Consider the following 72,089-nt stretch of genomic DNA (forward strand, 5'->3'; position numbering starts at 1 on the left):
AGTTGGACTTAACGGGAAAAGATGGGAGTTGATGCTATATGCACGATTCTCCTCGGTACAGCTTTTACCAAAAATAAATACTTGCATGGCATGGGATTAAATGGACATGCTCTTTAATTTGCTTTTACAAATTGGCTGTACTTTGCAATTTGCTTCATAAATTATCAAGACCCCCTAAAATGAAAAAGTTTACACAAAACTGATTAAAAAGACCAAAACTAATAATTTCTGGGTGAAAAGGACACTTAGATTTTGATACTATTTAAATTGACAAAAATGTAAAAATAGCCAGGATGTAAACAGTTTCATCCTGCCAATTTTTAAATACTTTTTCTTATTTTTAATTTACACAGGATGCATCCAGTTTCATCCTCGCTATTTTATAAGTTTAAGCCAGGAATCCAGTTTCATCCTTACTATTTTTTTTATCCATTTCACCCATATAAATTTTTACTCGTCCATTTAAACCATGTTTTAAAAATATTTGGACAAATGATCGGTTTTCCGAAAAGTTTATTTCTTGTTACACCCTGAACCAATTTCAGTTATTGTATTACTTCTTTATAAATTTTGAATTAAGGAAATTTTTTGAATTAGTACTATATACTACAGAGTTGAAACCAATTTCGTTAATGCTGTCTTAGACTCTAAGTCGTAAATACTTACTAATGTTGACAGGGTTAGCTTAATAACCTAAATTTGACAACCGAGCAAAAAACACCTAAATTTGACATTGACTAGTAATTATATGTTCTGTAGGTCCTGCTAAAGTACTCATCACCGGTAACGTTCACCCACCTAGGTTTGACCACACAAATTAATAACTCATCATTTTTTATTCTTTTGAAGCATATATTATTTATATATCATGGTCCTATCTTTTTACCGTGTTTTACACTCTTCTACTGTAGCAATACTGCTCTGTTCAGTCCTTGGTAACATCCTCTATTTACTAGTCATGCTGTCCATATTTGCTAGTAATATTGGGTGTTATGATGGTTGAATATCTGATAAGTTTTGTACTAAAAAACGCATGGTATCGCTGTTGTAAAGGAAGATATTATGGCGCCAAATATATTTACATTGGCATTCATTGTTTGCCTGCACACGAGGTTGCGTCTCCTAAATCATTTTTGGATGATGAAGTCAACTTGAAGTCTAACCTAACTTGAAACAGCAATTGTTTTTCTTTGATCGGTCAAAGACAAAATTCGTTGGAAAAGAAAGTACTTAAAAAGTACTTAAAAGGAGAGAGAACCGAAAATGAATTCGGTAATCCAAAACAATAAATAGTGAGCTTAAAAAAGTCGAAATATAGAGTCTCATAAAACTATCACCATATACACCGTTCGACCTAACATTCTCACGTTAGGAACAACGGTTGTTAGGAATAAATTATGATGCCAACATACAATGTCTTCCTTCACAACAACCATTACCCTGCTAGAGAATGCATTCGAAAAAAAGAAAAAAAAAACTTTAGAAATATCAATTAACTTGAGAATATATTATTCTACCCAACGGAAGGAAGAGAATAAGCAACACACAAACAAATCTAATGGTGGTCTACCGAGAACTTACTTGTGAGGGTCGACCATGAAATTGTTATCTTTCACGAGATCGAGATGTTTCATCCATGAGCGTGACTTTTATGCTTACGCATGCATGTCTTAGGATTATAAAAGATATAGGCCTACTGATCATGTTTATGCATGCATGTCTTGGCAAAAGAAAATCTAAATCTTTTATGCATGCATGTCTTGGCAAAAGAAAATCTAAATCTTCCGCCGCTACTGATCATGTTATCTGGAGAAGTGTGGTATTTAAACAAGCTTTGCTATTCTTAAATCTTCTTGTCAAAAAAAAGTAGCGCCAAGATTTGGAGACATGCCTACGGCCTACTTGTCCAAACATGACTTCATGTTCGTATCAAAATAAATATATAGGATTATAAACAGATATAAGCCTGATTTTCAACCCGATAAACAGCCACAGACCTTTGTTATTCAAATTTGCAAATTTAGGCCTCCATCCATGTTTCCATCCAAATCCGCTAATTTTGTCAATTTCTCGGTCAATTCGGTCAATTTCTCCGCACATGAGATGAGTTAATGAAGCCGAAATTACCCATATATCCTTTATACACGTGTATGGTTAATGCTGTTTGATCTTATAACAGGGTGGTTCTCAGAAAAATTTAACGGGTTAGATTAGATGGGATATAAGATTTCCACGTGTTGTAAGGACATTACATCTCTACAAAAATATCAAAGGGTTAGATTAATCAATTTTAGGTTAAGTCTTTATATTCAGATATGAAATTGGGGAAGAAAATGCAGATGCTCCTAATCTAGTGTATCTTATCAACAACTTCTGAAGGATCCAGCGAAGACAAATTCTCCGAGTCGATTCGATCTTTATCATTAAAACCCAAATATGAATATCGATTAGCAATAGATTCAGCGATATTCAACATGCATGCAACCCTATAATCGGCATCAACTCGATTCAATCTCCTACTGTACTTTCAATTTAATCGATTCTTATGTATGAACCAACGTCATGTTGTAATTCACATGAATCTATGAGTGTTTATGCAGAGATTAAAACAAGAAAATGAAGATATGAAATGTTTAATGAAGAACAGAGTGAATCGATGCTGCTGACGATCTAATCAATGTTTGCGTTAATGGGTTTCTGTTGATGAATAGGAAGATGGGTTGCTCAAATCGAGTCTGAAACCATAAGATTTGTTGATTTCAGAAGGATGTTTGATTGATTGTTAGTGCAGAGAAAGATAGTGTTCGCTGCAAAAAGGGTGGTTTATGTCTCGAAGACAAGCTGAGAAAGGGGTTTTAATTATGGTTGTTATGAATTGATTACGTAATTGGAGTGAAATGGTTGCCGTGGAGGCTGAGATCGATGGGATCTGTTGCTTTGGAGGTTAGAGATTCAGAAGAGGTATGAACGGAGCTTGCAATTGGAGAAATTGGGGTTTCTGTAATTGAAGAACCGAAATTGAGACAGAGATGAAGAAATATAAGTTGGGTTTCGATTGAATTGAGAAAAATATGGTGTTGTAAGATAGCTGAGATGATGTTGACGTGAAATAGGTGATGGTGGAATCGATTTGAGTCTGTTGTTATTGTTTTGAGAAGTATTTGGGAGAGGGTTATGTTTCTCAGAAATGTGGAGAGCTGATGGTTTGAGTCTGAACTAGTGTATGCAGTATAATCTCTGTTGTTGTGAGCACTATCTCAGAGAGGCACTGTGTTAATTGAATGAGTGCATTTACAATGAATTGGTGGGTGATTGTTGGTGAATTGGAAGGAACGAGTTTCTGGTGGTGTGGTTTGATGGCTGAAGAGATGAACAGGTAGAATTGTTGACTCAGTGAAGCAAGAGTTGTTGTGTGCAGCGATGATTTCATCTGAAATTGCAAGCATATTGCAGCAGCATGAATTGATATTAAAAGAGTGGTTGTTGTTGGGGTTGTGCTGCAGAGAAGTCACAACTGGTGGTAAATGGGTTTGTGTGTTGCTGCAGAGAATGTCAGAGCTCAGGAAATAGAACAAGCAAGTATTGGCTTTTGTTGTTACAGGAAAGTTTGTGGAGAACAAATTGTGCTATGAGTCTGATATGGAATTGCAGGGAGCAGTTGTTAGCAGTGATGTTGGCTTGGAATAGAGCTAACGTTGCCCAAAAGGTTGAAGTTAAAGTTTTGAGATTGAAGGGTTTTGAGCTCGACTGGCAGAAGAACCAGGTGATACCAAGGGTTTTAAGTTCATTTTTCTTCGTGTTTCATCTGTTGGCAGTCACGTATAAAGGTTTTAAATTCAGTAAAGAAGAGACGAAAGAAATAGAGTTAGGGTTTTGACAGGAAATGCTTGCTGCTATTGATTAGTTGATTCAAGGAAGAAATGAGATGAAAGGATGAGAAGTTCAGGTCTGGTGGTGGTAGTTGATGTTTTTGCAGATGGATAACTGTAGGTGCAGTTATTTTGAAGTTTGCTTGGTGATGGTAAACTACAAATGGGGTTGGCTTGAGCTATGGTGGTGGAGCTGCAACAAATATTGGTAAATGCAGTGGTGAAATTGAGCTGAAATAAATGAATGTGTCAGGTGCAATGATTGCAGTTATGGAATGGAAAATTGCAGTCATGGAATGGAAAATTACGAGGTGATGGATTATTTGGGGTTTGCCGTGGTAGTTGGAAACGTGATCTGGTGATGATGTTACGATGAATGTTGGTGATAGTATGTTGTAGGATTATAGTTAGTTTCAGTGAAAGCATGCATCAGCTGCTACACTCAGGCAAGCTTAACTTGAATTTGTAAATCCATTATAAAGTCAGATAATGCTACTGTTGGCTTTGATGTGGGGTCCACTTTTTTACTGACACGTCTTGTACAGTGTATACCCAGTCAGAAGCGAGTCTGCAGAATCGGCGAGTTAAGCTGCAACTCGGCGAGTTCAGTGATTCAAAGGGTTTAATTGTATTTTTATCCTACACTAAGGGTGCCAAAAAGGTGGATAACCACCGTTAGCCGTTTTTTCAATAAAACGGTCACAACCGGCCTAGATTTGTAACTTTCAAAAATACAGGCCTATGGTTGTCACCCTGAAAAAAAACAGGTCTATATCTATTTTTCACCCTATTACATTTTACGTTTGCCTTTTTACCGGGGCCAGCGAACTCTGCTTCTCCTATATTAGTTCTAGACATAGCTAATGCAGAACGATGAGGAATAATGCAATACTTAGATTGCTGGAGATGGGAAAAGAAGAATAGGATACGAATAGACGATGTTAAAGAAGAAAAATAAGAAAAGATAAGTGTTAAACTAATAATAAGATTGATAATAACGTGATTGATAATCCTTATGCTTGTTTATATTGGCTTCTGCTAGATGCCTAAAATATTAGGATTCCAGATAAAGAAAATACTAGACAAGGAAATAATAATAGGGCATCTAAACATTGGATGTCCCGATACCTATTGGGAATTCCAAACACTTGTTCGGTTGTTTCTCTTGACCTTCTAAAGGTGTAGGAAGAAGGTGGCGCATTAGGGTTTCCTAGAATAGATGTGGAATTGTCAGCAACATCACAACGATTGGTACGACTGTCAACATCCTTGGGTTTCCAAGCAGCAAGAGTAGCTCTAGAATTTATCTTGTTCGCTTTCTTTGACTCATAGGAGGTGTATTTCTTGCTTTCATCTTCCAAATCTTCAACCATTCCACCAAGTACTTTCAAGCTTTCAGGCACCATCAATAGACCCCCATTCCGAAACTTTAAATTACGAATGACAACTTTCAAACCAGCAGGAGCTAGAACTGGAAGACCTTCGCTAGGTTTTTTCTCCAAACGCAACACACATTGAACATCATCCATCAAAAACAACACAAGAGTGCTCTTACACCCAGAAGGTGCCTCCTGAAACCTATCTCGTGCACGAGGACTTCCATTAACTATCTCATTAACCTGACGAACATATGGACCAGGAAGATTAACAAGATGCAAAGTGTTGAATTCTCAGGAAGCACACTGCAACCAACACCGTTGCCAGTGCCACTACAAGACAATTTCATATTAGACAAAAAAAACCTCTCGATGATGAATATCACTTTCTCAGCATCATTTAAGTTATGGTAACCAGAAACTGAGTTATTCAACTCAAAAAAACACATGAATATAACCAATGTTCTCTTAATCTCAATCCAGATTTCCAAGGAAAATTATCAATCGTGGTTTTAGTATAACTTTCCGTAGAAGAGCAAAAAGAGGGAATTGTCTCTGCAACTGAATCTTGACAAGATTGAAAAGATTTCTTCTTCGTCAAATAGTCTATACTAAGAGAGAGAATCGCAAGTGCAACTGAATCTTGACAACAATGATCTCGCACTCGGTTGGGTGATTGGGTCTGGGAGGAGACAAAGTTTGGTCAAGTGAAAATGAGATTTCTTCTTCGTCGGAATCTTGACAAGATTCATCTTGCACCCGGTGACGAAAGAATATTGGATAACCATGAGTGAAATCTTTATCTTTTAGCAGTATTATTACAATTACGGTTAGGGTTTGCGTTTGAAGAAATTAGATTACTTGAAAAATAGACTTCTTCTTCGTCAGAGAATGGGTCTATCCTAAGTGAGAGAATCGCAAGTGCAACTGAATCTTGACAAGAATGATCTTGCACTCAGTTGACTCATGTCATTTTTCAAGAAAGAACAATCTCTGTCGTGATATATTAATGGTCTCTTTCAAAATTATACCATACATAACAAAGGAAAACGCAATGCAGAGTGCTTTCAAAGTTGTTATGAGATATAAGAAGTCTGAAAATGAACATAGGATTTTACAAAGAAAATATATACTACTCGCACTTAGAGTTTGAAAACTATCTTAGTTAGATCATCATGTAAAGGAAACACAGGTTACGTGATTCTCAATCATCCATTTCCTTGGATATCAAGTATCTTCTGATAATGGTATTCTCTGTATTAGGAAATCTAGATTAAATATAGTTAGTTATAGTCTTGTTTATCAAGAAAAGAATGTTCTAGTAGTTTCATATTGATGTATATAAATACTTGTGAAATCACACGTCCTGTGTGTGGGTTTTCATATTATTCATTCAATTAATAAAACCATACGTTTATACATCAGAGTTCGATGACTCGCATCCAAATTTAAACATCAAAATTATGTTCCCGGAATAGACATTTGAAAGTTGATCCATATGCACTTACTAATCTTTGATGATCAAACCATCACTACAGAAAACGCCTTAGAGGTTCCTGAAAATTAAATGGCATACTCTTGTTGGCGTTTTTAGTTGAATTGATTTGAAGATTAAGAAGGATTTGATGATGGAATGGGAATGGGAAAATTAGACACAGGCCCAAAAAAGAAAATATTTTCATTGTCACGCCCACAATGAATTTTAGGTACCTGATATCCATAATTATTTCCGTGACACCGATAATTATATGAAATTATTAAAAATGTCTGCATGACAGATTATGCATCCACATGACGGGTTATGTATCAGGGGTATAATTGGAAACGCAACTTGGATATAACATATCTAAAAATCCGCGCTTTGGAATTTTACAAATTTTATATCGTTGAAAATCTTTTTAAGAGAGTTACGCAACGAGTACAAACAAGAATATCAAAAAAAAAAAAATTCACGAAAAAATCGGAAGAGATCATCATTTTAGGCAAAATTTCGAAAACTTGATACATAAGCATTATGCAGCCACCAAAAAAAATGCATAACACATTCTACAGACGCATAACGAATTATGCAACCATTTTCTCGATTGCATAACAAATTATGCATCTGCATAACAAAGTTATGCATCTATAACAAGTTATGTAGCCATTGTTTTGGTTGATTTTAGTGTGTACATAAAAAAATTGACGCATAATGCATTATGCAACCATATTTTCGGATGCATAACAGGTTATGCATCAATTTTATCGATGCATAAAAGATTGTGCAACAATTTTCTCGATGCATAATGCATTATGCAGCCATATTTTCGGATACATAACAGGTTATGCATCATTTTTCACGACTGCATAACATGTTATGCAGATATTATTGGAGATGCATGACAAGTTATACAGTCTTTGTTTTTGTTGGTTCCAACAATAACAAAAATTTGATGCATAACATGTTATGCAAACATTTTATGTACTGCATAACAAGTTATACAAAAACTTTTCAAACTGCATAACATGTTATGCATCCATTTTCGTAGCTGCATAACAACTTTTGGAAACCAATTGGAACAGTAACTTTTTGAAACAACAATTGAAGGTTTCAAAAAGAAAAAGTGGTACCGACGACATCACACCTATGCTCAGCCATATTAACCTTTTGTTTTGTTTACTCGGTAGCACACTCTAACAAAAAAAAATGTGGTGGGACAAGAATTGTTTTTATTTGCCGAATAAGGGGACCTGGTGCTCTGAAGTTAAGAAAACAGTGGGCGACGTGTCAAGGTCTAAACCACGTTTCATTTTATCAATCCAGAACAACTCTAATCTTATTTTGAGAAGCCGCAGCCAAAACACGTTTCATTTTTCTGTACCATTTTCTTATCCCTTACATTTGTATCAAATTCATTTTTTCTTCTTCTTTTTTTTAATCAGAATATCAAATTCATATTGATAGAATGGGATCTTTGGATTAATTGCTGGGTTTCATCTCTTATCTTTGACATTTGTTGTGGATTGATTGGTTTCCTGTACAATCCGAGATTGGAACTGAAATTGATTTCATGATGGAAGAATACACAGCAATTAGGAGGTGAGTGGAGATGGCAAAGATCAATGTTCAAGTTCAATTAGAGTGGTGAGTCGGAATTGAGGAATTGATTCACCGAATCAATTAGGTAAATAAATGATCGATTGTTGAGATTTATGAGCAGATACAGATGGTGGAAGAAGTGAATAGATGGGGTTCTGGTGGTGACGGAGGTGGTTGTGATGGCATCTGGTGGTGGTGGCATCTGGTGCTGGCGTGTTTTTTTTCTGGGTAAATAGAGTACTTTGATTTTGGGGTGGCGGCGGTGTTCGAAGTAGTGGCGGTGCCGGTGACCGAGGTAGTAGTGGCGGTGGAGAAGGAGTTGGTGGTGGAGGCAGAGAGAAAGAGAAAGAGTACGATTGAGGAGAAAGAGAGAAGAAGAACGAAGAAGAGTACGAACAACATATAAAATCTCATGATAAAACTTAATTTCAATAATTTTGGGTCTGAGAATAATTTTTTCTTAAAAATGAGTGCGATGGGAGAAATCTGAAAAATGGGTGTGACTTAGTTTTCACGATGGGAAACTCTTTGGGTTTCTTCTCATTAATTTTTCAGAGCCCATGAAAGAGTTGAGCTCGGTTGAGTCGCCCATCTCCACGTTTATGATCAATTACCGGCATAAATAATTAAAGAACATAAGTAATTTAGATTTCGCCGACCACTGCAGTACCCCAAGGTACAAGGATAATAGTTAGTATGACTATTAGCTAATGTGGAATGCCATGGCATATGTTCATGCCCTACCAGTAAGCTCACTTGATGACCTACGTGAGTACTACTAGGCTTACGGTAATTATGCCGACAAAGGTGAGTACTATAAGACTAGGGTTATCGTATTTATGCCATGAAGTCCAAGGGTCTGAATTCTGCACAATCATATGGCATTTAGATCACTTACCAAACCTGTGGTGTTTCTCTGATGTTCACTGACTTGAAAACTTTCCCCGAAACAGGAGAGTTGATGTCACTGGTTGCCTTGACGCTCTCAACTGCATCAAAACTCTTTCCTTGTGTTACAGTAGTCCCAACTTCTGGCAATTCAACCTGGACGACATCTCCGAAATGGTCCTGAGCATGATCGGTTATGCCCACCGTAGCAGAACTACCATCAACTTGAACCCATTTCAAGAGACCTGCAACACTTCAGATCCTTCACAACAACTGCTAATACATGAAAGAGAAAACAAATTAAGTCTCGATCTCAATAAAACCCCTCAATGCACTCATCCATAAAGTGAATGTGGTATCAAATACTACCTCCAATTGCAAGTTCACGTAATCTTTAGTTTGTTTTCATCTGGCCAATGTGGGACTTGACATAACTCAAAAGCATCGCAAAATGTTAATCTAGCTTAGAATATTTGTTTAAAATGCTTAATTTTGTCCAGATCACACCTAAATACCTAATGATAACCATCACGGTCTGTTGCAATAAAATTTGTACAAAATAGCAGCTTTCTTCGGTAAGAGTATAACGATGATACTGATAAAAATAAATTTAAAAAGAAAAAAAGAATGCAAAGGAAATACTTCAAAATGCAGTAGGAGCTATACCAGCTTGATAGCTTTTGCACATTTTCTCATTTGAAAATAGGCAAATAGGTTAAATTTAGTCATTCAATTTCGTTCTCCGTCCATGAATTGAGCAGAATATACATTTCCTCCATTGAGCAGAGCTGGCCATGATTCACAGATTCTGCTTTCTAAACCTAATTTTGAAGTTCGTGTAAGATTCTATTATGTAAGAAAAGTTCAAGAAAATGGAAGAAAATATTTTAAGATACTATATATACATATATTTATTCATTGACATTTGTCATTATAACCGGGACCTCCATAGTAAAAACCGTAACCATTTGTATCATATCTGTCCTTGGTAATTTTCAAATCATAACAGTTTGGATCGTCACTATTGTCCCAGCATCTTTAGCATCTCTAATCTTGTTATCTTCATCAATTACTTGAACCCAATTAAAATAATTAGATGTTTTCAAACCACCTTCAGAAGGAAAATGACCACTACCCATTTGTGCCGAAGTATATCTTCCTTTACTTTTTGTATTCAAGATTTCACCACCAAATTGTACAAATTTTGTTGTCCTTGATAATAGCGTGAAGAGAATATTAGGATAGTATCCAACTGGATTATCTTGTATTTGCACCCACCAATGTCCAGTAGTTTGGTCCTGTCAAATTATCCAACTTGTGTTTTTGGATCAAAAATGTTAGTGGGGTACAAAAACTTGATAGACTTGTATTTTTTTACCCTATGAATATTAAAGTGTGCATCTTTTTGGACGCCATGCAAGGTGGACACTTCGCTGAAACTGCAACCAAGGGAGATATCTGACGATCGAAGTGTGAACAAAACCATCACATAAGAGGTTGTAGTAACCAGTACTCTTGTATCTATCCGTCTAAAAGAAAATAAATCAAATAGTTTAATTTTCTCGAAAAAAAATACCAACAATAGTATATGACCTTTCATGATATCCATAAGAAAATGGAATAATAATACTTACCGTCCAATATATGAAAAATCTGGTTTTGTCATCGCCATATACTTTTTGGCTCACCTAATTAAGAAAAGATGTAAATTCAGTGGTTCCCGATAAAAGGACAATAATTGGCTTATTACAAATTCAGAGTGATAACTTACAATCCATCCGGCTTCAATAGTATTTTTAGCTTCTTCACCGGAACTAACCCATATTTGGGATACACTCATTTCATTTGGTGTTTCAACAACCGGTTTCCAAAGATTTATTTTTGCTTGTGCTCCTAGAAAATTGCCACTCAGCTCAATCAATGCGTACTTCAATGTTTTTATGCACATAGAAAAATCGATTTCCGATTAAGGCTACATTTATGCATATATAGAAAGTGCTAATTAATGATAATTTATAATATATGGTATGTGATTATAGATATCTCATGGCCTTCCATATGTCCTTTGGTTATGATATATTAAGAGTCTTATACGGTGAAAATTTTGGTTGATGATATTTACGTAAAGTTGTTGGGTTGTAAGCTTTTCCTTTCCTCCGTATGGGGATAGTTCCTTCCGGACATGACCCATACTTATGCCATGTTTGTGTAAGTTGAAGTGTCCCAACATTATTTGATTTCATTTCATTCTGATACGAATTTGGTCTCATATGTTTCATAATAATAAGAATAAAAAAGTAACATAATTTCTTAGAATTTTGAGATGAAAACCTATATAGAAATTATTACGAAAAATATGTATATATATTAAACCTGTATTGTGTGATTACGAAGCAAAGGATGATTAAGACTAGGTTGTTTGTAAATATCATAACAATCGACGATCTCATTATTATCAACCTACAAAATAACAATTAACGAAATAAGTACATATAAACGAATACGATGAACAGTAGATTAACATCATAAACTTTAATGCATGTAAAAACAGTTTTACCTTAATGGTTTTGATTATTGCTTTGTTCACGACTTTCGTATCACTTTTCCTTCGATTAAAGCTTCGCTAATGAGTATCGGTAATATAAGAACCCATTATATTAGTTCGATATGTTTCGACATCGTCGAATAAAGAGAATATGATTAATGGAGGAGATTGATTGGTAGACTATACATACTCTTGAATAAAGTTTTTATTCTTTTTCACTTTATAGTTAATATCAGATATTATAAACCTTTTTGATATGATTCTTATTCCTTATTCATATATACGAATTATAATTACAGATAAAATCTATTTTATATACATATATATTGAAATAATATATATATATACACATATATAGACACTATTATACCTCAATTTCCAAAATTCATAATTTAAAACATAAACAGTCACCTACTGTATTAGGAGGATATAACTTCTTATTTTGAGTTATATTTACGTCAATAATATTCACATTTAAATTCCAGTTTATTTAAAAGCTTGCTTACTTAAAATTTATTACTGATTGTGGAAAAAATTTTCTTTCTAAAAGACAAGGTTATATTAAAAGAAAAAATTAGGTAGGATCAAAAAGAGTACAAGCTTCCCTAATAAACAAATTAAGAGGCCCCATAATTACCTCACCACTAAAAATAAATAATTGTGACATCGGATAGCCCTTAAAAGAGTATGTGCACCAAAGGATAAGCGTTTTTTGTTTGTCAACAAAATTAGTTCTTCATTACTCTTTCCTCGTCCTCGACTGCCGTTAATATGGGTGTTACGATTGAGATCTTTACTATTTAGTCTAGAAAACCCGACCCGGATTACTGGCTGGTCCAGCGGGATATAACAATTAATGTCTAGTCCAATAAAGTTTAAAAACATGTTATTTTACCTCTATGCCCTGGACCACGTGATGTGTACAGTTTACGTCCGTTTTCTTTTCATTTTTTTTCCAGTTGCATTCTCTATCTCTTCTGCAACCTAACTCTCAATTGAAAAACGCGAACTGCTTCGTCTTTCTTCACATTCAGAAAACTGCTCCCGTCTCTTATCTGCAACCTAACTCAATTAATTACCATTATCAGAAAAAGATCGAAAAATCACCATTATCAGAAACAGAAACTGCTTCTTCTTTCAGTATCTGACCTAATTTTCATTAAATTCAATTGAAGAAGAAATGGGTACAAGTAGAAAAATTAAGAGGACGATTACAGAAGAAATTACTGAAGTATCTCCATCACCAGTGAAAAGAAGAAACAAATCTGACGATGATTCACCAACAGAAGCGTACCCTGCTTCTAAATCTCCTACACTATTGAAAAGAATAAGCAAATTTGTCGATGATTCAGCAACAGAAACCTCCCCTACTGCTAAATCTCGTACACCAGTGAAAATAAGAAGGAAGTCTACCGATGATTCACCAACAGGAACCTCCCCTACTGCTAAATCTCCTACACTATTGAAAAGAAGAAGCAAATCTGTCGATGATTCAGCAACAGAAACCTCCCCTACTGCTAAATCTCATACACCAGTGAAAAGAAGAAGGAAGTCTACCGATGATTCACCAACAAGAACCTCTCCTACTGCTAAATCTCCAACAACAAGAAGTATTGACATGCAATATTCCCAAAACCTAAAATATGTACTGTTACATATTGAAATGTAGTGTTGTTTAACTAATACATACTAAAATTTAGTATGTCAATTTATATGTGTACTACATATCAATATGTTGTCTGCAATTTGTACTTCATTTTGACAAGTTATATGTTGTACCATACTGATATGTAATGTGTACAAAACTTTTTGATATGTAGTCTGCAATTTGTACTTCATTTTGGTGGTGAAGGAGTTACATATTGAAATGTATTGTTGTTTAACTAATACATACTAAAATCTAGTATGTCAATTTATATGTGTACTACATATCAATATGTTGTCTGCAATTTGTACTTCATTTTTACAAGTTATATGTTGTACCATACTGATATGTAATGTGTACAAAACTTTTGGTTTACAAAAACAGCAAAAACCAAGGGAAAGAAAGCAGATGATGCTCCTGAAGCAAAAAGAAAAAGAAAAACAGCAGCGGCAACTACTAAAGCAAAAGGAAAAAAAGTGACAAAGGCTGCTACTCATTCACCACCAACAAAGGGGAACAAAATAAAATAAAATAATGCATAATGTCTTATGCAGCTAAAACAAAATAATGCATAATGTCTTATGCATCTAAAAAAAACTGATGCATAACCAGAAAAGTGAGAAAAGTAATGCATAAGACATTATGCAGCTAAAACAAAATAATGCATAATGTCTTATGCATCTAAAAAAAACTGATGCATAACCAGAAAAGTAAAAAAAAGTAATGCATCAGACATTATGCAGCTAAAACAAAAATAATGCATAATGTATTATGCATCTAAAAAAAACTGATGCATAACCAGAAAAGTGAAAAAAAAGTAATGCATAAGACATTATGCAGCTAAAACAAAATAATGCATAATGTCTTATGCACTAAACAAAATGATGCAGAAGACATTATGCACGTGCATAAAAATCCATAAATCAGAAAAGTGAAAAAAGTAATGCATAAGACAATATGCAGCTAAAACAAAATAATGCATAATGTCTTATGCATCTAAAAAACTGATGCATAACCAGAAAAAGTGGGAAAAGTAATGCATAAGACATTATGCAGCAAAAAAAAAATTAATGCATAATGTCTTATGCATCTAAAAAAAACTGATGCATAACCAGAAAAGTGAGAAAAGTAATGCATAATACATTATGCAGCTAAAACAAAATAATGCATAATGTCTTATGCATCTAAAAAAAACTGACGCATAACCAGAAAAGTGAAAAAAAGTAATGCATAAGACATTATGCAGATAAAACAAAAATAATGCATAATGTATTATGCATCTAAAAAAAACTGATGCATAACCAGAAAATACTTCAGTATGTAAATACTTCACTACTGGTGATAGATACTGACATTTTGATAGACTTAACAACATATTTCATTATTCAAAAATAACTACAATAACTACATTTTGATAGACTTATAATGTTTCAAAAACCAAAAGATGTTCTAAGAAACAACAAAAACAGTATTTTCAGTACACTTGTAATGTTTGTACTGTAAATGAAATGCTTATTAACCAAATTCAGTTGGTACTGACAAAATCAAAAAGAAAAACGGTAGAATAGAACAAGGGCTAGAGGAAAGAATTGTGGAAAAGGAATCTGGCAACATCATCGATATAACATTCTGCTGCACGTTAAAGCCTGTGATAAAAGAAAAAGAGAAATCAGAACACTACTTGCTTAAAAGTACATTGTATTGTATCAAACTTACTTAATTAAGACATTAATATGTATCTGACTGAAATACATACCTGACACAAAATCATTCTTCAGAAAGTTCATACTGTCGGATAAGATTGCATGCAAAGTTCATACTGTCGGTGAGTCAACCAGCTCCACATATTACAGATGCAAAATTTCAAATCCTTTAAAGTTTAAAACGATGTAACCTCATATGCAAAATGATATTGCTTATGGTATACATGAGAATAGATGGAGAAGTCTAGTTTGGGAGCAACGTCAGACATGTTAACCCTGTAAATGATCAAAAAATTAACTAAGTCTCTGAATGGATATAAGTTATACATATTGATATGTATTGGCATCTATTGTATTGCACGATACATACTAAGAGCTCAGGCTATATGTAGTACGTATTGGTATGTAACATGTAGAATAACTAAGTCTCTGAATTCCTATACGTTATACATATTGATATGTATTGGCATCTACTGTATTTTAGTAAGATATATTTGCAGGCTATATGCAGTACGTATTGGTATGTAACATGTAGAATATATTTTACAACATATCAATATGTTTTGAGTTTCATCTTGTATAAATAGAAGAACTGCAGCTATATCAAAAAGAGAATACAAAAGTACTACACGATCTATCTAATAAAACAAACCTATATCAAAAAATACAGTAAAAAAAACCTATATCAGATTACAAAGAAACTAAAACAGAACAGCAGCAGAGAAAAGGTGATTATAGTAACATACCTTGTTCGAATCTGAGATTAACCTAATTCGATTTTAAGATACCTAATTGAAACACATAAAAATCACAATGTAAATCGAACGGAAACTGAATTGAACAACGTAAATCATCACAAAACTGAAATCATAAAAGAAAGATAACAATGTACATCATAGACAACTATTCTGATAGAAATCGGATTAGAATAAACCTAATTATTCATCAACATTCCAAGAACAACAACAGAGGAAGATGATTTACGAGATAAATACCTTGTTCGAATCTGATTTCGAAGCACAGATGATTTACGAGATAATAGCTGTGATGAGCCTAATTGAAAGACGCTACCAGATACTGTGATGAACCAAAACGCAGGAGCAGAGGAAACCAAAGAGAAACAAATCTGAGATGAAAAAAAAGAGAAAGAAGCTGAATTTCATTTGTTCGTGGAGTTGCAGAAAGGGTATTTTTGGTACTTTTGAAAAACTTGTCTTGTGTGACCCGCACGTTTTGGACTAGGGAATAAATATTCTGCTCCAAAAACATGTTTTTGGACAAGCGGATAATTTTATGGTAGGGATGGATTAGAGAGTAACCGGTACTGGGTTTCCTGGACTACCTAGTAATTCCTAGGTTATGATTTCTACACACTTCCCATAACAAAGCATACGAACCAGTGGTCCAATCTTCTTATGCCTTCCATGGAACTCAGCTTGACCCTTGCAGTTGTAACTTCTCATCCTAGAGTAATTGTCCAAGTTATTCCTTCCCTTATGAAACAATTTAGTTCTTTTTTCGATGCGAACCATTGATATATTAATTAAACACTGTCGGGCTGAATGAAGTTTAACAAGAATATAGGAGGCTCTCTAATCCAAGTTCCAGAGATCTTCTTTACGACCATATTTACCTATCTTGTCTGTACACTTATTGGCTTTGTTTGTGTGCATATATGTCCAACTGTCGAACGAAAATAAAAGAAAAGAAATATCCCCTACTATCCCTCTCAGCTCCTAAGGGACATCAATATCAGTTTCTTCATCCTGAATTGCTTTAGCTAGAGCTTGATAATCTACTTCAATGATAATCTTCTTGTATTCTAGTTGCATTGCAAGCTTTGATGATTCCAAGACAGCTGAACAGTCCAAATTAATGTTCTTCCCCTGATGCGTCAAGTCAACACAAGCTGATGCTAAGCGAGTACCTGCCAAATTACGAAATATTAGTCCAATAACCTCCTTTTTTAGTTCTATAGCAGGAGTATAGCTCAATAGATAATGAGATAGTCCTTTATCCTAAAACGAAACTATGAATACTGAGATGGTTCTTTAAACTAATTTCCCGTGCCCATCCATTTAACACCCTTCAGAGAAATGGTTTCCTCAGAGAAGTGTGATCAGCCAATAGGTTGAAGTTGAAGACTACCTATTTTCCCAGCTTACTGAATACTGCCATTTCGTAATTTTTTGTTTGTTTGTTTGATTGGCTAATGATTATACGGTAATGGTCCCTTCCAAAATATATATAATGTGACAGTTGATGAGGGAAATGCAAGGTAAAGGTGCTTTCAATGCCTTTATGAGACATACAAAGTCGTCTGAAGATGAACATTGGGTTTGGCAAAGAAAAGATCATGTACTACTACTCCCATTTAGACATCCATCCTACATTTGTTTGTTTAAATGCACCTTGAATTGCTCAAACATTTAAATCTGCGAAAACCAATTAAAATCCTCTGCAAATGGAATTCAATCTTAGTTAAGGTTATCAGAGTACAGGAAATCGCATTCAACACATGATCGTGCTTCTGAAATGTGGATGCCAAGGCTAACATAATCTATCACAAAATGGACGACATAACCACGAAAGGCATAGCTAGCTTTGACCGGCCAATTCTCTTCCTTCCTGTGTTTCCTTTGTCAGCTGAATTTATTGGTTCCACCGGCATCCCGCATGAACCACCGGCGCATTAAATGTACATTGTACCTTCATGCAAATTGGCAAAACACTACTTGGTTCTCACTAGTCAGTCAACCTTTGTCAATATTCATGTAACCATAAGCAAAAAATGGTGGAGCCAACTAAAATTAAAATATATCTCACTCTGTGAGTCATCCAATCAAACCCCAAAGCGCAGGCTCTACGAAGAGTTCAAACCCTCCTCATAGAACTCCAACTACTAGGACTAAGTACGCGTAAATAGGTTTGGAAGCCCAACTTTTTCAATGAAATTTTAGGTTTCTGAGTCTGCCGGACTAGGTATTAAACTGCACACGCATGCTTCCGACTACTGCGACCATGCTTTTGCGTACAGACTTTAGTAACCAGAAAAGAATCCTATTATTGGGACTTTGAAAGTCAATGATCTTTTGGGGTTCTTTTGGGTTATTAGTAGCAAATCCATAGCCCCTTATCAAACTATTTACATAATATCTAAAACACCCCTAATTTGATTAGTGTTAACTATGGTAATTAACCAAATTAATAATGATTAGTGCATTGATTAAGATTAATCATTCGACTAATTTTCTTTCATCAAAAAATTTTTTCATCAACTTTTTCTCTTTTTTTTGGTGATTTTGGAAGATGATTTCAAAAAAAAAAGTTTAATTTTTTTTTCTATTTTTAAAATTTTAAAACATTGGGGAGAACCTTATACTTGATTCCCAATAATAATTTTGTTGATTCAATACCGACCAAAATCAGAAAAAATCTGGGTTTTTTTTGCAGTTATGGTTGAGAATTAATGTCGACCCAGCCGTGAATAATAATTTACGGCTCGGAATTGAAGATTTCTCAGCCGTAAATTATTTTCACTGCTGGGTCGACAAGAGATCCCATCCAAATTTTTTTCTTCTATTTTTTGTAAGTATCAGGAAGAGTTACGGCTGGGGAACCTAGCCGAAAGTAAGCATTTTCGACTGGGAAAACCTAACCGAAATTATACCTCTGCTTGTATTTTTTCAATGTGATTATCATACTAGCTTACGACCAGAAAAACCTAGACGGAGACACTCTTTTACGGTTGGGAGTTCTTACTTTCCCAACCGTACAGGTAGGTTCAGGGTTCACGGTTGGGAGACATGTATTTTCCCAACCGTAATATAGGATTCACGGTTGGGAAAGTGAAAACTCCCAGCCGTTGCAGTTTTAGAAACTGTTTATTTTTTTTTCTCAAATTAATTAAAATGAATTTTTAAATCAACCAAAAGTGAAAGTAAATGGTAGGTTTTCTTTGTTTTGATTTTTTTTTCATCATCTTTACATGATGGAGAGGATGAGGAAGAAGATGGGAAGAAAATGATAGATTTTGATTTTTTATGATCATCATCTTCATCATGATGCGATGAAGAATCACCATGTGATGGAAAAAAAGAAGAAGAGTAGAAGAAAGAAAGTTGAATTATGGATTTAAGTTTTAATAATTTCATCACGATGAAATTATGATCATCATTTTGATTATGATGAAATGAAGAAGAAGAGAAGATTTTTTTTTATATAATAGTTAGATTATAATATGTTTATTGGAAAGGGTATATTTAACTTTTACTATTAGTTAGGTTTCCCCCTATCCATATTAGGATGTTAGAACTAAAAAAATCCTCCAAAACTAGGGCTGTCAACGGGTACTCGATTACCCGGAACCGCACCGGATCCGAATGGGTCCGGTTCCGGGTCCCAAGATTGGAACCGTTAGCAAAATCACTACCCGACGGTAAGACCTGTTAGGAACCGATAAGTTTCGGGTCCTAACGGGTATTACCTGATGGGTACCCGTCGGGTATTGGGTACCCGAATATTTATGTTTTACTTGTTAATTTTACATTGAATAGAAAGATTTCGTTTAAATTCTTTTTATTTATCCCTCATATTCTTATGTTTAATACTAATTAGAATATTTACATAGATATAATTATAATTTTATATCAAAAATTATTAGATTTAAGCTAATATAGTAAATATAAAAGTAAATTATCAAAAAGTGTTGTTAATTTTTAAGGACCCGATAAATATCCGGACCCAACGGATAATTAGTGTTTTTAGAGAGTCCGGTTCCGGGCAATCAATTTAGGAACCGGACCCGGAATCGATTAAAATTACCGGTTCCGGTTCCGGTAGCACACTAGCCGGATCCGATGAGACCCGTTGGCACCACTACCCAAAACCTTTTGACCTTAAAACCTCAATAATAGAGTTCTTGAAAAACTGTCATAGAGGATTACCAAACTTTGCGAATAATTACATGAACCAAACAAAATCAATTTCCTTGATTACGTAGAAGCCAATAAGTCAGAAGTTGGATCAGATATTAATTGGAATTAGAAATGACTTTCAGAAATAATTTTTTTTTACTTCCCATTTCTAAAATTAATTTTTCATTAATAATTTTCTACAAGATCTAATAACCACGGCAGAAAATTTTGAACAAACTCAAGTGATTCCCATTTCCAAGATGAATGCTAGTATGTGCCATGGTATGGTCCGGTTGAATATCACCCGCTGACAATTCAGTTTGATGTCAGCACTCAGCACCAATATTATAAGTCGAGCCGTGTAAACGTGTAAGAAGACAAGACAACCTCACTCTTTATTCGCCATTTCGAATTCACACACACACTTCCTCTCTTTCCCTTCGTTTCTTCACGAATTTCTTGATTTCGAAGGAAAAATAAAAAAAAATCAAAATCTCAATCCAAAACCTAGAATGTCTTCCTCTCCAGAAGAATCTTCTCCTACTATTGATGATGTTGATTCATTCAGAAAAGGCGTCAAACAAAGATTTAGTGATAAATCAAAGGTATAATCATTTAATCCTTCAATAAATTGATTTTTTCTTGATTAGATTAGGTTTTCTTACATATATTATCGGTTTATGATCTCTGATTTGTTGTAATAATAGAAAGTTGCTCAAACGAAAGAGATGTTATCAAAACAAGCTGTACAAACCAAAGAGATTTTATCAAAACAGGCTGTTAAAATTGCTAAACAGGCTGAGGAACATGAAAGATTCATCAATAAGGTATACTTATATTCTTCAATCTCTTGCCTTCTTCTTCTTTTTGGGGATTTTTGGTGGGTTTTTTTTTTTTTTGGAATTTTTCGGTGTTTTTTTAGGGATTTTTTTGTTAATTTTTGTATTGTTTGGTAATTAGGTTACACATTTAGTGGGAGTTCTTGCTTTTGGAGCATTTTGTTTTCTATTGGGATCAAGTAAGTGAAATTGGAATATGATTTATGTTGGATTTTGAGTATTTATTATAGGAAGAGAGGTTGATGTGTTTGTTGAATTGTGTAGGACCTCAGGACATTCCGTATGTATACTGTTTTTTCTATTTCACGTTTGTTCCGATGAGATGGATATACTATCGGTTCAAGAAATGGCATTATTATCTCCTGGTGAACACTGAATTTTCTCAAATTTTGATTTATGCTTGTTTCGGTATAAGCTGGGGAGGGGTTTAGCTTTTGATTTTATATTGAAGACAAAAATTGATACTGTAGTGTGTTTTTCTGCTTAACTTACTTTTAAGTGGACCTTGAGATGTTCAACTTGTTTCATGTCTCTTATGTATATGGTTTGTTAGAGTAGAAGAGAAAGAGGCTGTAGTGTGGAGACTTAATAAACATCTTTTTTCACAAGATAGAAGGGCTCGATTAGGAAAGTTAACAACTGGATTGTACCTATCCTAAACGTCTGAGTGTTTTGGCTTCTGTATGGTTATTCGGATACTATGGAAAATAATGAAGCAAGCTTTATAATTGGAAAGAATTAGTTATGTTATAGATTACTTTGATGTACCGTATGTAAAGTCTCATACTCATATGTGGTGTTGGTTTTTGCAGGATTTCTGCTACTACGCCAATACCATTTTCCTGGTTATGTTAATCTTTTATCCTAAAAATGAAAAGCTATTCATGGTTTGCTTCTCATTCGCAGAGGTACACATACTGACATACATGTACTATCCTCATGGTGATGCTATTTAAATTGAATTCAAAGCAAACCACAGTCGGTGGTGGGATCTTACGCCCTTAGCAAATGCTGATCTCAGCAATTCATAGGATAAAAATGGTTGTGGTGTTACACCTACTTTGTTCAAGTAGCATATCACTGACTTATTTTCATAGTTATCTTTTCCTTGAGTAGTTGTATTTTCATACTTAAAATTCTGAAAAACTGTTGCAGGGACCATTAGCGTGGGCATTAATTGTTTGGCGTTGCAGTCTGGTCTTCAGCTCTCTTGATAAAATTGTCAGCGTCTTAATACATCTTTTACCTGGTGAGTTTGTTTGGTGAGGCTGTAGATTTTATAGTGTTAACATGATAGATTCTACTAGCAATGTGTTTCCAGTTATGTGGTACTCGTATTTGTTGGTAGCTTCCTTCTTTAGTCATCACAATGGATCATTTTTGCGAGATTGGGACCAAGCGCATAGAAGTATAATCTGTGGTTACTTATTTTGGTTTGCTTTGTCACTCTTAATTGGAAGCAAGAACATTCACAGTACCATGTTATGATAGTTGCTAGTTACAAGCATGCTCTGCATTTGAGTGCAAAATTCGAGATACAGTTTCCCTGGTCATTTTTACTTGCTACTGTGTGATTTAAATTCCATGGCGCTTAACATATAAGTTTTCGTGAAAGGTGTTTCTTGTGAAAGAATTTCTGTGTCGTTTTCCTTGGAGTTTGAACCTTGTGACAGTGACATGACATCAGAATGATAACTGAGGCCTGTAATTTTCCACTGAACTGAGTCATGTGTTGCTAGATTTTGCTTTAGGGTTTTCTAAATTCTTATTCAATGTTAATAGTGTGCCTTCATGGCAAAACCATCATAATGGAGACAGGGGAAGACATTTAGAAGCTTTATCGGAATTTTGTTTTACCCTGTACACATTCGATACTTCTGAATTATCTTTATACCTACTGCTGGTTGATATTACTTGCAGGGATTGTTTACTTCACTATTCGGTGGTGGGATCCAGCAACCTTTGAAGCTATGCATCCGGAGGGAAGCATGAGTCAAAGAGCTTCATGGCCATATGTGGAAGACAAGTCATACCTCTGGACTTGGCTATTTGTTGTTCCATTGGTTGCGTACACCTTATGGCAGATTCTCTATTTTCTTATTGTCAATGTTCTGCGTCGTCAAAGGCTTTTAAGGGATCCAGAAGTAATGACATCCTACAGGTTATCCCTCGCTCCTTCTCTCTTCACCTCTCATGTACTGTATATGGGCACATATGCACAGGCATAATTTCTTTATGATCCCTCCATGGCTCAATCATTTACCAATAATATGATAACCTCCCTAAACTTCTAAAATCTGGTTCCTTAACCCTGTTAATGATTCAAGCGGCTATTGATTTGGCTTTCTGGCTTTGTATCGTTGCCGCTATCACTGGCTGTTTTCAGATCTGTCGTTAGTTTTGAGATACAGGATGTCATCACACATTAGAAAAACTGATCTAGGGGTTGTGAAAACCAAGTTTACACGTCCTAAATTTTCATAGGTATGATGCTTCCATTTTCTTTTCACTTATTCTGTTTCCTGCTTCTAATTTTGGCAGAGAACTATCGAAGAAAGCACAAAAAGCAAATAATATGTGGTGGCGTTTAAGTGGAGTTCTAGGTGATCAGAATCGTATGCTCATGTATATTCTGTTCCAAGCTGCATTCACAGTTGCCACAATGGCTTTAACTGTGCCAATATTTCTGTCCTACGAATTGCATGTAATTTTCCAAATACTCAAAGTCTCTGCATCTATATGGAACGGAGGAAGCTTTTTGCTGGAAGTGATGCCTAGGCAAGTCATAATGAAGGAGAAGAAGAAACTTGAGATGCAGCCTTTACCAGTCCAACCTGATCAGCCTACAGTCTCAACAGAAATTCCCACTGAAACTAATGGCTTCACAGAGTCCGACAGCCAGTCGGAACAGCCTTGTACAAAAGAAAATGACTCATAAAATTTCTGTTTTAGCTATTGCTAGAAAAGTTTAGTTAGTAAACCTATGACTGTTGAAACCTGATATCTTGGGATTTAGAATTTTGAGGTGTGGAAAGTTTAGTTTTGAACTCGAGCTACCCGTTGTATGTTTATGCAACATATGTAGCGTGTATGCTTTTCATAAGTTTCTGTTGGTGCAGATGGCCAAGTTTTCTTGTATAATAATGACCAAGGATGTGATTTTTAGTGCTACTTACGGGCCAATATCATCAAATGATGCTAATGTTAGGAGGACTTGTTCGCAACTGAGGATTGCTAGCCTTAATTTGCTACATTTCAAGGCGTTTTTGTATGGTAATATTGGTAGAATTTATACAGTTTTGCTCTATCCAAGACCATGTATTGCCTGTTAGACAAATGATTCTTCATAATCGTGGATGCATAAATACCCCTCCGTTTCAGGGAAAGTTGCCAAATTAAAAAAACGAAAACATCAGTTTTTCTGAAACAGGAGAGCATCAAGGTTTACCATAGGATTCCGACGGGTCATGTGACAGTAACGTGGTTTCCATCACACTTTGCTCCTAATAACAACTCTCCGTTTGATAATTCCTTGGGTTTCCAATCGGCCACGTCTACAAGATTCCCCCTACATCTTTCTAGATAAGCCCATGTCGTCATTATCATCCTGTGATTATCTCAGCCATTTTTATGGCACACATTTTAAGCAAGTTGGTTGGTCCCACTTCCAGAGTATAGTACCTGCACTGTCCTAGATGTTTGACGTTGAGTCCACACACCCTGTTGTGAGATTTGAGATTGGGTTCACGAGCAAAATGGACATAATAACACTAACCATTTCCCTGGTAAAAACACGTAGAACCTTGATAGGGCACATAAGTTTAGAACATGGCAGGGTCCCAGCCAGGATTTATTGTTAGGGGGACAAATACTAATACTCCATCCATACCTATTATACAGGCAGAATTTTGAATTCTTTTTGTACCAATAAATAAATAGACGGATTTCTATTTTGAAGATGAATTTTTATTGCATATAGAAAATTTGTGTTAGTAATAAGATAAAGGGTAAAACAAAAAAAAACATAAAAAATGATGAATTGAAGATAATTTTCTTAATTTAAAAGAATTGGTCCCCTCCGACTATATATGTGGTTCGGAGGGAGTAGTTAAATTGGTAATGTTGCAAAACAAGCGGCCAAATGATGAAGAAATTAAATCCTGCTAACATTATTCTGCCATCATGGATTTTGATCTTTTTTCTTTTTTTCCTTTTTTGTTTTTTTGAGAAAGCTCGTTAGGAGAATTTAATGGAAAAAATGACCCCAAAAAGAAAAAAAGAAGAGACACCAGATGGGGTTAGCCGGTTAGTTGTTAAGAAACTGTTAGTTGTAACTCTAGTTAAGAAGTGACCAACTCTAGTACAAAAGTCATACAAGTCGTACAAAATAATGTCAATGATCCATTAGCAAAAAGGATTTGCATCTTAAACATAGTTTAATACAAACAGAAAACTGATTAATTAACAGCATCATTTCTGATTAACCATACAACTAGTGAAAGGGACGTAACTCCTAACCTTAAAGTAATCATAATAGATTGTCACCAACAAACAAAGCCACTGAAGGAGGAGTTACTGTCTACATAAGTTGAACTTAGATGTACATACGAAATGTGCAATTAACCAATAAAAACTAAATATTTTAGGGTTTTATAGCGGGTCTGGATGCACTTTCAAAAGTTAATTATGCAGGAAGAAATATGGTTTTGCCCATGACTTCTGCTTGGAAAACAGAGAAACATTTTTGTTTCTGTTATCCAAACGTGATAATAATCTCCATCAACAGCAAACTCAAGATCAGTAAATGATAAACCACTAGTTTCATAACACGTCAACCACCATATTATTATATTGTTCCCTCAACCTCACTCAGAAGTTGAGAGGCTATAAATAAACCACAGAGAGAATAAGATAGATACCGTGAGAGACTTAAAGTCTTCCAAGTTCTTTCATTTTTCATCTTTGGTTTTCTTCATTTTCTTGTTTTTGAGGAGCAGAAATGGAGACATTAATTCAAGTACCATACAATGCTACAGTGCGTGTGATGCTAAGTTCACTGGAAAGAAATCTACTACCAGATGTTGTCATTAGGAAACTCACTAAATTGTTGTTAGCAAGTAGACTTCGTCTGGGTTATAAACCTTCTTCTGAAATTCAGCTCTCTGATCTTATCCAATTTGCACACTGTAAGTCTCTCCATCACTCTCACTCTTCCAAATTTTGCTGACTCGATCTGAATCCTGCGCGGGTTCAATTCAGATTTTGAAGTTTAAAGTATAAATTTGTATAATGTTGTGCTTTTATGGTCTGAACTCTGAATCTTTTATTGGCGTCCTGTGTCTGAGTCAGATTAATATCTGGCTCGTAGCTGATTAATGAGGATGATGGGTTTACAATGATTACAGCTCTTGAAGAAATGCCAATTGCAATTCAGACGGAATCAGCAAAAGAACAGCATTATGAACTGCCGACATCTTTTTTCAATTTAGTCCTCGGAAAATATATGAAATACAGGTAATGTTTTTACAGATTTTGGATTCAATTAGAAAGTGGGGGCAATTGCCCCCACCTACCCTCAATTTACTGTGTTGCTGTGCAGTTGGTTGCACCCCAACTATTGTATGTCAATTGGGTGACTGAATTTCATGTCATTTGTTAACTTTGCAGCTGTTGTTACTTTTCTGATAAGAATGCAACATTGGAAGATGCCGAACAAGCAATGCTCGAACTATACTGCGAGAGAGCACAAATAAAAGATGGTCATACAGTTCTTGATGTTGGGTGTGGATGGGGCTCATTTTCTTTGTACATTGCACAGAAGTATAAGAATTGCAGCATTACAGGGATTTGCAACTCAAAGACTCAAAAAGAACATATAGAAGAACAATGCAGGTATTCTGGATGTCTCTCCTATTTTGATTTGGGTTTTCATTTTATAGAATGCTGTAATACATTGTGATAGAATACGCCTTCTATGGACAAATGTGTTTCTTATGCACTTTAAAGCTAAATGGCTGTCTTCCTTAGTTACTGGTCACCAAGCCGGCTTGTTGTCTTGGTATCTGTTTAGCTAGTACGACACATGCTTGAACAATTCTAAAGTATTTTCGGCAACATTAATCATCTCTGACTCCAATTTCCCAAAAAAGCCTACTAAGCCTATTAGAGCAGGTAATTCTCAAAAGAGTTGTCTGATAATGTCGTGGAGAGAATTGATAAACTTGTGTTTTAAATCTACATACTTGTATGCGCCAGTGAAACTTGGCTTCTATTCAAAGACAATTTTGGCATTTGGCTAAGCTAGTGGATATTGTTTGTTTTGGTGATTAGAGAACTTCAGTTGCAGAATGTAGAAATAATTGTAGCTGATATTAGCACATTTGAAATGGAGGGTTCTTACGATCGAATTGTATCAATAGAGATGTTCGAGGTAAATAATTCACTGAACCTTTGTGGTAAGTTAGATAATTTTGTTTGTCGAAAGAGTGAGCTTGACTGATTAGCTTTCTTCTGAAATGTAAATAGCATATGAAGAATTATAAGGAGCTTCTTAAGAAAATATCTAAATGGATGAATGAAGACAGTCTCCTTTTCGTGCACTACTTCTGCCATAAAGCTTTCGCATACCACTTTGAGGACACAAGTGAAGATGACTGGATCACTAGATACTTTTTCACTGGAGGGACAATGCCTTCTGCAAATCTACTACTCTACTTTCAGGTAATCAAATTGCTTTCGTGTTGGCACAATCTTAGCCTGTACATTGTCAGCCAGAAATCCAATTCTTTTTTGTTTCTTCTGCTACACCAATTGGAACCAATTTAGACCAATATGAACTTTGAGTGTGTTATGATTTATATGCAGGATGATGTTTCCATTGTTAACCATTGGCTTGTAAACGGGAAGCATTATGCACAAACAAGGTAACTGTTAGCTTCTACTACTCTTCTTACACCATTTTACCCACCCCACCCCTTATTTCTGAAACAACCTTGCTCTTATAAATCTTGGTGTGTTGTAGTGAGGAGTGGCTAAAAAGAATGGACAAAAACATAAGCGCTATAAAGCCAATAATGGAGTCAACTTACGGCAAGGATTCTGCTGTTAAATGGACCGTGTATTGGCGGACGTTTTTCATCTCAGTTGCTGAACTCTTCGGGTATAATAACGGAGAAGAATGGATGGTTGCACATTTTCTATTCAAGAAGAAATAGATAGAGAGATGTGGGTGCTCTTATTTTCAATTGTTTTTCTTTTCATCTTTTTCAGACATTTTAATGCTTTTTTGTTTTCACTAAATGCAACTGAATTGAACCTTTCTCACTGGTTTCATCATTTCCAAGTCCTGTCTTACTGAAAATAAAAAGGGTCATTTGGTACTATTTTGGCAAGGATGGAGCCTGGAGTCCAAGTAACACCCTTTGTGGTGTCAACTATCTGGTTAAGCAACCTCTTTGTGAACGCAATCTAGAGTTCCAAATCCTCAAGATTATATACAGAGCAAGGAGTTGTTTATACAGATCATTAGAATATCCTCAGTTACCTTCTCATCGGTGGCCGAATTAGGAATTTAGGGGAGTATGGGAGGACTAGATATGCTAGTTGTGGGCATGGCAATTTTTCTAGACCAGTGTACCAATACCATAAGCTTGCAAAGCTTCCGAATTAAGGGAATTCCGAAAACTGCTGCACTATTAAAAACTAAAAGTATAAATACCAGACTATCCAATTTTTTACTACACATGCTAAGAAAAATTTCTTAAAAGAAAATAGGTTTGGCCGTAGGTTTAATGAGGCTTAATAAAATGATCAACCAAACTTCACTTTAATGCTACGGCAATTCTCTAATTTTTGTAAAAGGAATAAACAAAATAGTTAGAATTCAATGTTCAGGACACTGGGAACATAAAAAATATGAGCTGCCTATTCCTTGCGAGGCTTTAAATATATCACATGCGTACCTCGTTTTTCTTGATCGTACTACTATTTTTGATATTTTTGCAAGTTGATTTCAAAGAGTTACCAGTAGTACCACTGGTAACTTACGCCGAGGAGGTCCTTATTAAAGTTACAAGTAAAAGCTGTCACGAAAAGGCCATATGTAACACAACTTGTGGTTCACGAGGCAAGAAACGAATTTCTTTTTTTACTAAACCAAGGACGACGGTTTACATGTTTCCAAGATAGATATTTTCAGAGACCGAAAATTCTCCAACGTCTTTCATTTCATTTTATTTTATTTAATCATCTTCTTTTTCTTGTTGAAGTGATAATAATAAAGAGAAGAAATGGAGAAATTAATTAACTCTGGTACCATATAATGCTACAGTACGTATGATGTCAAGTTCACTGGAAAAAAATATACTACCAGATGTTATCGTCAGGAAACTCACTAAATTGTTGTTAGCTAGTAGACTTGGCTTGGGTTATAAAGCTTCTTCCCATATTCAGCTATCTGATCTTATCAGATTCGCACAGTGTAAGTTCACTCACTCACGCACTTGTACCTTTGGTGACTCGATCTGAATCTGGTTGGTCTTCAAATAAGGTTTTGTTGTATAGTAAGGCCATGCTTTCGTTGTCCCCAATTTGGGTTTGATTAACATTTTTTTCTTTTTTTTGCTTTTTCAAATTTCTAGCTCAACTGACTCGTCAAAATCTTATTCATATGAATGTGACTATTAGTAGCTGCTATAGGACCCTCACGAGTCTGGTACTCCCGAGTTAGATGTATACGTCGAGTCAGAGCTCGAGTTGCACACCAGAAAAGTGAAAAAAAATTGCACACCAGAAAAGTGAAAAAAAAGTGCACGGTCTAGCAATTGGCTTGGATCGAGTCAGAAGAAGTGTCAGATTCAAACGATTCAGGTGTTAGATAAATTTGGTGAGTTAGACAATAATACGAATGTATCATACTGACGGTAGTTTGGTGATTACTTCTCTTCGAGAAATGTCAATGCAGTTATGCCGGACTCGGCAAAAGAACAACATTATGAATTACCCACATCTTTTTTCAAATTAGTCCTCGACAAATATATGAAGTGTAGGTGATTATTTTTGCTTAATTCAGTATGTAATCATTTGTTCTTGTGAATATGTATCTAGGTGCTATCTAAGTGCAGCGTTAGATACGTGTTTGTTATATGTTTCCAATTGGAATTCACAACTTGAATTGATTTTGCAGCTGTTGTTACTTTTCTTAGAAGACTACAACTTTGGAGGATGCAGAACAAGCATCACTCGAGCTATACTGTGAGAGAGCACAGATACGAGATGGTCATACAGTTCTTGATGTTTGGTGTGGATGGGGCTCATTGTCGTTATACATTGCACAAAAGTATAAGAATTGCAACATTACAGGAATTTGCAATTTAACGACTCAAAAAGAACGTATAGAAGAACAATGCAGGTAGACATCATATATATATATATACATATTTATTTATTTTTATTTTTTTGGAAAAGGAAAAATTTAAAATAAAAAAGAAAGGTTGCTAAGGTAGTACCCTCAAAAAAATACAAGAAGAGATGAGCAAAGAGCATAGAGAGCTTACAACAACATTACTCTTTAAACAAACTCGCCCAATCGAATATAAAATCCTCAAACTTGATATTCCTAAACGAAACCACATTGATGGACCGACTAAATAACAAAGATTTAATGTCTATAACAAGAGAGTTCATTGGTTTTCTCACTTTTTTCTTTACAGTTAGAATGTCATTTCTTTCCAACATATAGCAAACGACACACAGTATCTCGGAGAAATTAGAGGCTTGATAGATATCTTCAATTTCCAGTTCCATAAGAACTCGAATATCATCGTCAGATGAACCCAAATAATGATCAATTGCTGTAGAAAGTGCTCCCAAATCTGCCATACGAAAGAACAATGCAGGAAAAGGTATTCCACTGACTCCTTACTAATATTGCCGAAAGGACACATGATATTCTCTATTGTATTCTATCTTCTAATGAGACTAAGTCGTATAGCTATATAGACTTTTATATTATACACATTTGATATTTCGAGCTGAGTTTATCTTGCTTATCTATTTCGAGCTGAGTTTATACACATTTGATATGTATTGGAAGCTTTTTGTTGTAACTACGTTCATCATTTTCTTGACGAATTTAGTTGGAAAAATTTTATTTGTTGGAAACTAAATAAGTCAAAAGATGATCATGCAAAAATTACCTTGAACATCTTACATGATTTGTGTGAGACAGCCATTTGATGTTAATTTGCGAAGTTTCGTGTTGATCATTTGATCGCTTGAAAATTACTTGAAGCTAATGGTATGTGTGAGATTACAATTGTCATCTTCTAAGGAAGTTTCAATGATTGAAATGAGAGTTTAGAACAATTACCCATGTATGGATGCAACACGGTATGCATACCTAGTATGCATGCCAACTGTTTTGTAACGATTCAGGTCCGAGAACCTTGTTTTCATACCTAGTATGCGAACGGTTTTACTTGAGAAGGTCCGGGAACCTTTTTAACCTACCTAATATGCAAACAGTTTTACCTCATGAGTTGGGTCCGGGACGGGGTTTGCGAACGGCTACACAGGCCAAGGTCCGAAGCTGTTGTTTGCGTACCTGGTTTGTGAACACAGTGGTTAAGTTCTAAAATCGGTAATATATGGTTATCATACTCATGAACTAAAAAAATTTATGAAATAAGGAATGCAATATTTACAAACCATGACTTCATGTTCATGAATTTATTCTTGTATAAGTACTTTGTACGATTATAAATCAACCCGAATTTGTTTCAATTCGTTCATACATATATCTACGAGAGAGTGAAAAATTGAACAACTCTATGCGAAACACAATTAGATTCATTTGATTATCTTTCATGATTGATTGATCATCATATTAGATCTAGAATTGTTAAATTAATATGGTTCAAATAAAAGTGTTCATATGGCTAACTTCGGTTAACTGTTATTGAGCCAACTCAATATACACGTTTAGTCTAAATGAAGGTATATTTCATCTGTGTGTAACAAGCTAGACCATCTAACAGCCGAGATTGATTTCTTTATTTTTAAACAGACTTAGCTTGAATCTTAAATCTTAAATCAGGATTTCATCTAACGGTGAATATTAAATGCTTTGTTACTATGTTATCTTAGCTTTGGTTGAAAGCAAACCCTGATTTGAAAGGCTATATAAGGGATAACTCTAACAACTGGAAAACCTAATCCCGACACTTTCCCGTGTCCTAGTTGCAAACTAGAGTCGATTCTCCTTTAACCTAGGTTTTCCCAAAACCATTATAGATTAACGACTTGAAGACTTCATTTGGAATTCGTGAAGCCATATCCTACTATTTTCTATGTAGTTGTGTATTCCGATCTTACTTGTTCTATCGTATTTAAATTTATCTTCTGTAAGATTTACTCCAGATTTATCTCTGATACATAAGATATGAAAAGTAATTACAACAGTTTTTCGTCTCAGACTGTTGGGATTCTGCAATAACTTTTTCTGTTAATCAGTTGGATTATTGTGAGGTGATTGATATTTCTTGGATGCTCTTCGGGAATATAAGACCGGATTATTAATTGGTTCCTGTTCACCTTGATTCATCAAAAGACGGAACAAAAACCGAATAAAGAATAGACAGACATATTTGTTTATAAGTCTTCGACTTTGGGTCGTAGCACCTCTTATTTGTGGGTGAGATCAGCTAAAGGAATCAAGTGTGCATAATCCGGCGTGGTTCTAGAGGCATAGGTAACGCGATTGTACCTTAATCGGTCTAAGACTTGGATACGGCTCAACTACATTCCAGTCCAAAGTTAACTTGTAGTAGGCTAGTGTCTTTATCCACTAAATACAATGTGGTGTTCAAAGCTGGACTAGGTCCCGAGGTTTTACAGCATTTGTGGTTTCCTCGTTAACAAAATTTCTGGTGTCTTTGTTGTTTCTTTCCGCATTATATTTGTTTATATAATTGAAATACACATGTTGCGCGTAGTTCAGTCAGTTGATAAACCCGACCTTGATTGTTGGATATAACTTGATTGATACTTGGGCATCGGTCTTTAGTACCGTCGAAGGTATCTCTCATATCAATCAGGCTCACAGATTTCTATTTGTTCGATTTGCTGATTGTACTGAGAAATAAAGATAAAACTCTTTGATATATCTCTTGATTGAGCTTGCTTTGAAGTTGGTGCTCTCGGAATTATATTGGAATTTAGTCCATACAAATTGCCGAACGAATTATTGGGTGTGATCATTATACCCCATTTTTTCAAAAGGATCCTCCATTAGTGATTTCTGAATCGTGAGTAGTAATTGTAGTGATTGAGTAGCTTTGGATGGGGATTCTACAAGTAACAAACTTCATTCTAGAAAGAAAAGAGCAAAGACTAGAGATGCATGAATGAAACTCGGCTGAAATTCCGGCGGATCAGAGAGTGACGGTAAGAAAATTTGACGGAGGTGGTGAAAACCCGATCACAGGAGAGAGAGTGTGTACATAGGAGAGAGAATAAAATATGACCGACCAAATAGTTAGAATCCAATGTTAGAACAGTGGGAACATAACAATATCAGCGCCCTACTCCTTCGGAGGCTATAAATAAAAAATAAATCACATGCCACACCACAAGCTATTACTAAAGGGTTGTTACAACGTGTTTTTTTTTTTATCTATCCATCCATCTATCATGCGTATTTTTTTTCTTTTTTTTGCAAGTTGATCTAAAACCTAGTTAGTAATTCGTCGGATTATTCACGAACCTAGTTAATAATTTGCCGAATTATTCGCGAATCATTTCCGAACGTATCTGAGTCGTCCATATTCGAATTATACGGCCGAATACATTGAACACCGTTCCTAGTACGCGAACTATATGGGGTTCAGGAATATATCGGGAATTATACGCCTACCTAGTTCGTTCACCTGGTTAGCACAACTCGGTGGTTCAACTCGGCTATTGTAACATTTTTTCAAAAATGTAGTCTGCGAGGTTCGAACACAGCACCTGAAACTCCCTCACCAGGGCCTTAACCACTCCTTCAAATCATGATTATCCACTTCTAAATTCTAAATTCTATTTTTTTATTTTTTTATACATGCAGAATTTCTTAAGCCGACTTCATATCTTAAAAACGAATTATACCCGAATGTATGCCGTTCCGAACTACTGCCGAACAACGGATCGTTGACCGGATTTTTGACCGAATCCGATATATCCGAATCAGAATAATTCTGGTACGTATGCCGTCCCGAACATTCCTCCGTATCCCGAATTGCTAACTAGGATCTAAAACGGCTACCAGCCTGCTAAGGAGGGCCTGAAAAGTAAAAGTTGTCACAAAAAAACCATATTTCCCAACAGACAGGAAAGAAGAGAAAAAAAAAGTAAATCAAGGACGATTATGATTACACTTACATGTTTCCAAGATAGATATTTTCAGAGACTGAAACTTCTCAAATTTCTTTCATTTCATTCTATTTCGTCAAATTCTTTTTCTTGTTGAAGTGATAGTAATTAAGAGAAGAAATGGAGACACTAACTCTGGTACCATAGAGTTCTACAGTACGTATGATGTTAAGTTCACTGGAAAAAAATATACTACCAGATGTTGTCACAAGGAAACTCACTAGATTGATGTTAGATAGTTGTAACTACTGGTAACCCAGTAGTACACCCAAAGTGATCGTAATCAAGATCCAAGTCATACTAAGTAATATAAACACAAATTTTTTTATTGATGAAATCATTCAAAGTAACAAAAATACAAGTTTTTCAATACAAAGAAACCCTAATCTCACTCTAGACTTAGTACTCCCACTCTACTAAAAGTCTCCATCCCTTAATCTTGTCCAAGGGTCTCTATTTATAGGCTAATCAACCCTAATGGGTTACAGCTCATTTTACTTCGCAACATTCTCGTGGAGGTACTTTATACTTCGCCCGGACCATTTTCCATAAAGTTTTTCCCCTTCTTTCGCTATTCTGACATGGGTATTTCGGAACACCTGTCTCTTTTCTTGCTCCATAATTTATCTACTTCGCGGCTTTTCTTTTCTGCCAAATAATTTTTCTTCGTCCTCTTATACTTCGTGGCTTTCCTTGTAGGGTACTCCATATATCCTTCATAACTCATATTCCTCGCAGAGTTTACCTCTTGACAAACACTATCTCGCACATAGTTTTTACTTGTCAATTTGTCAATAATGGTGACTCTGACTTGATTTGACGAGTCACTGACGAAGATTTTCGTGTCACGTGCAAGATATTTATGCCGGACCTTCGTGTCTTCCCTATGTCTACGTGGCGATCCATATTTTGGTATCCATATTTTTCCCTTTCTTATTCTTCTCGATCGTAGGGAAAGAAGAATAAGAACCATCTGAAGTTAGATAACCGCCACTCCTTCCTATCAATGCTTTCCACGTGGTACTTTTCTCATGTAACCGCTAATCACCGGTTCAAATTCTTCGATCGTGTGTAACTTGGTTTGACCAGTCACCTCTATAAATATCCCTTTTCTCTGTCCCTTATAACCTTTACCTTCTCTTCTTCCTTCTCCTGCCTTCTGTAAATTTAGGTTTCGTTTAGCTCTCCTCCAACGACTCCCAAGAAAGTTCCCAATCCTACTACATCCACTACTTATGAGGAATTTAAAGTCGATCTTCAGAAGTTGGGTATTTCTCTATCTCCAGCGATCGATTCCTCCATTTCTCCTCCAATTACTACAACCTAGCTCATAGAATTAAATTATCGATGGATTCAAACAGAAACTTGGTCTTCTACCAAGATGTTGATTACCGCTGGTCAACTGAGAGCGGGTCTTTCTTTTCCCCTTTTTGATCCGAAGAACCCTATTTTTTATGAAATCCTAATCAAGCTTCAGCGAGGCGTCTATCAGTTGAGTGGAAATGCCATCCGTATTGCTAATGAATTTGTCAGAAGGTCTAATGGCGATACTTCCCAGATTCCACTCTTGGTGCAAAATTTTGTTCCTGCGGATTACAACATTGAATCCTTTTATGAGAATTACACTGGCCAAGATGTGACCACGAGAGCCTATCAGGAGTGGGGCGTCAAACTTTCTCGCAAAACTTTGGATGATCCGTCCAAGGCCCTTCTTTTAGATGTTGAACCTGTTGGTACGAAACGAAATAAGTATCTTCGTTTTTCTAGTGATGAGTACTGGATGATGTTCCGTTTAATAGCAGAAGGTCCTCTGGTGTGCGGTCTCGATGAGAATGGGGCTGCTCGCACTGGTCCTCTCCCTCAACATGCCCATATCGCGATGTATGATGCAGATCGATTTCGCTGGCATAAGATGCCCAACGGGGTTAGTCTTATCTTTCTTTGGTCTCCTTGCCTTTATTTTATTGTTTCCTAACGTCCATGTTCGTGTCTTAGTATCCTCTTCCCCCTCCTGGTATGCTGAAAGGCCAAACTAAAAAATCAGTCCAAATACAGGTTTGTATCTCGTGGCATTCCTTTTGGTCGTTGTTTTGTTGATTCCTGACCTCCCATTTTCAGGAGAATGAGCCTCAAACAACGGATAGCCCTGCTAATAATTTGAGGAAATGCCAACATTCTGGGGCTCCTTCCGCCACTGCCCAGGTATCATTTTCTTCCTTAACTTGGTTTCTTCTTCTCGCGTCATTCCTTAACTTCATGGATTTCAGGACGATCCTCCCACCTTTCGCGCTTCACAACGTCGCCGTCATGTCTTGGATATGGACAACTTGATACAAGTTCATTCCTCAGTACTACCTAGCACTGATTTCTCTCCTCGCCAGCATCCTCGTTCGTCTGGCGAAACTATCCCGTCGCGTAGTGCCCCTTTTCCCGAACCTACTTCGTCTAGAGGGGGTCAGCAAGCTAACGAAGTCGAGGAGCCTGTTCTTCTTCCTAACGAGTCTTTGGTTTCTCTCAGTTTTAACGATTGTTTGGCTGAAGCAACATTCTGCCATAATGGGTTTGGTGAGTCTTTGTCCTGAGTTAATCATTCATTTTCCCCTTATGGTATTTCGCGGAATTTTAAAGTAGACTTTTCATTTTTTAGGAACAACATCGCAGTATGGCTCATCTCGTGGAACTTCGGGAGACTCGTGAACTGATAAAAAAGTCTAGCGCTCGTATTCTCCATCTAGAGGAGCAACTTGCAGAAGAGAGGAAAATCTCATCTGGTCTTCACAGTGAGTCTCCTTTTCTTTGTTACCTTGGCACTTCCTCTCTCTTGATTATGACTTACCCTTTTAATTCCTTCATTCGTCAGAACATGAGAAAAAGATTAAGGATCAGGTTTCTCTTCTATCACAGGAGAAGTACGATCTTTCTTATAAGGTCTCCACTCTCCAAGAGGATGTCCAGTTTCTGCAGGAGGATCTCGATCAGATGGTGAAGGACGCAACCCTGATGGAAAAGGGTCTTCGCAGAAATGCACAGGACGAGAAGGTCCGGCTCTTTAACGAGTTCTGTGATTCCCAAGGTATTCCTCGCGTTCCTCTGGATCTCGAAGTATTTTCTGATGACGAGCCTGATCCCACTACCAAAGAATTAATTCCTACTGTCCATGAGTCATCCCCTATTGGCGAGGATACTGAAACCGACGAGGTTCATGAAGAGGATGATTGCGATGATACAGAATCCGACGAGGATCATGAAAGGGATGATTGAGGACACTTGACTTTTTTGAACTTTGATATTCTTGTAATCTTAACTTTTATTTCATCTTAATACTCCCAATCTTAGGGAAAGACTTGTTTGTATGTAAATAATGTATTTACCTCTTCCTTGTGTTTTTGTGTTTACCTCTATCTCGTGCCTTTACCTTCGTACCAAGTATATACTTTGGAAAGACGCTGAGTATTGTGAGGACAATGCTAAAGAAGAACATAAATTATAAAAGTATATAATTTCCTCTTGTTCTTGTTGAGCATTAGATGATCAATACAGTGTCGCATTATTAGTCAAATTTCATGCTTAGCCCTTGTTACTTTCTGCACAAATTTTTGTTTACCTTATGGCTCTACGAGGTCTTATTGCGCCTCTTAGTTAAGGTCTTATTTTTGTCTCATCACTTTTTAGGGATTTTAATTCGACGAAGTATCAGGCGCTTATTACCCTTGCGAGTAGTGATCCATCTACCTCGTCTTAACATTTAATTTATTTTTCTTCGCGACAATGTGACAGGCCTACCTATTCCCATGAACATTAGCCCCATGACATTGCCGTCTTTTTTGGTCACACAGCTCCCTAATCTGGAAGGTGCCATCCCTTTATATCCCCCTTCAAGGAGGGTAACCTTAACATGCATGTTGGTCTCCTCCCATCCAATTATTATGACAGTCAGTTGTTTTCGTGGCTTCTTATCTCCTTCGCCGATATGGCTTGGGGTTACAAAGCCACACCCTAAGTGAGGTTTCTTTTGGATCGAGTGCATCGTAGCCCAGACTTACCAAACAGACATGGCCGATAACGCTACATACGTCCCAGGCACCCGCAGCTCAACCGAATACGTCGGTGCCTTGGTCATATTTCTGCACCCCTTACTGAAGGCCATCATAAAAAGGGACCCTCAGCGGATAAGTCTTATCATTGCCCCTAGCTTATCTCTCTGAGATTTGTTCACGACATGCATTAGGTCTTGCCTCTTGCACTTTTATGCGAACTAGGGTACATGCTATGGATTCTCAGCCTTCCTAGGCGAAGGTTTTAAGTTTCCCTAGAAACTGTTTATTCATGAATCTTATTTTACTCCTAATGTGAGGTCTTACCTTACTCTTGTGAAATTCATGTTCATAATACGAATTATCAAAATTCATAAAATTTTCATTGCTATCCTTTTGAAATTCGATACATTATTAATTGATAGATTGAATTAAGTACATTAAACTGGTTTCTATCACTCCTCCTCCATTATCAACGTTCTTCCTCCATGCGAATGTGCTCAGATTGATACCTCTTTAATTCCTTCATCTTTACTTCGTTTCTGATCTTAAACAACGTCATGAATAACGGATGCCTACTTGACAATGCATAGATAAATGAGCGCACTAAATCTTCCTCTGAAATCCTCCCTTTTAGATCCCTGCAAATCGTGTCCCATCTCGCCACTAGAATTCGCAGATTTTCATTTTCTCTTTTCCTCAACGAGAACAATGATGCTACTTCTGGTTTGCATGGTTCGCTATTTGCACACTTGTTTGTTAGTTTGGGTTGCGGCCCAATTGCCTTTTCTATTATTTGGGTACTGTTTTCTCTCCTGTCGACCTTCATTGAATGTTGCATTAAATATTCTCTTTCTCTGAATTCTCTCCTTCTATTCTCTATATCTATCTTTAAGTTTTCTCGTTCGTTTTGTTCCCCTCGTCCCTTGCTATCTCGCCGGTAGTCGCGACATCCTTCAGCTACCCTTTTTGGAGCATAATCTCCTCTTTGTGTACTACTCCCCTCTTGCTTCCTTTTTAAATGGTTATTCTTAATTATAAGTTTCTGATTTTGTCTTTCCAACCTTATGCGTTCCTTCACTAAGTTTTTCTTCTTCCTTCTCTCTTGGTAGAGTTCTTCCTTCAATCGCTCCATTTCTTATTCTTCGTTAGCCTTCTTTCCTTTATCACGCAATTCAACGTTTTCATCGGCCTCTCATTTCAACGCCTTCTTACACTTAAAAGTGTTCGCCTTTACTCCTCCTCTAGGGGTTTGTTTTTCTTTACCGGCTTCTTTCTCACTTCTCGATGCCTCGTCGTCTTCATTCGTTTTTCCTTTCCTTACCTTTCCACTTTGCTTTATCTCGGCTTGACCTCCCTTTTCTGGAGTCATCTCGCGCTCTTTCTCGCCATCACTTGTCCTTTATGCCTCCTCGTCTAAGTCTCTTGGTGTCGCTCTCAACTCTTCACATGTACCGATTGTATATACCATCAGTTGCTCAGATCTACTTTCTTCGCAAGCCTTCTTCCTTTGTTCGATTTTCTTTCTTTGTTTCTACTCATAGTTATGAACATCCTTCCTAATGAAATCTTGTGCATCTAAGAGATCTCCTCTTATCTCACCAATTCCACTTGGCATAGGAAATCGTATTGCTTGATGATATGTAGACGCAATCCCTTTTATCCCATGTATCCAGGGTCTCCCTATGAGAGCATTGTAAGGTGAGTCTATGTCTATCACGTAGACTGTGACTTTCGTTTTCAGCTCGCCATCAAATGTTTTTACCACCAATTCTCCTTTTGGCTTAGATGCGACTCCATTAAACCCATATATGTTGTACGTCGATGGAACGAGATCAGAGTCTTTGTACCTCATGATTCTGAAGGCATGGTAAAAGAGTATATCGACCGAGCTCCCTGTATCTACCAAGATTCTGTCAATTGCCCAGATTTTCTTCTTTTCAGCTTGATCTTCTTCCCACTTTGAGTACTTACCAAAATTCAAGGTTACAACCAAGGGGTTCGTGTGGGAACTTCCTCCTTCAGGTGCATCCTTTGCTGAGAATGTTATCTCCCTTTTCTTCCATTCCTCTAATGGTTCTTTTGTTGTAACACTGAATATTTTATTTCCCTCGAAATCCCTCTCATGTACTCTTTTAAGTATGTTGTCATGGAAATTTTGGATGCACTTCGCTGCATGTATTATCGTATTACAATTTGGCTGTTGTGTTCCCCGATCTATTTCAATCCGGTATGTCTGCTGGTTTTCACGAGGTAGTGGTGGTGGTACATAGCCTTCCAAAAAATGTGCGAGTTTTCCCTGCTCTATCAAACGAAGTATAATCCGTCGAATGTTTCGACAGTCCTTCGTTTGATGCCCATGAAAACGATGATATTTGTAGAACTCATGACTCCTGGTCCCTGGGGGTGGCTCTCTTCCCAACTTGGGTGGTGGTGGGATCTCCTCTGTCAATACTATTGCCTCCCATATCTTTTCCACAATCGTGTTAAGCTTAGGGAGCTTCAAATCCTCAGACTCTGGTGCATTTGGTCTCCGCTCCCCAAATCTAGGTCCTTGGTTATTCCTTTGTTGGTAACCTGCATTGTAACTTCGTGGATCGTAATTTCTTCGTCTTGACTCCTCGTACCTCTGTTGATCGATTTATTCTTGATCTCCACTTGATACATCTACAAGCTTCGCTGGGATCGGAGCCGAAGGTTCTCTCTTCTCAGGCTTCGGATCATTCTCCACGACATGAACTGCCCTTGGTAATAGCCTTGAATTTCCTTCTTCCGCTGGATCCAATGTCATTTCGCTAACTTGCCTCTGCTTTTCTTCCAAGGCTATGTATTCCTCTTGGTACTCTCAGTTCATTCATCGTCAGAGAGTTTCGAATAATGAATATTTGAGTGTATAACAAATCAGTTGGGATTAAAGCGTTCACGAAAGCTAAGACGAAATTTTTCTCGTCAACTCTCCCTGCAAGCTCGTTGCATACCATTCTCCACCTCATCACCAATCCTCGCAGGCTTTCTGTGGGTCTCCTTCTCAAATTGAAGAGAGTCTCAATTCCTGGCCTCAACATGTTGTTTGTTATATAAGTGGTAAGAAATATATTTTTTAAGTCTTTGAACGACGAAATTGATCTTTCCGGTAGTCCATCAAACCAAGCTAACTGATGAGTGCTAAAAAGTGCATATTTCTATATATTTTTCTTGGCATTTAACTCATCTTTTGTGCATTAATTCTACATTTTAACCCATATTCTGTATTTTCATTGTTTTCAAGAATAAATATTTTTATTAATTAATTTGCATTTTTAGGTAATAAATAAAGACTAGATGAGTTGAGAAGCGAAAAGTGCAAAGACACGGAGAAAACCGGCGGAAACTCTAGAGGAAAAGAAGTGCAGAATGCGGTATGGAAGACTCAAGGATGAAAATGGGCTCACAAAGGAAGAAATTGTTCTTAAAGAAGAAGTGGGCTCAAGATTGTTTAAGCCCAAACCCATTTTCTAAGCCTAAAATCAATACCCAAACCCGTTTCTCTCCTTCACCGTCAGATTGAATCCATTCCATCATCCAACGGTCGCTCCATCAGAGTCAATCGAGTTTTGATGTTCCTGTCTAACACTATAACACCTAACTCCATCTTGGACCGTCAGTTTTGATGTATCTCAGATCCAACGGTCGTTCCACACCCATCTCCATCGCGCCGTTGGATCATTCCTTCATCTTTTCATCCAACATCTTCCCTTTGCTAAACATCAAAATTTGATGAGCCCGCTCAACACCATAATCTAAAAAGCCTATACCTAAAACAAACACCACCTAACCCTAAAAAACTATCGGGCTCTTCCTTCTTCTTCCCCTCTTCTTCACTGCCTCCTCCATGTCCGCCAACACCAACTCTATGTTCCCGCTCAACCACCACCACAACCACCTCTACTAACTCTCAAATCACTCAACCACTATAACCCATCTCCACCACCATCATTACCATCTATCTAGCCACCTATTTTCTCAATTTCTACACGTTTCTCTTCCAAAACCCTAACGTGTAAAATTGATAAATTAGGTCGAGTTAGAAGAGCAATTGGAAGTAGCTAGAGACGCAGGAGAAGAATAAGAGGCATGGGTCGAAGTCAGTAGCAGTTTTCAGAGATTAGGTATGAATTAATTTCATTTTTTATTAAACCCTAATTTCATAAATTGGGGATTTTGGGGGGAAAGTGATTGAATGTATAATTATAGGCATGGGTCGACGTATTAGGGCTGTTATCAGTAGGTTAGGTGAGTCAATTTCACTTTTTGGTGAAACCCTAATTTTCTGATAATTTGGGGATTTTTGGGTTTTTGCTTGCTTGTATAAATAGAAGGTGTTGGGTGTGAAATTGGGGCATGCCTGGGCTAGCCAGAGCTTCACCCAAGGGGCCTGGAATAGCCAGTGCTTCCAAGTTGTTTTCAGTTCATGTTTTGAAGTCAATATAATTTCAATTTCAAATGTTAATTATGTTTATCATGTTCTAATTTCATGTGCTAGGGTTTAGATGAAACTCTTGATTGTATGTTAAGATAGTTAGTAATCCTGTCACTGTTCTTGTAGTGCTGAAACTAAGTGGGATTGATAATTAGCTAGTTGAGTGAATGCATCTGTGATCAGTTGTGCTGTAAGAAGACAGCTGATTCTAGGGGTGTAAGAGTGAGAGTAGCTAAGGATTCAGTCCATTTGAAGGGCTATGCTTAATTGAAGTAGGGAAGTTAGTAAACTTAGTGATCAAATGCACCTGTGATTGAGTGTGCTGTAAGAAGACACTCAATGCTAGGGGTGAACTAGAGAACTTAGGGGATTAACCTTCCACTAATGCGGATTTCTAGATGACTGGTTGAGCAAACAAGCCTGTGATCAGCTGTACTGTGAGAAGACAGTTGATGCTAGGGGTAAGTTAGTAAGATTAGTTAAGTAAATCATCCACAATCTTCCATGAGATGAAACAAGAACATGATTGATTAGGATCTGCCTTAGTTTAGGATCAAGAAGTAGATTCAAAGACCCTAGTACCTTCATTCTATACTTCACTGCCTTTGGCTCATTGCCATTGTAACTGCCACTGTCACTGCCACTGTCACTTATTGTCACTGCTTAGCTTAGGAAACTTCAACTACACACACAAGTCCCTGTGGATTCGACCCGTTCTTGCACAAACTACAACCGACACCGTGCACTTGCGGTTTAACAAGTAGGCTTTCTTTTACTCTTATTTTCTACATCTTTAAGAGCCTACCAAGTTTTTGGCGCCGCTGCCGGGGACTTGGCTGCCGTGTTTTTGAAGTTTTTCTTGCTGTTCTTTGCATACTCATACCTGCTGTGTAGTTCTGATAAGCATCTTAGTGTACTCATCTTGCATATTGCATCTGTAGCTGTAACTTAGTACCACCTGTAGTTCTGCACCATTGTAGTTCAACATCATTCCTGTCACTTTGCTGATTTTTACTTCATTCCTGTACCTATTTGTTTCAGCTGTAAATTGTAGTTCTTTACTGCATCTTAGTTTGTTCACTGCATAGGAAGCTGTAGCTCATCTTACATTCTCAGCTGCATTCTCATACCAGCTGCATTCTTTGCTTGCTTCTCATAATCAGTTGTGTAGCTTGCTGTAGATTACCTGCCATTTTGTAGTTGTTAACCTAGCATCACTGCATTTTCATTTTCACTGTCCCTGCATTCCATTTTCATCTGTAACTTCTATAACTACATGTTAGTTTTCCGTTTGTAGCTGCACCTACATCATTGTCCTGTCCATTCCTGGCTTGGGTTGTTGCTTTACCCATTTGTTTCAGAGATCTGAACTTCTTATCTGAGCTGCCAGGTGCCTGAGCTTGTGGTGTTGCTGATAAACAAGCCTGCAAACTGCATGTTGCTGTTGTTGAGCTGTGCTGCTAGCCTGAACTGCTGCTGTGGAGCTGGTGTTGCACTATTGTTGCTAGAACTTGTGCTCCTGCTGGTGCTCCTGCTGGTGCCAGGCCAAGTCTGCTGCAACCCCTGCTGTCTGGTGCTAAATTGAGCCATCAAGCCCAACTGGGCCTGCTGAAGTTGCTGCCAAGCTTAACAAGTTGAGCCAAGCCCAACTGGGCCTGAACAAAGACAAAAGCTTAGGATGATCCAAAGCCCAACTGGGCTTTTGCAACCAAACTGAACAGCTGGGCTGTGCTTCAAAGATAAGCCTAAACCCATTAAGAGAACCCAACCTGTGGGCTTCCGTTTTTAATTTGTGGGCTTGTAATAATTTTTTCCATTTTTTTTGTTGGGCTTGTAATTTAAGTTAACTTTTGGGTTTGTATTTGAGCTTAACTGTGGGATTGTCCCTATCAAAATTTTGGGTTTCAAAAACCCAACAAACAACCTAAACAAGGTTAACTGAACCTACCAACTCAGCTGGGCTTCATTAGTTTCTGGGCTTGCTGAAGTCGTTAGTGGGCCGTGTACCCAAACTCTAGGCCGAAAGTTGGGCTCTGTTTCACAACAGTTCCCAAAACCCATTGCCTCACCAAAGCACAACCAAAACAGTGGGCTTATCCCAATAAGAACCAAATTTTTAATCCCATAAAAACCAAAGTTTTGAAAACCCATAAAAAACCAAATAGTGGGCTTTGTGTCTTTTCAATATGGGCCAACCTCGTGCTCTCCATGAATACATGTATCCCACAATAAAAATTCCATTATCATGTATTGTCTTACCTCAAACCAATAACCCTTTTAAAATAAATGCAAGCATGATACAAATACTTCCTTTATTTCGAGGGTTCGATTCTGAGAACCCCTATACTCATGTAAGAGAGTTTGAACAAATTTGTCGGAATATGCAACCTGATCATATGTCCGAAGACTCTCTGAAATTGCGTTTTTTTACATTTTCTCTAAAGGAAAGGGCCAAAACGTGGTTTTACGGTTTGAGACCACAATCAATCAACACTTGGGACCAACTCACAGATCTATTTTTTTAAAAAATTCTTTCCACATCATAGGACCATCGCTATTCGTCAAAGTATCAATTGTTTTGTCCAATTGGATGAGGAAACTGTTTTTGACTATTTTGAACGTTTTAATGATTTGTTGAGCGAATGTCCACACCATGGATTTGAGAAGTGGAGACTTGTCGCTATCCTCTATGAGGGACTAGACTTTAAATCTCGAGCCATGGTTGAGTGTATGTGTAATGGTGAATTTCTTGATAAAACTGTGGATGATGCATGGAAATTTTTAGCTGAAATTGCGGAGAAAACCCGTCAATGGGAATCCATTAGGGAAACTGAGACACTATCACATGATATAGGTGGTAATGAATTGAACTTTGAAAATAGCATGTCTAGTCCTTCTCATGTGTATGATATTGAATATGAACCTAATCTAGAGGAACATGAGTTGACTAATGACACCACAACTGCTAATAGGGACAAGTATGCATATTACTATGATGATGATAATGATAATGTTATGTTAGAAGAACATGTCTATGCTGAAAATGTTGTGGAACCTTTGGTTTCAAATACAATAGGCTTTTCTGCCCCGACCTTCATGAATGATATTTCTTCTAATATTCCATATGCATGTGATGTTGATACTGATTTTGATATTGTGCAATTATCTTGTGAAGAGCATGACTTAGGTAAATCTTCTGTTGACACTAATGATCCTATGCAGGAAAACATAGTTGATGTGTCTGATTCCATACTTAAGCCACAATATATTGCTTCTGTTGATGATAATTTGAATATATCGGATAACCACGATTCTGAATTAGGACTTGTGCAAATTTTTTGTGATTATGAGCATGCTACACATCTTGAGTGTGACTTAGATAATGCTGATGTGACTGATAGTACTGATACTCTTGATCTCATGCATGTGAGACACTTAGATGTCACTTTCTTGCCTAAGTCACAATCTGATACCCTTCCACCCAACCTAGAGTTGGTTTGTACCCATATTGTCAAACCAATTTTTCTGAGAGTCCCTAATCTAGGTTTGGAACTGTGTGCCTCCCAAGTCCTTTTGGACTATTTTGCATCTAAGTATAATATCTTTGAGGAACCACAGTTGGAATTAGCATGTGTACCCGTCCCTAGCAAAGTTCATTTCGAATTAGACCTTGTGCATGATGAACCCCAAAAACTGCGAGATTTTGTATCCAAAATTTTATCTGTTGAAAAATCCAGGTTTGGGGGTAGCTCATTTTGTTTCACAGTTTCACTTGCGTTTATTTCCTGTTATATTTGTGTGAAGCTGTTGAAACCTCTACACTTTGTCTTTTGGGTTGATCCTCAACTCTTTAGATTGTTAGTGTATGGTGAATTTTTTGTATATAATCCAGTAGATAAAATTTCTTAAAACCCTTTTGTTCCTTTTGTATATATTTTGCTAATCCAATATGATCTCGGCTGAAATATGTTGGATTTTTTTCCTTGAATAACGGAGTTCTAATCTTGCTTTCGCCGAAATCAGGTATTCTCTTTCCTTTTTCTCTACTCAACATGTTCCTCTTCATATGTTGTATTATAATTTTGTTCATATTTTGAAACATTGAGGACAATGTTTAGTTTAGGTTTGGGGGTGAAAAGTAGATACTTTGATAATATGCCATAATTGAAAACAAGAACTCCTTCTTTTTGAAAAAAATGAAAAAATCAAAATAAAAAATGAAAAAATGATAAAAAAACATAAAAATGGAGCTCATTTACCTTGAAATGTTGACTCTTGTGCAAATATGTAATTTTTAGGAGTCTTAGTCTAGATATTTAGGCACCCTGATTCTAGCACAATTCACATAGTGATAAGAAATTTGCACGTGCACGATCTACCAATACATGTATAGCCTCGATCTTCAATGTGTTTGATAGGAAGTTAGATTGCCAATCACTTTAGAATACTGAATGAGACTTGACTAGCTTGTTCTTTGGTTGGCTGGGATAGAAGTTGGAGGATACGTTAAGAAAAGCAACCATAGAATTTGACCGGATGCATTCGATAAGGGCCACCTCTTGCTAAGAGTCATGTAATTATGTTTTTCTTTTTGTTCATGTATCAAAAGTGTCACTATGTTGTAAAGATCAAAGTTATTTCTTACAAAAAAAAATATTCAATCAAGTATTTATTCCATGTTTTGTCATGTTAAAGACAATATTCTCTCTTGTTCCAAAAATAAAAGAGAGTAATCAATGTAAATAAGAGTCATGTAAAGAGTCATCTTTTTGTTGTAAATAGTCTTGTAATAAGCAAGGAGGGTGAAGCCATCGATGTATAACGCGGGTAAACTGAAATATCACCAACTCATTGGGTGAACATTCACAATTCTCGTAAAGCCGGAAAGCTAGCTTGGCTTAGAATTCGGTTCTTAGCCTAAAAACTATCTCTTGGTGGTTAGTAGTCATAACTTCAGGTCATTCTAGAAACATGTGTAGATACACTTTACACTCTTATCACATGTCTTTATTTGTTATCAGTGCTAGGATTGTGCCTTTGATAGCTAGATTGACATCTCCATTTTGTTGTGAGCTTAAACTGACTTGCACATGTCACATTTGATGGAATCTGAGCTTATATTTTGACCTAGAACTTTGTAGGTACGTTCTAAGCAAACCTTCACGAGACTTCACTCGTCCACTAGGGACACTTAGTGGTTTAAAAGGCTTAGTGCATACGCTAAATGCATTCGAGAGACCAGCGACAGTGGTATAGGTAGGATTTCCTTAGTTTTGTTTTACTTGAGGACAAGTAAAATTCAGGTTTGGGGGTATTTGATGAGTGCTAAAAAGTGCATATTTCTATATATTTTTCTTGGCATTTAACTCATCTTTTGTGCATTAATTCTACATTTTATCCCATATTCTGTATTTTCATTGTTTTCAAGAATAAATATTTTTATTAATTAATTTTGTATTTTTAGGTACTAAATAAAGCTTTGATGAATTACGGAGCAAAAAGAGCAGAAAAGTGGTGGAAGCCAAGAGGAATCACACAAGGAAGCCGCGAAGAATGTTGTGCACAAGACCAAAAGGCTAGAAGTGGGCTTGAAGAGGAAGAATTGTTTTTAAAGAAGATATGGGCTTGGCATACCCAAGTCCCAAAACCCTCATCCAAATCCATTTCCTATATCCATACATGTTTCCCTTTCTAGCCGTCAGATTGGATCATCTCAGCATCCTACGGTCGCAGCATCGCCAGTACATCAAAGTCTGAAGCTTCTGTCTAACACTACAGCACCTAACTCCATCTTGAGCCGTCAGTTTCGTTGTATCGGGCATCCAATGGTCGCTCCCCGCTTCCTTCCATCTCGCCGTTAGATCGATCCATCATCTTCGCATCCAACGTCTCATCCTCGCTGTGCATCAACAATTGCTAAACCCGCTCAACACCCAAGAACCCAAATCTATTAACCCAACCAAACGCACCTTTCTTCCCAAAACCATCGACTCCATCTTCTCCATTCCTCTACAGACGCCATACCACCACCATCTCCACCACCTGCTCTCCCAACTGCTCCGCCATCACCACCATAATCACCACAGCGTCAAACAATGATAACCCATCATTGTTCCCCTCTCCCTAGTCCCTCTACTTTACTTATTTCACACATTTTCAACCGAAACCCTAAAGTGTGAAATAGGTAAATTAGGTCGATCTAGAGGCAAATTGACGGTATGGGAAGCAAGAGAAGACTAATTCTAAGCATGGGTCGAAGTTTGATTGGAGTCAGAGATTAGGTAAATTTCTAATTTTAATTTCTAAAACCCTAATTTTTCTGATTTGGGAACTTTTGGGGGGAAATCAATTGTACGTCTAATTGAAGCATGGGTTGGTTGATTGGGTTGTTATCAGTGTGTTAGGTGAGTGAATTTTGGATTTTTTTGGGAAGAACCCTAACTTGTAATTGGGTATAAATATGACTGTGGGTGTAATGTAAAAGCTTATGCTGGAATAGCCAGTGTCCAGAACTTTGATGTTCTGCATATGTTCATGTTCTGTTTTGTGTAATGTTCATGTTCTGTTTTGTGTAATGTTCATGTGTTTAATTCCTTTCCCTGTTTTAATATCCTGTTGTTGTTGTTGTTAATGTGATGTTTTGGGAGAACTGGATTAGCCAGTCTCTCCAATTTATGTGTTGTTCCATCTGTTTTCTCATGTTCTGAGTTCACTGCTGAGGCTCAGATGAAGCTTTAGTGGACTGTTAGATAGTGGAATGCTAGGTTAGAGCCTTAGTGCAGTGTGTTGATTGAGCAATGGGAAGAGATTGATGCTCATAGTGCCTGTGATTGATTGTTCTGTCAAAAGACAGTCAATGCTAGGGCAAACTAGTGAGCAAATTAGTTTTCCTCCCATTCTAGATGTATGCATAGGATTTTCAACTCAACCTAGGATCACATTGTTTGGCTAGGACACAAGGGTGGATTCAAAGCCTTAGCTTAACCCACATTCTGTTTTCACAGTCACTTGCAACTTAACTGTTTTGTTACTTCTTCACACCCCTGCCCTTGGCTTAGGCCTTGGTTCCATTGTTCTTTGTTTAGTTTCATTGTTCTGTCACCTTCTCATAATACTTTGTACTGTTTGCTTTTGCCATTGTAAATTTGCATCCTTTTGCCACTGATGTTTGCTTCTTTCCCATGATCATTTTTTACTGTGATTAATAATGATGTGCCTATCTTCCTACATGAGTCACAATCTGAAGGCCTTCCATCCAACCTAGATTTGGTTTGTACCGATATTGTCAAACCGACTTTTCTGAGAGTCCCCAACCTAGGTTTGGAACTGTGTGCTTCCCAAGTCCTCTTGGACTATTTTGCTTCTAAGTATAATACATCTGAGGAACCACAGTTGGAATTAGCATGTTTGCCCGTCCCTAGCACAGTTCATTTCGAGCTAGACCTTGTGCATGATGAACCCCCAAAACTGCGAGATTTTGTTTCCAAAATTTTATCCGTTGAAAAATCCAGGTTTGGGGGTAGCTCATTTTGTTTCACAGTTTCACTTGCGTTTATTTCCTGTTATATTTGTGTGAAGCTGTTGAAACCTCTACACTTTGTCTTTTGGGTTGATCCTCAACTCTTTAGATTGTTAGTGTATGGTGAATTTTTTGTATATAATCCGGTAGATAAAATTTCTTAAAACCCTTTTGTTCCTTTTGTATATATTTTGCTAATCCAATATGATCTCGGCTGACATATGTTGGATTCTTGCCTTGAATAACGGAGTTCTAATATTGCTTTCGCCGAAATCGGGTATTCTCTTTCCTTTTTCTCTACTCAACATGATCCTCTTCATATGTTGTATTATAATTTTGTTCATATTTTGAAACATTGAGGACAATGTTTAGTTTAGGTTTGGGGGTGAAAAGTAGATACTTTGATAATATGCCATAATTGAAAACAAGAACTTCTTCTTTTTGAAAAAATTAAAAATTCCAAAAAAAAAAAAAATCATAAAAATGGAGCTCATTTACCTTGAAATGTTGACTCTTGTGCAAATATGTAAATTTTAGGAGTCTTAGTCTAGATATTTAGGCACCCTGATTCTAGCACAATTCACATGTGATAAGAAACTTGCACGCGCACGATCTACCAATACATGTATAGCCTCGATCTTCAAGGTGTTTGATAGGAAGTTAGATTGCCAATCACTTTAGAATACTGAATGAGATTTGACTAGCTTGTTCTTTGGTTGGCTGGGATAGAAGTTGGAGGATACGTTAAGAAAAGCAACCATAGAATTTGACCGGATGCATTCGATAAGGGCCACCTCTTGCTAAGAGTCATGTAATTATGTTTTTCTTTTTGTTCATGTATCAAAAGTGTCACTATGTTGTAAAAATCAAAGTTATTTCTTACAAAAAAAAAATAATAAATCAAAAAAAAAAAAAAAAATTCAATCAAGTATTTATTACATGTTTTGTCATGTTAAAGACAATATTCTCTCTTGTTCCAAAAATAAAAGAGAGTAATCAATGTAAATAAGAGTCATGTAAAGAGTCATCTTTTTGTTGTAAATAGTCTTGTAATAAGCAAGGAGGGTGCATCCATCGATGTATAACGCGGGTAAACTGAAATATCACCAACTCATTGGGTGAACATTCACAATTCTCGTAAAGCCGGACAGCTAGCTTGGCTTAGAATTCGGTTCTTAGCCTAAAAACTATCTCTTGGTGGTTAGTAGTCATAACTTCAGGTCATTCTAGAAACATGTGTAGATACACTTTACACTCTTATCACATGTCTTTATTTGTTATCAGTTCTATGATTGTGCCTTTGATAGCTAGATTGACATCTCCATTTTGTTGTGAGCTTAAACTGTCTTGCACATGTCACATTTGATGGAATCTGAGCTTATATTTTGACCTAGAACTTTGTAGGTACGTTCTAAGCAAACCTTCACGAGACTTCACTCGTCCACTAGGGACACTTAGTGGTTTAAAAGGCTTAGTGCATACGCTAAATGCATTCGAGAGACCAGCGACAGTGGTATAGGTAGGATTTCCTTAGTTTTGTTTTACTTGAGGACAAGTAAAATTCAGGTTTGGGGTATTTGATGAGTGCTAAAAAGTGCATATTTCTATATATTTTTCTTGGCATTTAACTCATCTTTTGTGCATTAATTCTACATTTTAACCCATATTCTGTATTTTCATTGTTTTCAAGAATAAATATTTTTATTAATTAATTTTGCATTTTTAGGTAATAAATAAAGACTAGATGAGTTGAGAAGCGAAAAGTGCAAAGACACGGAGAAAACCGGCGGAAACTCTAGAGGAAAAGAAGTGCAGAATGCGGTATGGAAGACTCAAGGATGAAAATGGGCTCACAAAGGAAGAAATTGTTCTTAAAGAAGAAGTGGGCTCAAGATTGTTTAAGCCCAAACCCATTTTCTAAGCCTAAAATCAATACCCAAACCCGTTTCTCTCCTTCACCGTCAGATTGAATCCATTCCATCATCCAACGGTCGCTCCATCAGAGTCCATCGAGTTTTGATGTTCCTGTCTAACACTATAACACCTAACTCCATCTTGGACCGTCAGTTTTGATGTATCTCAGATCCAACGGTCGTTCCACACCCATCTCCATCGCGCCGTTGGATCATTCCTTCATCTTTTCATCCAACATCTTCCCTTTGCTAAACATCAAAATTTGATGAGCCCGCTCAACACCATAATCTAAAAAGCCTATACCCAAAACAAACACCACCTAACCCTAAAAAACTATCGGGCTCTTCCTTCTTCTTCCCCTCTTCTTCACTGCCTCCTCCATATCCGCCAACACCAACTCCATGTTCCCGCTCAACCACCACCACAACCACCTCTACTAACTCTCAAATCACTCAACCACTATAACCCATCTCCACCACCATCATTACCATCTATCTAGCCACCTATTTTCTCAATTTCTACACGTTTCTCTTCCAAAACCCTAACGTGTAAAATTGATAAATTAGGTCGAGTTAGAAGAGCAATTGGAAGTAGCTAGAGACGCAGGAGAAGAATAAGAGGCATGGGTCGAAGTCAGTAGCAGTTTTCAGAGATTAGGTATGAATTAATTTCATTTTTTATCAAACCCTAATTTCATAAATTGGAATAATCCTGTCACTGTTCTTGTAGTGCTGAAACTAAGTAGGATTGATAATTAGCTAGTTGAGTGAATGCATCTGTGATCAGCTGTGCTGTAAGAAGACAGCTGATTCTAGGGGTGTAAGAGTGAGAGTAGCTAAGGATTCAGTCCATTTGAAGGGCTATGCTTAATTGAAGTAGGGAAGTTAGTAAACTTAGTGATCAAATGCACCTGTGATTGAGTGTGCTGTAAGAAGACACTCAATGCTAGGGGTGAACTATAGAACTTAGGGGATTAACCTTCCACTAATGCGGATTGCTAGATGACTGGTTGAGCAAACAAGCCTGTGATCAGCTGTACTGTGAGAAGACAGTTGATGCTAGGGGTAAGTTAGTAATATTAGTTAAGTAAATCATCCACAATCTTCCCTGAGATGAAACAAGAACATGATTGATTAGGATCTTCCTTAGTTTAGGATCAAGAAGTAGATTCAAAGACCCTAGTACCTTCATTCTATACTTCACTGCCTTTGGCTCATTGCCATTGTAACTGCCACTGTCACTGCCACTGTCACTTACTGTCACTGCTTAGCTTAGGAAACTTCAACTACACACACAAGTCCCTGTGGATTCGACCCGTTCTTGCACAAACTACAACCGACACCGTGCACTTGCGGTTTAACAAGTAGGCTTTCTTTTACTCTTATTTTCTACATCTTTAAGAGCCTACCACTAACGCTTTCCCGACCAAGCTCGCGGGGAAGTATCGACAAAGTACCGCATCATTTCGCCCCCATTGCATCAATGACAGTGTGTACTGTTTCAAGTGTTGCACAACACTTTCATACCCACTGAATATGCTCGGTAGCGTCGGCAGCACGCATTTCTCTAGGATGTCCGCGTTCATTATCTCATAGGTAAATGGAGATTTATCTGCCTCTTCTATTTCCTCCTCCAGGTGCACTCTACTGCCTCTTCGCGAATTGTTTATCAGTGTTCTCATATCTCGTAGTTCATCCAAGACTTCCTGGTTCAGGTCCCCTCGTTTCTCTCCCAACGGTCTCTTCTCATCACACTGAGCCTTCCTTCATTGCATCTCATTTCCTCCTCATCCTTCCAATTGGATTCGCGACGTCTTTCATATTCTCTTCTCTTCTCATCTTCCTCGTGCCACCGCTCTTCTTCGTACCTCCGCCTTTGATATTCCCATCTTGACATTTCCAGTGCTCTCCTCAACTCTCTTTCTTCACTGCTTTCTCTTCGCCGCCGTTTTATTTTCTCTCCTCCATCGTCCTCACAGGTGTATCTTTCTCGTCGTAACTCCCTTACCTCCGATGATGTCGTGTCCACCTCTAAATCCGTGACTTCGGCTCCCATTTCCTCGTTCAGTTGGCGATTCTGCAACACTAATATGGCGTTTTGTCTCGTCAATCGGGCATGTTGCTCTGCTAAATCCCTGTCTCGCTCCCTCTCAAGATGGAGCGTCTCCCTTAGCTGCTCCAACGTCATGTCTTCTTCACCAATGTTCTCCTCTACTTCCTCACGAGGCATCTTTTCTCCCGCAACAGTTTCCGTGTCGGAAGTATGTACAAAACCCTCTCGAAAATGATCTTCGTTGGCCTCCTCATTCTCCCGCTGGTTCAAAAGTTGTCTCTCTCCTGCAGCTGATGATCCTCCTCTTTCCATTCTTCCTCCTCTTTTGGCCTCCAGTAGTTTGCTCCTCCTCGTCGCTATCATGTGTGCCGCTCGATCTGGTGTTCTAGTCATCAATCTATCCTAGTATCACTACCGGCTATCCTTTAAACCCTAGTCTTTAAATGGGATGTCTCACTAAGATCTCTCTTTCTCCTACAACTTCGATTTCTCTCTACTCCTTAAATGAGGATGAATCCCTAATCTAAGCTCCCTGTTTCTGGGCGCCAAAATGTAACTACTGGAAACCTAGTAGTACACCCAAAGTGATCGTAACCAAGATCTAAGTCATACTAAGTAATATAAACACAAAGATTTTTATTGATGAAATTATTCAAAGTAACAAAGATACAAGTTCTTCAATACAAAGAAACTCTAATCTCACTCTAGACTTAGCACGCCCACTCTACAAAAAATCTCCCTCCCTTAATCTTGCTCAAGGGTCTCTATTTATAGGCTAATCAACCCTAATGGGTTACAGCTCATTTTACTTCGCAACATTCTCGCGGAGGTGCTTTATACTTCGCCCGGACCATTTTCCATAAAGTTTTTCCCCTTCTTTTGCTATTCTCACATGGGTTTGTCGGGACACCTGTCTCTTTTCTTGCTCCATAATTTATCTACTTCGCGGCTTGTCTTTTCTGCCAAGTAATCTTTCTTCGTCCTCTTCTACTTCGTGGCTTTCCTTGTAGGGTACTCCATAGATCCTTCATAACTCATATTCCTCGCAGGGTTTACCTCTTGACGAAACACTATCTCGCACGTAGTTTTTACCTCGTCAATTTGTCAACAATGGTGACTTTGACTTGATTTGACGAGTCACTGACGAAGATTTTCGTGTCACGTGCAGGATCTTCAGGCCGGATCTTCGTGTCTGCCTTATGTCCACGTGGCGATCCATATTTTGGTATCCACACTAGTAGAGTTCGCCTGGGTTATAAAGATTCTTCTCATATCCAGCTCTCTGATCTTATCAAATTTGCAAAATGTAAGTTCTCGCACTCACTCACTTGTAACTTTGATGATTGGATCTAAATCCGGCAAGTCTTCAAATCAGGTTTTGTTGAATAATAAAGTTATGTTTTTGTTGTCTTCGTTTTGTATATGTATACATTTCTTTTTCTCCCTTTTCAAGCTCATCAGACTAGTCTGAATCCGACTTATCTGAAAGAGACGTATGGTATAGTACTCTATAATTATTAATAGCAGCTGGGTTATAAAAACTTCCGAGTCGGTTATATACATCGAGCAAGAAGACGTGTCAGATCCAAGTGAAAAATGTGTCAGGGATAAATTTGTGAGTTAGATAATAATATGAATGAATCATACTGACGATGGTTTGATGATTACAGCTCTTAAAGAGATGCCAATTGCAATTATGGCTGGACTCAGCAAAAGAACAACATTATGAATTGCCGACATCTTTTTTCAAATTAGTCCTCGGAAAATATATGAAATACAGGTGATTATTTTTGCTTAATGCAGCATGTAATTAAGCATGTGATCTTGGGATTATCTAAGTGCAGTTCTAGAAGTGTGCTTGTTATTAAAACGTTAGTTGGATTTTACAACTTGACTTAATTTTGCAGCTGTTGTTACTTTTCTGATAAGACTACAACGTTGGAGGATGCGGAACAAGCATCACTCGAGCTATACTGTGAGAGAGCACAAATAAGAGATGGTCATACAGTTCTTGATGTTGGGTGTGGATGGGGCTCATTATCATTATACATTGCGAAGAAGTATAAGAATTGCAACATTACAGGAATTTGCAATTCAAAAACTCAAAAAGAACATATAGAAGAACAATGCAGGTACACATCAAATTCAAACTAGGTAACCGTGAAAAAAAATGTCTTCATCGGGTCGTGTCCTGATTCACGCACATTAAAACTTAATTGCTGTCTTCCTGTGAAATTGATGACCATGCCGGCTCGTTTTCTTTGTATCTGCTTATATCCACATCTTTACATGCGTGATATTTGGCATTAATCCATGCCATACCATTTGTCTAAGCTAGTAAAAATTGTTTGTTTCCATGAACAGAGAGCTGCAATTGCAGAACGTAGAGATCATTGTAGCTGATATTAGCACATTTGAAATGGAAGGTTCTTACGATCGAATTACATCAATAGGGATGTTCGAGGTAAACAATTCATTAAGGCGCCTCTTGTTTTTTGGAAAGACTAAACTTGACTGATTTCCGCTCCTCTAAAATATAAATAGCATATGAAGAACTATAAAGAGCTTCTTAAGAAGATATCCAGATGGATGAAAGAAGACAGTCTCCTTTTCCGCTTTTAGTGCACTACTTCTGCCATAAAGCTTTGGCTTACCACTTTGAGGACACAAGTGAAGATGACTGGATCACTAGATACTTTTTCACTGGAGGGACAATGACTTCTGCTAACCTACTTCTCTACTTTCAGGTATTCAAATTGTCGAATGTCTATGCTTGCATTTTCAGTCAGTACTTTGTCGACACAAAAGTTTAGTGCCTATTTTGTTTACCTCGCTTTATGAATTGGAAGCAATGAAGAATGAATGGTGCCTCAAATGAACTTAAGGTGTGTTGTGTAGGATGATGTTGGCATCGTTAATCATTGGCTTGTAAATGGGAAGCATTACGCGCAAACTAGATAACCGTTAATTTTTAGTAGTCTTACCCTCATTTTAAACCACCCCACGTCTTAGATATGAAACAAAAATTGATCTTATGAACGACCTTCATATGTTGCAGTGAGGAGTGGCTAAAAAGAATGGAGAAAAACATAAGCACTATAAACCCAATAATGGAGTCAACTTACGGGAAGGATTCGGCTGTCAAATGGACTGTGTACTGGCGCACGTTTTTCATTTCAGTTGCTGAACTCTTCGGGTATAATAACGGAGAAGAATGGATGGTTGCACATTTTCTATTCAAGAAGAAATAGATAGAGAGATGTGGGTGCTATTATTTTGAACTGTTGTTCATTTCATCTTTTTCAGACATTTCCCAATTTTTTTTTTCTTTGGTTTTTACTAAATAAAACAATCGATGTTTAAATTGAAGCTAATAAGGTTCCACTAGTACTTTGGATTTTGATGGTCTCTCGAATTTTTTTTTCTTTCTGAGATGGATGGAGCCTGGAGGCTCACAATGTTACTCTCCGGTGGTTTTGAAAGCATACCGTTTGGATGAAACCTTTGTGTGCGTTTATTTTTGATAAGATAAACATTTTAGAATTACAAAGAGTTCCTTAAACTGAAGCTCACACAAGGATCATACCAATACATCGAAAAACACAATAAAATTCTAGACCCAAAATTAAAAGATGCATAACACAAATAAGTTAAAATGCAGTGGATCCAACTAAAGTACTGCAGAAGTCATAGGTTCCTGCAGGAAATGCCAAACAGTAGTCGGAAACTCGACAATACTTGTGATTTTTAGATCCTCCTACCGCGTCAGCGCCTACACGGTACACCACCTTCAAAATTTCTCATTGTCAGTAAAATCTTTTCTCATTGTCAGTAAAATCTGCCATATGGTTGAATCCGGCAGTCCAGCCAGCACCCTTTGTTTTGTTAACTGTATGGATCATCGGACGGTGTCTTTAAACTTCTCAAACCTCTCTGCGAACATCTTCTCAAACTCCAAATCTATGAATTTGTTGTTCCCAAAAACATATACTTTTGGCCTATAAATAGAGATCCATTTCCAATATAGAGCAAGGAGTTCATCTTCTGATTTCAGAATATCTTCAGTTATCTTCAGATCTGTTTAAATGATCACAACGCAGTTGGAAGATCAAAAACAAAATAAAATAAACAGAAGCACGGCAATATTATCAGCACCGGCTTAATTTGTGTATGTTTTACCTTTCTCTGAGTATGTGATTCTTCCTCCCTTGCCAAGACCAGCAGTTAAAGAATTTGAGCTGAACAAAATAATGAGCAAATTTTATGGTAATCAACAATCCATGAATATGGAAAATGATTATTTTGAACATGATCCATATCATATTACATACCTTTCTGACATTATGATTCTTGTTGACTTCCTCAAGGTATCTCTTTCCTTTTCTTCTCTTTAGAACAAGATTAATTTGCAAAAACTATTGAAAATAACAAGAGAAGGTTTTATCTTGCAATTATATTATATCAATTAGCTGCAACTTCTCTTTAATAATTAAGGAAGCTTCATCAGGCGCCATTGTGAAGCTTCCACCTTACCAGGGAGATGATTATAGTAATCTTTATTCAACTTGAACTATTCCATCGTTTTATTTTATGGAAATTAAGCTTGGCCCAAGTCAAACAAATAGCATTTGGGCTTTTTGATAAAGTACCCTTACTTTTAACTTTACACTAAAAAAATTCCCCCGTTTTTTTTTATTTTCTAAAATGCCCTTGATTTGACCGTTTTATACAATAAACGGTAAAAACGGTAAATGACAGTTAACAACCGTTATTGCTTAGGTGGCAGCGCAATAAAAGTCTAAAAAGCCCTTTAAACTAAATAGAGTTGAATCTACTTGAATCACCGAGTTGAAACGCCGACTCAACTCGAGTCAATAAGAAACACGTGGCATCCATCTAACTATCCATGTAAAAGAAAAATCAACGGCCCAAAATAAGATCTAATCTCCCACCGGTCTAATTCTCAATTCCATCTTCTTCAACCTGTATATATACAGATGATCTTCCATATGTTTCTGCAACTCAAAAAAAATTCACTATAAGCTAAGAAAACTCAGAAACAATGAATGGTGGAGGTGCAAAAGACTCTCCAGGTAGTAGTAGTAGCAGCAACAACAACAACCATAAGGTGAGAATGGAAAAAATCATCACTCATTGTGCTATGTGTGAACAAGGTAATCATGACACAAAAGTGTGTCCTTAGTTATATTCTAGGTGCAAGCAAGTTCCCTGTAATGGTGTAAGAGCATTGCTTCAATCTACAACAAATGAAACTATGGGAAAATGTTCTTAAAGTGCACAATACCTACCTGCAATTATTTTGAATGGTTTGAAGATGCTTCTAACCATTGTAAATCCAAGTTGGTGTTGTTACCTTCAGATAAAAGATGCCAAGCTTGTGGAGTAGATGATCACTGCTTTCAAAGTTGTCCACTGCACCATCAACTTTGCTTCTCTTCAGCCTGTAATTCCAGAATGTACCTAAAGATATGAAATAATCAACACAACAAGGGAATAGCTTACCTTACCTGCCAAAAATGTGATGTATTTAGATGGGCTACAGATGCTATCTTCCTTGCTGCAAAGGAGAGAGTTAGAGATTCAACATGACAAATGATTGATTTAGTTACAAAATTACGAAAAGGTGTTAACATGTAAACCTGCTTCATTTCATATGTAATACATGATTTAAAAAGTATTATTTCATACATAAAGTTGTTCTAAATAACATTGTTTTCCATAATAAAAATGGTCCAAAATAACATTGTTCTAAAAAGTCATAACCCTAACTACTGCAAACCACATACTGCCATTCACTTCTTTGTCTGACTCATGTTCTTCTTCTTTGAAGTTGTAGAAGCTTTAGCAGGAGCTTTCTTAGCTTTAGAAGAAGATGCAGTTGTTGTTTTTCTAATCCCAGATGGTTGAGATGATTGCTTCGTCTGAGTAGCAGGTCTGTCAAAAGATGTGAAGGTAGCACCATCTACTTGAGTTCTCTGACTCTTAGCTTTTGGATTCTTGCCAACATCACCACCTTGACATGTAGTTTTGTTATAACCAGTTGATTTACATCTTGAACATGAATATCCCTTTGTAGGTACTTTTGGCTCATCCCATGCTCTCCTCCTCTTAACTCTAGGCCTTCCTGATTTCCTGATCTTGATAGCAGATTCCAATTCAACCTTTTCATGTTCTCCCAACTAAAAAACTAACAATGAGTTACAAAACAGAATTACATTTAAGAAGGTCTAAGGGAGCCCAAGGTCTAAATAACATGCATTTGAGTTACAAAATGGAGCTACAAAATGACTGAAAGTACCTCAGGCCAATCTTCTTGAGGAGGAAATGGAAAGACAACTTGAGCATATGTGGCTCTGTATGCAGCAACTGAGTAATAATGAGAGCAATACCTGCAAAAAAAAACAACAACAACAAGGCAATTATAGTTGATAGCATGCAAACTTAGTAAATCTGAGATGCAAAAAACAAATTCTGATAAAGTATATACTTACTTTGTCCAATCATGTCTGAATGGCTTCAAACAACATGTTGACAAACAAACCCTCTGAGTTTCCATTGTAGACAACTGCACTGCTTTTCTTCCAAGTTCACAATAAAAACTTCCTTGCTACCCTTATTTGTAACTTCATAAAATTTACCACTCACACATGGGTCTACTTTAAAAGAACCAACCAACTTACACAATTTACCAATCAGTGTCATAGAAGTAGGAAACAATCCATTTGGATTCCATTTTGCACTTTCTTTTCTTCTTTTGTGAAACAAACTCATAACCAAATGATTATAAAGAATTCCTAGTCTACATATTGGTTTGTCCCTAAGGTTTTTTGCCATGGAATTAAATGACTCACTAAAGTTTTTATTTAGGTTTTCACACTTACTAGTGTCATCAAAAAAGGCCCTAGACCATGACTCAAAACCATCCTTTTCAAGGTACACCAGAGCAACATGATTCTCCTTCTTCATATCTTCCATATGTTTATGCATACAACAAACAGAAACCATAAACAAATTAGCAGGTTATAACACATATACAAACCATAAACATATCAACAGTAAGAAATATTTCTGAGATATTACATAGAAATGTTTTTTCTTGTAGCATTTGGCTGCATTCCACAGTAATCTACACAACTTTTGTCCCTTAAAGTGCTTCTTGAAATTGTTATACAAGTGCCTGAAACAACAAAAACTTAAAGTTAGATAGCATACTCTAAGTAACACAACAAAAACTTAATTATCAAAGCAAATAAAGTTAAGAGAAGCTCACCTCCAACAATATATGTGATATGAGTCTAGGAACACAGCAGGAACAGCTTCAAGAAGCCCTTTTTGCCTATCTGAAATGAACGCCAATGGCTTTTCATGTCTTAAGAGTAATGGCTTCAAGTCAGTGAGAAACACACAATTTCTAATGTGACTAAACCATTTTTACCATCTAACCCAGTTGCCTCCATCAACACACCACTACACTTACCATTTAGATGACAAGCATCTAACCCAATAGCTGATCTACACCCTTCCTTCCATCCTTTTATAGCTCCAGCAAAGCTTATTGTCATTGACTCAAAAGCCATGTCAGTATTACAATATGAAAACGTTCCAACTGAATCCTTGTTGGAGTCACACACCATCTTACGAAACTGAGGAACTAGTTTGTAACTCTCTCCATAACTCCCATACTTAGATTCCATCACTAAGTTCCTAGTCTTCCATGTTGTATGATAAGTAATATCAATGAGATGATAAGCCTTGAAATCCTCTTGAATTTGTATTGGTCTTGGAATTACTTTTCCAGAGCCATTCTTCAAATGCTCTTGTATAAATTCATCTACTAATGGAGGGTCTGCAGATCTATTGAGAATCTTGTCTTCTACAATCCTTCCCTTGCAAGTATGGGTTAAGTTCACGGACCTAACCTTAAATGTAGACTGCGTTGGTAGTATTGAAGCAAATACAAACCACTCACACTCAACCTTTTCTCTATGGTCAAACCTATTTTCACACCAAACCCTAAGTCTTTTCTTGTCACTCTTCGAGCCTTAAGTTCACATTCATTTTTAACAAAGAATAACTTAAGATGTCTTTGGAATGCATCTTTATCAGGAATGGCAGTACCTACTATCATTTGTGAAGGATTTAGTGGTTTAACAAAATCCGACCATCAAAAAGCTCACCAGGTTCATCCTCAAACTCAGGGTTATCATCTTGGAAATCCTTGTAATATTGTGGGTCTTCTTCACCCTCTTTACCTAAAAAAGTACAAAACAAAAAGCTCTAGTTAGTTCCACACCTTCATCACTCATAAAAACAAGCCATAACAAAAAAAAACAATAATGGGAGCCCAAAAATAGTATGCTACAACCATAAAAGCAAGAACATTAAAGTGCCATGTCAGTCTTCAACCTTGGTCATTTACTTCTACACCATCATCACTTGCATCATCATTATCTGCATAAGAATAACTTGAATCAGTTAGTACAACAATAACTAATGCATTAGTAAATATTAAATGCACAAAAGTACAAAACAGTAACTCAAGTGTAGGTTATAAGCACCTTCAACTGCATTTTCACTTTCATCATCACTTGAATCTTCATTGTCTTCATCACTATTACAAGCAGCTGCAGCTTCAGGATCTTATACAGGATGGCACTCATCCAGTTCTTTGTTCTCAAGTTGAATTACATCCCCATCTAGTTGTTTTTCTTTCATTTTTTTAACCAATATTCATCATCAAAAACGTCATCATCAGCTAAAAGTGGTTCCTCATCTACTTGAATTGGTGTACTACTTGACCCGTCTCTCAAATTATCACCAACAACACTTGCTTGAGTAGGTTGTGAACTTCCCTGCCCAAACAACTTCCTAGCAGTGCCACCACCATCACTTTTGTTCTTATCACCTCCAAGTCTTGGGCTTCTTCTCACTTGAGGTGACTTTGATACTGATTTCTTAGGTGTGACATCCCATTCTGGATTTTTAATCTTGACTACCAACTTAATGAAACCATTGCTATTTACCACAGCATTGTCCCAAAACCAAAAAAAACACTGATCATACTTTAGAGTCCATGGATGTCCACATTAAAATAACTTCATCTACATCTTCCAAACACAACTTCATCTAACTTTTTGAAAGCAAACTGAATCTTACTGTCAGTACAATAACAACTTATGTCTGTAAATTTTTCTTTTTCCGTTATCAATGTTGCCACTGAAATATACAGAAATACAAAACAACATTATAAGGCATTCATACAAATAAAAACCAAATACAGACTCAATACATATACAAATACAAACCCAATACACATACAAATACAGACAGAAATTCTAACAAAATTAAAAAATTAAAAAAAAAAATTAAATAAAAGACTTTCATCAGATTCAACTGCAGATTCTTCACATCATCATTTGTTTTCAATTTTAAGTGACAGATAAAAACAAAAGGAAGATTCCCTTTTTTTTTTACAGACAAAACAAAAGAAACAGTATAAAAAATGACGAAAAAGTGAGGGTTTCAAAAAAAATAATTATGGGTTTCAATTTATATTGATCGAAAAAACTTCCAAATCATTTGATTTAATCATGCAAGTACAGATCTAACAAAATCAAAACTTAAGGTTTCAGAATATCTTACCTGGACATCACCTTTTCCTTTCCAGTCGTCGCCATCGATGAAACCATTCAATTTAATATTCAATAGATTGATGAATCAGACCAAAAACATCTATCAATTTAACTAATCGATTCAATTGAATCGCCAAACTATTTTTTTTCTTCTCTGAGACGAAGAAAGAGAGACAGAAGAGACGGTCGGGTGAAGATATTTCTCACCCTTTTAGATAAGTGATGGGTTTTTAGTAATTTGACCAAATTTTTGACTAGGTAAATGCCCATTGACTCCATTATGCGGGCCCAAGTGGTGAAAGTAAACGGTGAGGGCATTTTAGAAAGTTTGAAAAAAAACGGGGGCATTAATTTTATGGGTTTAAAAAAAACGGGAGTACTTTATCAAAATTCCCATAGCATTTTCATAAAACAAATAAAAATAAATAAATAACTAGAGAATTTGCACAATGTAAGTCTCCCACTCTCTTAAAGTTTTCTGACTCGATCTTAATTAAACTCGTTTTTAATTTTTATAGTACTAGTCTGTCATCCGTGCTATGCACGGGTCCATTTCTTGCTCGTGGAGTCGTGTTTTATCTAAAAACAAAAATATTATCAAAAAAGTTACTAAAACAATAATAAGCTAATATCTGAATTCTTATGCAAAAAAAAAAAAGAAAAATACAAAAAATGCAAAAACAAATATAAATTCTTGGAAAGACAATGCAACAAAAAGAAACTTCGTCCTAACACTCTTTATGTCCTAGCCATAAAGAATTCTTTCACCTCTGATCTGTCCAGGCAACGTTGTCCTGGAAGTAAAACATTCTTTCACCATTTTAAACATGATTTATAGTAAAGAAAATATTAAGTATTTGTTACAAACCAAACTTGTTTGGGTTGGTTGAACATAACCATACCATTCTTATCTAATCGATAAATTAAATTCTCAATTTTTTTCTTTTCTTGTGTATTTCATAGTTCTTTTTTTTCTTTTCTTTTTGTATTTCTTTTTGTTGATGTAAAGTCCTTCAAGGTAAACATAAGTATATTTTTCTTTCTCATATTGTTCTCTAAGTATTCGCTACTCTTGTTTTTGAGACTCTATTAGTTTCTACCATTTTTTGTTGTTCTTTTTGATGATTGTGTTTTCTTTTGTTAATTTCATGTAGGTAGTGATACTCGTATCTGTACCTGTTACGTATATCTTTCGATTCCATTATGTGATTGCAAACTTCTTTTTTTTTTCTGTTTTTTAAATCGTATTTCATGAAGATAAATAGAGCACATTAGGGTTTTACATGCATATTTTTTGAGTATGGAAAATTATTTCTACATTTTTCTTCGATTTCTATGATACTTGATAAATCTTAATGGATTTTAGTAAGGAAGTAATTTGGGATACCGTTTTTGGAACATAAACAATTATCTGTATTTTGAAAAAAATGATGGGTCCTAGAAATAGTTCCAAGGGAAAGGGAGATGTGAAGGGTGATCGTGAGGACTGGTGTGAATATATAGTAGTCTTCATCATAATGTGATTACGGAAGTGGACTTAATTTGTTTTTGTTACCTAAACAATTGACGTGAATGATGATATTACTGTGAGGACTTTCCATATGGTGTCGTTGCTGGTTAACTCAATCCATAGAGAACACAAAACATCCATATAACACGCAAAACCCCTCCGTAATAAAATATATTCACCAACGGAGAACACTAAAAGAACCCAAACATCCTTGGGTAGCAGACTCGGCCTAGTCAGACCTGAGCTACAAATTCTTTGCCATTAAACTATTGGAACTCATTGAGGTAATGCTCAAATCTAGACAACTTTGTATCTCGGGTTCTCCTTCGGTGCCTTGGACTGACCCAAATATGAATACAATTGATGTGAATGATGATTTTACTGTGAGGACTTTCTGGTGTCGTTGCTGGTTAATTCAATCCATAAAGAACATAAAACGTCCATATAACACGCAAAACCCCTCCGTAATAAAATATATTCACCAAAGGCGAACACTAAAAGAATCCAAACATTCTTGAGTAGCAGACTTGGTCTAGTCAGACGTGAGCTACAAATTCTTAGATTTGGGGATTTTGGGGATAATAAATAATGATACCAGTTTTAGAGAGATATGTCTACATGCTTTCCCAAATTAGTTCGACAACGTTAAAAATATAAAAATTACGCCAAATGTTTGGGTTGGAGGTTGGAACTAATGAATTCCTGATACCAAATCATGAGAAATGTAGATTCACTGATTCACCGCTTGGCAAATAATACGACCGTCTATAAATTTAGAATTGTTGATGGGCAATGGTTCGGTATACGCATTCGGTAAATAGTTCTTCTTTCGTGATGACAATGTACGTCAGATCAGGTATTAACCAAAGCATAAGTTGTAGTGATGTCTTTAACTAGAACACGTGATTAAATATTAACAAACACATATGGAATTGTATCCCAAAATAGGAATCCTGAACATAAGTTATTTTCAAAATTCCACATTTAGTTGTAGCCTGGTGATGGGAGTCTCATTTCTTACTCATTTGAAGCATGTATACGTACGGTAAGTATAATTAACCCACGTCACATAACCATAAAGACAGACAATAGATTTTATCAAGGAAAGAGCGTGACTAAAAATTTGGCACAATCTGCTCGTTTATCAACCCAAAGAAAGACTAAATAATTTAACAATGACTATTTGTATAATAAATACCATTATTGCTTCCAAAATGAAATTGCCTCTTGGGAAAAATTCTCAAAAATAAGTTAAGAAAAGACACATACTCTCTCTACCAATGGTCACACACATAGAAGTGAACTTTGGACATGCCATAAGATATCATCTAGGTCCTGGTAAGATGCCAACTATTGTTTCCTTGCATTTTCTGCACACCACGTTAAAAATTGGTATAGTGACTGAGTACTTATAATTATATTACTTGTTTTTCTTACTTGTGACAAAAAAATTTTCTTTGTATACTAAACCGTATCAGGCCCTTTCGAAAATTTAATCTATTATGCAAAAGTATTTCTTCAATTGATTTCTGCTGTCTTCTATCGATATGCAGTATTGGCAAGTAGTATCCACATCTATTAATTCAACAATATTATTAACTTCTAAACTAAACACCATACCCACAGAGACTGTACAACAAAACTTGTGGTATATATAGATAACATACTTTACATATTTTTTCATTTAGAGACAGTATAAATATGTACTTTATAAATTGATGATTAATACATCTCACAGAGGTATTAGCCGAAATAAGTCATAACAGGACTATTGAATTTTCCCACTAATGTCGATATGATTATAAGAATGATCTTTCTTTTTTTAAATTTGGGTAGCAGCATCCCCAAACCGTAACTCTAGCTAGTTCGGTTCCTTTTTTATATTGTCTATCAAAATAACCAAGATCCTAATACCGCCAAACTCTGTTGTTAAAGCAATTACTTTTATCCACGAAGAAACTCATATTTCTCACAACTATGATAACCAAGACCTAGAACGAACCTTTCGATCCAGTAAAAGCAATTACTTTTCCTCTTCACTGCGCGGAGGTATCAACATCTACAAAAAAAAATCAACAAAAACAACCAAGAATGCCAAAAATAAATAAATAGGGAATATATATTCGTTATAAGAAAATTAGACGGTACAGTTTCACATAAATCTTTAACCCGACTTTTCACCACGAGGAGGTATCATTAACATCTTCAACAAGAAAAAGCAACAAAAGAATTCGCAAAAATATAAAAAAATACAGGATTTCACAATTTTATACCTTGAAAGAGTTTACTATTTTGGCCACAAAGCTCCAGAACAACCGATCAATTCTCATGAACTCTCACGGCCGTATCCATTGATCACACTGTCAAGGTTCATACAAAACAGATATATATATTTGACAATAAAGCCCTAAATCGGAAGAAACGAAAGGAAAGAAATCAACCAAATCCTAGCAAAAAGAAAAAAAAAATAACATACGACAGGAAGAGATGTAGGCTTGGGTGCTTTGTATAGAAGATGACAATGCGTAGAATTTCCAAAAATAGAATACCGTATTTTGGAAATAACATTAATTAATATCTCATAATTAACATTTTTATCATAATTATGGATAGACAATATATATTTTTGGATAGCCATTACTCTCGAAAATATTTGCGTCCAAAAATATTGCATGTCTTTTAAGAATATAAAATATCTCGATTTTATTTTTTTATTTTCTTTTGGAAAGTATAATTTTAAAAGAAATTGTTACAAAATTGAATTTTTTTTTGGAAAGTATAATTGTTCTCACTTCCCATCACGATAATTATTTTTTGTTTGTTTGTTTTGTTTTTCTTTCACTGATCTTTTTCGTGTTTTTAATTTTTCCAGGATTGTGTTTAAAGTTTTTCCCTAATATAGGAAAAGTGTATTCTGGTCAATGACCAACCATAATTCAAGGTATTTTCATTTTAGCTTTTTATTACATATATAAATTTGATCAACAATTTTTAACATTCATATTGATTAAAATTGTGATTGTTAATTTCAATTTTATCTTTGATCGAAATTCTAATTGCAAAATTGTGACTATATTTATCACTAGTAGTTTGGAATTCTTATAATAATTAGTTTAATTTTTTTAAGAAATGTAATTGCATATTGGTCATTGATTATTTTTTTTTAATTTTATAATTATTTTAATCATGTGATTATGATAAAATTGTGATCTATTTTGTTTGATTTGATATTGATATTGATATAGTTATTTATGTTTGATTTGATTCATTTATAAGATTTAGTTGTTTTAGGAAACTAAAATATATTTATCATCAATGGTTTGGAATTCTTATAATAATTAGTTTGATTTTTTGAAGAAATGTAATTGTAGATTGGACATTGATTTTTTTTATTTTTTTTTATAATTATTTTAATCATGTGATTATGATAAAATTGTGATCTATTTTGTTTGATTTGATATTGATATTGATATAGTTATTTATGTTTGATTTGATTCATTTATAAGATTTTGTTGTTTTAGGAAACTAAAATATATTGTGGGATAAAGATATATTTACTTGGAAAAAAATTTCCCGAATTTTTTTATAATTACCAAAAAAAAGAAATGGTGGGGCCAGAATCAACCAGAAGCTCCGGGTAACCACGTCGCTCGAAAAAGCTCTATTTTTATATAGAGAATTGTTATGCTTTTGTATAAATGTTTATTTGTGTCAGCGTTAAATAAAAGAAGAAGACTGAGTCAGTGTTCTTTTAATCTCTAGATATATGTTGCCCCTAGTAATCGTCCGGGTACGTCTGACAAAACTACCTTAAAAACCTTTTCTTAACCGGACTCTTCCTTAAGGAAGAAGTCTCTCACAATACAAATACCACCCCAATTGTATAATTCTTCTCATCATTATAGATTTCTCTGAATTTTCCTCATGGGTGGTGGTAAAAGTGCAACAGAATCATAAGAAAGAAGAAAACGCGGTATTCCACCAGGAGCAAGGGAAGCACCATGGCTTATGATGCCATATCAAGGAAAAGATAAAGGCTATAAACATCATCAAGCTTTCTATAATATCTGTGAACCAAATAATAAAACATAAAATGGGCTATATAGCCAAAAAGGTATGTTTTTACTGGGTCAAATGGACGGGTAAGCTTTCTGTCTGGGTCAAATGACCAAAAGAATCTTTTAATAGGAAGAGACGTTACTGTCCTTCATAGTCATCATTTCTTCTCGTCTTCTTCGTCGAACAAAACTCAGATCTGGAAAATTTTTAAACAAGCTCTCGTTCTTCATCGCCGCCATCACCACCGTGGAAAAATCAAACTCTTTCTTCAAAAAAATTTCATCACCACCACCAGCACCACCACCAATTATCTCCAAAACCCTTCTTCAACTCCTCTCCACCGAATCCATTGCTTTCTTCTTCTGCTCTCAATCTTCTCTTTCTCCACCACCACCATCATCAACTATAACCACATCTACCACCACTATCATCAACTATAACCACATCTACCACCACCACCATCGACAATACTACAACCACCACCATCAGCATCTACAGAAAACTACAACCAACACCACTACCTTCCTTCACCATCGCAACCATCGACAATACTACAACCACTAACATCAGAATCTACAACAACTACAACCAGCACCACCACCTTCCTCCACCACTGCAAACATCAACATCATCGTCAACATTGATATCACCACCACTACAAAACACCAAAAACCCTAATTAAATAGAGAGTTCTCAAATTCATTCAAACCAAAATTAGGGTTTTCTCTTCCATCAATTCCACTGGTAAGTTTCTCGATCCAAATTCTTTATCATGATTTTATTATCAGAACTCATTAATTTCACACGAATTGATGTTAACTACCTTAATTTTCTGAAATGAATCATTTTTATGAGTGAAATTTCATTCTGTTTTTTTCTTCTTGTGTAAATCAAGCTTAAAACATGATTGAAAATGGTTTGGATTAAACTGGTTTCATCTTGGTTTAAGTTTTGTAAAATCCAGTTTAAAATTCATTGAATTTTGTTTGTAAGTAACTAGTTTCATCTAGGTTAAGCTTATGTAAAATCTAGTCTGAAATTGATTGAATTTGGTTTGGATGAAATTGGTTTCATCCTGTTTTGGATGGAGTTGAAATTGTTTACATCAAAGTTTAAACATGGATGGAACTTTTTTTTTTGGTTGTATTTGGTGGGAAGGATGTAATCAGTTTCATTTAGTTTACATATTGATATACCTCAATTTTCATCACAGTAGCCTTGGTGAAACCAATTTCATCTAGTTGTGGAATGTAATATATTTTTTTTGTCAAAATATGCATGATGAAAACTAGTTTCATATAGTTTATTCATTGATATACCATTTTCGTCAGAATACTCAACTAGAAACCAATTTCATTTAGTTGTAAACTTCTATATAGCTGTATTTCGCCAAATATGCAGGATGAAACCAGTTTCATATAACTTACATATTGATATACCTTAATTTCGTAAGATTACTCAGGATGAAACCAATTTCATCTAGTTGTAAACTGTAATATATTTGTTTTTTTGTCAAAATATGCAGGATGAAAACTAGTTTCATATAGTTATAGACTATGATATAATTGTATTTTCATCGGAATATACTGGATGAAATCAGTTTCCTCTAGTTATAAACTTTCATATAGCTGTATTTTCTCCAAATATGCAGGATGAAACCAGTTTCATATAACTTACATATTGATATATCTTAGTTTCGTAAGAATACTCGGGATGAAACCAATTTCATCTAGTTGTAAACTGTAATATATTTTCTTTTTTGTCAAAATATGCAGGATGAAAACTAGTTTCATATAGTTATAGACTATGATATAATTGTATTTTCATCGGATTATGCTGGATGAAATCAGTTTCATCTCGTTTTGAAACGTGGTATACCTGGATTTTCATTACTAGATTACTAACTAATGGTAGTATTACAAAAGGTAGCAATATCGTTAAGGAACAGAGTCCACCTCTCCATCTCCTTCGGTACAGGTACTTACTTTTCCTGCACTTTTAAACTTTCATTTTTTTTTTGCTTTAGTGGCGTATTTACTGTCATCCAAATTTTTTGTGTCTCCTTTAAGATTGCTAAGGAAGTGAGTCGCTTGTTGAGGTCCTTATGTCAGTTATACCTTCTACTGACTTCGCCTGGATTTTTAAATTTGGGATTCCTTGGTTTTCCTTTAGTGCCATACTGTCTTAGTAATGAATTTTATCTAAAATATTTGTATCTCCTTTAAGATTGCTAAGGAAGTTAGTCACTTGTTGTCGAAATGATAATGCGTCCAATTTGAGTTGATTATGTCGGTTGTTCCTTCTAATATTGATTTTTAGTTATTAGCTTGTGCTTGTCAAATGAGAATTATCTTGGATTATTTGGTCAGTGATCAAGGTACCAGACCAGATTTATTCAGAAAGATTCATACTGATTATCCTGACTAATGCTTGTTTTTTGTTCACTTTCTTGTAGTGATGAACTCCACAAAGTACTACAGATACCAATGAGTGGAGTAACCAATGCTCCCTTTGTCTCAGCACATCCTTATAGATCAACTAGTCGTACTTCCTTTGATGATTGCCTTGACACATTAGGTTCTGCTGAAGCGAAGCTTGCACAGTTGCATCAAGAACGGT

At 36.2% G+C, this 72,089-nt stretch overlaps 2 protein-coding genes and 1 pseudogene across 2 annotated transcripts; all 3 read left to right on the plus strand.

The window, feature by feature from the left end:
• The first annotated feature begins 20,233 nt into the window (after window positions 1-20,233).
• LOC113347662 (uncharacterized membrane protein C776.05-like) lies at window positions 20,234-24,043 on the plus strand. The gene is made up of 8 exons (XM_026591335.1): window positions 20,234-20,626; window positions 20,729-20,848; window positions 20,982-21,039; window positions 21,125-21,225; window positions 21,673-21,768; window positions 22,016-22,109; window positions 22,781-23,021; window positions 23,402-24,043. The coding sequence occupies exons 1-8, from the start codon at window positions 20,534-20,536 to the stop codon at window positions 23,796-23,798; spliced, it is 1,200 nt and encodes a 399-aa protein (XP_026447120.1). The 5' UTR covers window positions 20,234-20,533; the 3' UTR covers window positions 23,799-24,043.
• A 1,686-nt stretch (window positions 24,044-25,729) lies between these two features.
• On the plus strand, window positions 25,730-28,242 carry LOC113347663 ((S)-coclaurine N-methyltransferase-like). Its single transcript, XM_026591337.1, has 7 exons — window positions 25,730-26,046; window positions 26,266-26,374; window positions 26,528-26,752; window positions 27,191-27,290; window positions 27,386-27,580; window positions 27,725-27,783; window positions 27,882-28,242. Exons 1-7 carry the CDS (start codon window positions 25,860-25,862, stop codon window positions 28,072-28,074), a joined length of 1,068 nt encoding a protein of 355 aa, XP_026447122.1. The 5' UTR covers window positions 25,730-25,859; the 3' UTR covers window positions 28,075-28,242.
• Window positions 28,243-29,176: 934 nt separating this feature from the next.
• On the plus strand, window positions 29,177-57,512 carry LOC113353299 (annotated as a pseudogene).
• Window positions 57,513-72,089: the final 14,577 nt, after the last annotated feature.

Source organism: Papaver somniferum, chromosome 2, assembly GCF_003573695.1.
Source record: "Papaver somniferum cultivar HN1 chromosome 2, ASM357369v1, whole genome shotgun sequence".
Classification (NCBI taxonomy): Eukaryota; Viridiplantae; Streptophyta; class Magnoliopsida; order Ranunculales; family Papaveraceae; genus Papaver; species Papaver somniferum.

Coding starts and splice junctions, on each gene's coding strand:
- LOC113347663 (XM_026591337.1), top strand. CDS start 25,860: ATGGAGACATTAATTCAAGTACCATACAATGCTACAGTGCGTGTGATG. Junction 26,375..26,527: donor GGAAAATATATGAAATACAG/GTAATGTTTTTA, acceptor TTAACTTTGCAG/CTGTTGTTACTTTTCTGATA. Junction 26,753..27,190: donor CATATAGAAGAACAATGCAG/GTATTCTGGATG, acceptor TTTGGTGATTAG/AGAACTTCAGTTGCAGAATG.
- LOC113347662 (XM_026591335.1), top strand. CDS start 20,534: ATGTCTTCCTCTCCAGAAGAATCTTCTCCTACTATTGATGATGTTGAT. Junction 20,627..20,728: donor GATTTAGTGATAAATCAAAG/GTATAATCATTT, acceptor TTGTAATAATAG/AAAGTTGCTCAAACGAAAGA. Junction 20,849..20,981: donor ATGAAAGATTCATCAATAAG/GTATACTTATAT, acceptor TTTGGTAATTAG/GTTACACATTTAGTGGGAGT.